At 35.9% G+C, this 72089-nt stretch overlaps 1 protein-coding gene across 8 annotated transcripts; it reads right to left on the reverse strand.

Moving 5' to 3' along the window:
- Window positions 1–15671: 15671 nt before the first annotated feature.
- Window positions 15672–39523, reverse strand: LOC132613581 (putative late blight resistance protein homolog R1A-3). Of its 8 annotated transcripts, none has more exons than XR_009572010.1 (6): window positions 39186–39523; window positions 38854–39087; window positions 30528–32679; window positions 27113–27674; window positions 17141–17191; window positions 15672–16041 (listed from the first exon to the last, which is right to left on the reverse strand). XR_009572010.1 is itself a non-coding variant. In XM_060327651.1 (5 exons), exons 1-5 carry the CDS (start codon window positions 39387–39389, stop codon window positions 27282–27284), a joined length of 2772 nt encoding a protein of 923 aa, XP_060183634.1. In that variant the 5' UTR covers window positions 39390–39522; the 3' UTR covers window positions 26379–27281. The 8 variants fall into 8 exon arrangements, 3 of the variants coding, with proteins under 3 accessions (XP_060183634.1, XP_060183635.1, XP_060183633.1); XR_009572011.1 differs by lacking the exon at window positions 17141–17191 and adding an exon at window positions 23499–23549; XR_009572008.1 differs by lacking the exon at window positions 17141–17191 and adding an exon at window positions 26121–26297.
- Window positions 39524–72089: the final 32566 nt, after the last annotated feature.

A 72089-nucleotide genomic window follows, 5' to 3' on the forward strand; every position in this document is an offset into this window, starting at 1 on the left:
CTAACCATTGTCGGCCTATAATACTTACATAGTACGCGTGGATTGTACTGATATTGCACTTACTACACCCTTTTCGGGGTGTAGATTGTTTCAGGTGGTTGATTGTGACGTGTGCGGAATGGGTGGTGCCTATCTTGAAGACCTCCTCCCTCTTCATTCCGAGATGGAGGTTGAGACTTAGAATATAGCGAAAATTGGAATTCATTTAGTCACTCTTATACTAGTCTAGACCAGGTCACGGGAAGTGGGATAGAGTCTTTATTTATTAGATCGTTGTAATTATATTAAATCTTGAGTTTATTGAATACATTATGAAGTTTCCGCTGTATTTCTAAGTATCTATTGGTTTAAATGAATCGTCTTGTTTAATTAATATGTTATTCGATAAGAGGGTTCGCCTACCAATGTGGGAAAGGTAGGTGCCCACGTGGTCCTAAAATGGGTCGTTACGATAAAGGAACCGATAAATGATCTTGAACAAAATGACTTCAACTGATTTCTTTGGATATGCACCCAACTCAAGGCCTTGATGAAGATACGTGCAAACTGGTATATGGTGCAAGTCACGCCCCAAACCATGGCCTGGGCGTAACACGGCACTCGGGCCTTGCTTGCATGTGTCCGAGCGAACCTCATGGCTTGCTTGTCAATATGGGCATCAAAACAATATACTCTATATGATGCAATTTAAATGAATCATGAAAATGTAATTTACGAAATAAAGTCTTGAAATTATCTCATAGCATGAAAAATCATGAAAACATAATAGTCTGCAAACATGAAAGCATAACTGACTCTGTGGACTAACATCTGTCTATGAAACCTCTAAACATGTCTGAATACTAACTATCAGGACATAGCCCTGGACTACCATAAACTGAATACTAATGCAGACTCCATGTTGAACCCCGAGAGGAGTGGGGCTCACCAATAAGCTGATAACTGAAGTGATCCTACTGCGCAGGTGTATGCTCCTAAAAACCCGTATCTGCACCGTGAAGTGCAGGCCCCGGGCAAAAGGGGCGTCAGTACATGGTGAATAGTACTAGTATGTAAAACCTGCTGAAATGAAGAACATGGCACAACATAGGTATAGGACATGAACTGAAACTGAATGTAACTTGAACATGAGCTTAAAACGTGAGTAAATTCTTAAAACAGTAAATCAATGGAAATACTCGTATGTAAAACTACTTGTAACGTGAGGAATGCTATAGTATAACCGACAACATGATTCTGGTACTTGTGTCCTACCAGTAGAACACTCACACCTTGCCAGGGGTATGAGAATCAAGTAATAATAAGCATGTAAGGATCCAAACTGCATAATGAAGGTGTTGCCTCCTTGCTGACAACCCTTATCCTACGGTGGCAACGTAGTTTCAGGCTATCTGAGCCTTCTCGGTTAACTAAGCAATTCCCAAAAACATGAACATGATATAGTTGGCTATGAAGCCCATGATTTTCGTGAAATAACTTGTAATCAGGATTTCACGAAATAACTTGTAACATGGTTTCATGAAATATCTTGTAATATGGTTTCATGAGATAACTTGTCATAGTCTTGCAAACATGTTCTTGATTCATGAGTAACAACAATAGTTCATATATATATATATATATATATATATATATATATATATATATATATATATATATATATATATATATATATATATATATATATAATTAATTGACTTGAAAACATGTTTGTAACTTGCTACATAAAATCATAAAGTTTCATATAAACATAATGAGAACACACGAGGAAGAATTCATGATTCATGGATTAAGCTAGGGTTCCTAATAACTGTAATGGAAGATTAGGAATACAATAATGAATATAGATACAACATTCATGTACATAAATACATAAATACGGGCTACCAATATGTTGGGTTTAATGCCCTAGGATTTGAACTTCATGGATATCAAGAAACGGAGCATGGGGAAGAACGTAGATATTCCCACATGTGGATGGAAGTTCTACATACCTTAATTGCTCCAAAACTTGAATTATAGACTTGACTTTTGAAGAAGATTTCCTAAATCTTGATTCTTGAACCTTGAGACGGGTTTTCTTGAAAAACCCTTGATTAGGAACAATAATTTCTTGCTTAGATTATTAGGATATATGTTAGAATTGAGTTGGAATAATTAGAGTGGGCTTACCTTGGTGTTCTTGATGATGGAGGAGGGTAGGAGGTCGTTCTATGGCTTGAAGGAATGAAAAATAATTATGTGAACTGATACGGACGAATATATACTGTTCTGGAAAAAATTGGATTTTCGGCCCAGTTAAATATTGGCCGTATTTTGAAATACGGTCCGTATTTTGAAATACGGACTGCACTGCATCTCTTCAGTAAAATGGTCATAACTCTTTGTACAGATATCCGTTTGACCACCATAATATACCGTTGGAAAGGTATTTCAAAGCTCTACAACGTTCATCAAGGAAGTTTTCCCAAATTCCAAACAGGTTTTGAAATACGGGCCGTATTTTGAAATACAATCCGTATTTAACAATTTGTCATCCAAATGTCAAATTCCAGAATGCTCAGAAATCCTTGGTACCAGTTTACGACTTGAATTACGGCCTGTATACTGAAATACGGTCACTGTTCATGGGCGTAAACCACCATCTTATAACTGAAGAGGAAATTTCCAATTCCCACATTCTTTATCTGGTTTTCTAAGTCTATGATCATGGTCAAAGCTTAGGTTAAAGGTACGGGGTGTTACAATATCTTCCCCTTGGGATCATTCGTCCTCGAATGATGGGTCATGGTTAAGAACATGGCTGGACATGGCTTGAATACATGAACATGAAAGAAACATGACGTAAAACATAAGAGCTTGACATGGTTACGTGGGAACATGGTCATGGATCATGAGAACTGAATACGTGATTACATGGAAACATGTACATGGGGAACATGAAACTGAGTAGCGCCTACATGAATGAGAATCATGAAACATTTGTCCTCGATTTATGACTAGTGGTTAAGAATCGCTACTAACTCTGGAATCTACAAAATTTATGGCAGGACTTCCTTCATAATTCGGACCCTCACGACATTTCTCAAACGCCTGCCAACTAACTAAAGTACCAACACACAACTCACATAGCATCTTAATACGCATGATGTGACATAACGTGATTACTGAATCTTGAATGTATATAACATAAATACTGAGCTGGCTTGAACACACGGATATTGCTGAATGATTGCATGATTACTATACATGGGGTTTGGAAGAAATGCGTAGGCACGAATGACATGAGTACTGGAAATAGGCACGAACATGACATGATTACCTGGGCGTGAGATGCATGACGTGGGACATAAATACACGGAGACTGGATGACATGAATATATGAGTGCTAAACTGTCATGCGATACGAATACGTGTGAAAATGGATATCGTAACATGGGATCTGAATGTCGAAAACACGATTGTTACAACATGAGGGTTGAATACTAAGCGCGGGTAGGATTTGGATACTTAGAGACTTAATCACATACGTTCGTATGTCACCATGGTAATATGAGATAGGAGTATAACTTAGGCTTTGATTGTAAGCGCAACTCGATGTGAATGCGACACACTTGAGTCGTATAACAAGAATATGATCCTAACATAGGTGTTCATAAATCTCTAGCATAGTCATGACATGAATACGTCGAATCTGAGTAGAATACTCCCGAGATTAGTACCATAGGGTACATGAAAAGATATTTATTTGAATATAGGAATGCACCTTACTTCTAATTATCTTGCTAGCTGTTAATCATGATTATGAATACCTTAGCTCATCTTGCTCATTCTCGTGAGCGAATTATAGAGGACTGAGAGAAAAGGAATTATTGGTACTATTCACATGAGATACTTTACTTTAGAGAACAGACATGACATGGTGCATTGTACATAGAGGACGTAACGTGGAACATGCGTACATGGGAACGTGATTCATATGGCATGAAACGTGATTACGTGAATAGCATGACATGGGACATAGGTACATGAAAAACATGGCGTTCACATGAGTATCTGCATACCATGGCGTATGGACTTGAGTTCATGGGCATTTAAGTAAGACTAAGGCATAAGTGTGACTTGCGTGGAGTACAACTGTAGGCTAACTCTTGGGAACTCAGAGACGTAAGGCATGGATAAAATATTACCTTTAGGATTTAGATATACCGAAAGAATAGGACATGGTTTATCATAGCTTACTCTTATCACCGTGAGTAAACGCCCTTGTTATAAATTAGGCTCATGAAAGAATGGATTATAGGCATGAATAATTCGTTCCTCGAGCATCTATGACATGGGTAGAAAGTCACCATGAACATAACAAGGCATAGATACTTAGCGAAAGAAAAGGGAATCATGTCATCATGATCGTAAAATATTATCTAGAGGAACTTAAGCATGAGTTATATAGAATCATTGATAGGATATCCATTTTGACTTACTCTCATTATTGCCTACCAACATCACTTTTATGCTGTTTCTATAGGTGGATGCTTGAATAAATTTATCGTGGACATGAGCACGTGAAAACGTAGTTAATATACCATTAATGTCGAAATAAGTCATTTACCTAAGCCATTCTCCTCTTGTCCAAGGAATAAGGGTGCGTTCCATAGGATTCTTAGTCTTTAAACTATTATGTTACCTTCCCTTCGATCCTTATCAACGTCACCATCATAATAGGAAATCACTTAGAAGCTAGAATATGGACATGGGTATAAAAGCATGATAGATACGTGAGACCTGAATGCGGTTTTTAACTTTAGACATGAGCACACCAGAAATGTGAAACATGAAATGACATTCCCTTGCATAGCTTACTATCGTATGAAGTCTTAATTCTTGTATCTTAAGCGTGGAGTGTAAAGATCTAACATAGGCATGATATGGGTATGAAAGGCACGAGTAGAGTACGTTTGGGCATTAGTACCACATAGTACATGAATTACTCTGGAATTGGAACCGTTATACCCTTAAAACCCGTTATTCGCTCTAGAACTTTATCTTATAACATAATTACCTAGTACTTGATCTCAACAGCATGACCAAAATCACATTTTACGCATCTCATCTTGGCTACATGAAACTGAAATCCTCTAACATAATCTCCTTAACACCTATCAACTTACGAAACACATAATCTATATCGGCACCTTATCGCACGATCTCCCCCTTAGTTCAAAAGCTGACATTTAAAGCCTGTGGATCTCTCGAGTTAGCGATAAGTGGTCATCTAGTGGCTCTGCTAATTTCCTCTAAAATACTGACGACTCATTTCTTCCGCTTACTTCAAGCAAGTCTTACTTACTGGGAAAACTTGATTACTTAAATGAACAGGTTTCTAATGTACATAACTAGCATACTAGCTTTGTCAGTCTTGAGGAAAACTCTTTTCTGATAACACTTAAAGGCTCTTCTTTTGTAGCTTGCTCTCTTACTACTTAGATGGTTTTCTTCTTTCACCAATTTCTATACCTCAAATTTAACTTAAACCCTTTGGGTTCTAACACGCCTTCGGTGTATTCAGACAGTTACCTTAGTAGTGCTAACTTAACTAAGTAACTCAAATCGTACTTCTACTAACTCTGCTGAAAATTTCTAATTCACTGTGTCTATTCAAACTTACTCACTATGCTTCTGTTAACCACTTGCTAGCGTCATATTCTCTAATTCTTCTCTGAGTACTAAAGTGAAGCATAAGGTTATTTCTAACTTTTCCTCCTTACCTGACTCTATTCTGGGGTTGTATACTATCTTTCTGAACTATAGACATGGATCACACTTAGGGAACTTCATCTGCCTCAAACAAGGAATTGGAACAACTAACCCCAAACTCCCTATACACTTTCAAAATTATATCATACTATTATAACAACTAACCCCAAATTCCCTATACACTTTCAAAATGATATCATACTATACACATCAGGGGTAAATACTTAATTGCATAACCTAAGAGGGAATTATCATATCTTTTATCTCATAGTAATATCTGCTTCTTGCAGTAACTTACTAACGTCATACTCTCTAGGTCTGATCTGAATAAGCTGAAATAATTTAAAGCTAACCCTAAAAAAATTCAATATCGTCTGCTCATGGTTTACTTATCGCATCAGTCCCTTTCTAGTCATGTGCATAGATCATATGGCAAAAATATATATATCCTTGAAAAAATCGAGACCTTCTAGTATTACAGGTGATTGGCTCTTAGGCTATTTCCTGCTCAAAACTACCGTGGAAGTTTATGCCTGCTACGGTTAACTTCATAACATGTTACCTCGTGGGATCTTAAATATGAACCATCACCCTTATACTATAGCTCCAAAGTCAAAGAGTTCAAATAAACTTACTCTATAGGGTATATAACCTACGTGTACTACCATACCAAAATTTGTCTTTCAACTAGTACTAACACCTGATAAACACACCACGCACTATTTGGCAAGTCTTGGGTCTCGATTTTTCTTCTTGCCGCTTACACATTTGATATGTTCAGAATTCGATGGAAAAAGAATGTTACTTACTGCTCTAAACTTCATGGCACGAATTAGAATAATTCATGTTGACCCCATCTGAAAGAAACACATCGATAATGATTAGATTTATATCTTTCTCATCTATTGAGGCTTGGCGTATTCTGTAGAATGGAAAACAACACACGAGTCCGAGTGATTTCTGAGAACATAGCTCTATTACACGATCTAGAGTTGAAAGAAGTGAGAAATTCTTAAATGTCTTGGTGGTCAACTGTTTATATGTGTGGGCGCCACATACATATAAAAGTGACCCCACTGGACACGGTTTCATAGACTCCCTAAGACACTTGAACCTAGGGCTCTGATACCAAGCTTTGTCACGCCCCGAACCATGGCCTAGGCGTAACACGGCACTCGGGCCTTGCTTGCATGTGTCCGAGCGAACCTCATGGCTTGCTTGTCAATATGGGCATCAAAACAATATACTCTATATGATGCAATTTAAATGAATCATGAAAATATAATTTGCGGAATAAAGTCTTGAAATTATCTTATAGCATGAAAAATCATGAAAACATAATAGTCTGCAAACATGAAAGCATAACTGACTCTGTGGGCTAACATCTGTCTATGAAACCTCTACACATGTCTGAATACTAACTACCAGGACATGGCCCTGGACTACCATAAACTGAATACTAATGCAGACTCCATGTTGAACTCCGAGAGGAGTAGGGCTCACCAATAAGCTGATAACTGAAGTGATCCTACTGCGCAAGTGTATGCTCCTAAAAACCCGTATCTGCACCGTGAAGTGCAGGCCCCAGGCAAAAGGGACGTCAGTACATGGTGAATAGTACTAGTATGTAAAACCTACTGAAATGAAAAACATGGCACAACATAGGTATAGGCCATGAACTGAAACTGAATGTAACTTGAACATGAGCTTAAAACGTGAGTAAATTCTTAAAACAGTAAATCAATGGAAATACTCGTATGTAAAACTACTTGTAACGTGGGGAATGCTATAGTATAACCGACAACATGATTCTAGTACTTGCGTCCTACCAGCAGAACACTCACATATTGCCAGGGGTATGAGATTTAAGTAATAATAAGTATGTAAGAATCCAAACTGCATAATGAAGGTGTTGCCTCCTTACTGACAACCCTTATCCTATGGTGGAAACGTAGTTTCAGGCTATCTGAGCCTTCTCGGTTAACTAAGCAATTCCCAAAAACATGAACATGATATAGTTGGCTATGAAGCCCATGATTTTCGTGAAATAACTTGTAATCATGATTTCACGAAATAACTTGTAACATGGTTTCATGAAATATCTTGTAATATGGTTTCATGAGATAACTTGTCATAGTCTTGCAAACATGTTCTTGATTCATGAGTAATAACAATAGTTCATAATTATATATATATATATACATATATATATATATATATATATATATATATAATTGACTTGAAAACATGTTTGTAACTTGCTACATAAAATCATAAAGTTTCATATAAACATAATGAGAACACACGAGGAAGAATTCATGATTCATGGATTAAGCTAGGGTTCCTAATAACCGTAATGGAAGATTAAGAATACAATAACGAATATAGATACAACATTCATGTACATAAATACATAAATACGGGCTACCAATATGTTGGGTTTAATGCCCTAGGATTTGAACTTCATGGATATCAAGAAACGGAGCATGGGGAAGAACGTAGAGATTCCCACATGTGGATGGAAGTTCTACATACCTTAATTGCTCCAAAACTTGAATTAGAGACTTGAGTTTTGATGAAGATTTCCTAAATCTTGATTCTTGAACCTTGAGATGGGTTTTCTTGAAAACCCTAGATTAGGAACAATAATTTCTTGCTTAGATTATTAGGATATATGTTAGAATTGAGTTGGAATAATTAGAGTGGGCTTACCTTGGTGTTCTTGATGATGGAGGAGGGTAGGAGGTCATTCTAGGGCTTGAAGGAATGAAAAATAATGATGTGAACTGATACAGACGAATATATACTATTCTGGAAAAATTGGATTTTCGGCCCAGTTAAATACTGGTCGTATTTTCAAATATGGACTGCACTGCGTCTCTTCAGTAAAATGGTCATAACGCTTTACACAGATATCCGTTTGACCCCCGTAATCTACGTTGGAAAGGTATTTCAAAGATCTACAACTTTCATTAAGGAAGTTTTCCCAAATTTCAAATACGTTTTGAAATACGGGCCGTATTCTGAAATACGGTCCGTATTTAACCATTTGTCATCCAAATGTCAAATTCCAGAATGCTCAAAAATCCTTGGTACCAGTTTATGACTTGAATTACGGCCCGTATACTGAAATACGGTCACTGTTCATGGGCGTAAACCACCATCTTACAACTGAAGAGGAAATTTCCAATTCCCACATTCTTTATCTGGTTTTCTAAGTCTATGATCATGGTCAAAGCTTAGGTTAAAGGTACGGGGTGTTACAGTGCAGACCCTCATGTAGAATGTTATTCTTTTCACATTGTCTATCAGAAAGTGATATTTCACATCATCAGGAATGTTGCCTCTCTTTTCCTTAAATTCAGAAGATTACATACCATTACAAGGTTTGATTACATCTCTAATTGCATGTTCAACTCATGTCATTTACCTATTTGTATCTAAAGGGTTATCCATATTTACTCAAGATATCTCAATCCATGAGTACTCTTCAAAATCATAAGTAATCCAGTTCAAAAGACTTCAACATATCTAACAGACTGATGTTAACTCCTGAGGAGGATTAGGGACCAGATCCTTTCTTCCCTTAAGATATTGTTGTTCCCTGTTAGCTAAAATCAAAGAGAATCCCTTGAACTTAGTTGAGTTTTACCATCCATCTCAGCACTTAGTACAGGGATTAGTAGTTGCTGATTGTTCAGAGATTCACTTGGCACCTCAATGATCTTAATATCCTTTATCCTGACTCTTTGAGAAAATCCTTGATTGTACTTGAGTTGACTGATTAAAGTACCTTCGATGACTACTATTGGTAAAAACAGGAGAAGATTCCTTATTTGTCATTTCTTCTTCAGAATTACTGTCCATGCGCTAGATACCCTTCTCTTTTCTCCTCCCATGTTAATTTTGATGCCTAAGTTGCATCAGAAATGACATCTTCGGATTTAGGAGGAGCTTGGTTGTAAATGCTGAAAGAAGTAGGTTCTTTCACATCTTCTGGACACTTTGCTATACCTTCTTCATTTGCTATCCTCAGCTTGAGTCATCATTTCAACTTTTCACTCTGTCCTTCTCTGTCATGATGAGAATACCATCTTCTATCAGCCATATCTTGACATATTCTGGGAGTTCTGTCTTTCTTTTATTTGACACAATTTACCAGAGGAGAACTTGCACATCTTAATTTTAGTGATATGCATTAAGAGCCAGTATCCTTCTTATTTACATCATTTAGAGAGATCAAGTATCCATTTGTTGACCAAAAGAGGTTTATCATATTAAATTCCCTGTGGCTGACACAACGCAGCACACTTGTAGTTCAAATCTTCAACTTGGTATGCACAATCAATTCTATGGGAGAGTGTGTTACCATATTTTGCTCACATAAAGAGTACACTATCTCTTCATGATAATACTTGACACGTTCCCACTTTTTAAGGCTTTGAGTGGGAGAGAATTCTCCATTTCTTCAGTCATTTGCTCAGAGCAGTCACCATGAACCAACCACTGTTGACTGCCCCCTCCCCCCCCCCCCCCCCCCCCTAACTCTAGCCTCTAAACATGATCACTTGTTGGTCTTAGGAACCCAAACCAACTTGGGTCACAAGTACAAATAGAATGGGTGAACTAGATGTCTGTTCGCCCATACTAAGAACGCACTATTCTTCGTATGAGGAACGGGTCCCTGTTTTCTCTGTCTATTCTCAAAATCCTCTCTGTTTCTCTGTACATATAGAGCTTTTTCTTTACTCAAGTCCTCATGATGTGCAGCATGATCATAATGAGTGGATCACCAGTTTTGAGTCACAAAGGAACATTCACTCTGCATATTGTAGGGTTGCTTGACTTGTTTAGCACAAAAACTCCTTTTTCTATCATCACCATTGTGCGTAGCCGCAGTTTTATCTAAGGGCAAGGTCCAAAGGAGTGGCTTCTCAAGTTCAGTTTTGACTTATTGTAGCTCCTTTTGAAGAAGTCTATTCTTATCTACTTCATCAGTGAGGCTCATCCTGGCCTTTTCAAGTCTGCTTTCAATCTCAAGATGAGTTTTACTGCCCTTCCCCCCTTATTTTTTCCATGGCGTGTTTACCCATTTTTTCATTTGGCTGTTAAACAGAGCATTATATCTAGACAATTTCTCTACTTGTTTCCTTAGATCCACTATAGTGACTGCCATATCATCTTTTGCTTGTTCTAAAACATCAACTTCCTCATTCAAAGTGTTTTTCTCATTTATAAGGCTATGATATACATCAATCAATACATCTGCAAGAGATATTAACTTCTTTTGAGAGTAGTTTTTTAGATTTCTTTGAACATCAAGAAGGTTTACCTCATTGTCATCCTCATCTTCAGATGTTGCCACGAGTGCAAGGAAGGAATCATGTTGTGAAGCTTTGTTGTGAATATCTGTCGAAGATGTCTCCACAACATCATTCATCTTCAGACTTGTCTGAGATATCTTCCCCAGCAGCTAAAGTTCTTCTACCATGAAGTCAGCAGCAGTTTTTGAATTAAGCTTGTCAACCGGGACCTGGTTCTTTTCTTTTCCTTCTTGAGCATTTCTGCTGCAGCATCCTATCTTTAATAGTTCCTCAGTAATGAGAGTTAATTCAGACTCCTCATTTCCTGGGTTATTTTTGTCCTCATCCTTGGTAACTTTCCTCTTCTTCCTTCTTCCTTCTTCGCTTCTTGTTTTCTTTATCTTTCCCTTTTAGCTCATAGGTCTTGAGATTGTATATAAGCTCATCAAGAGTTATATTAGCTAAAACTTCAGATTCAACGATAGTACACACTTTCCTTTCCCATGATTTTGGCAATGCCCACAGTAGTTTACGATTAAGGGACTCTTCCTCATATTCTTTACCCAGAGAATGAAGCTCATCAATGATTGAGGAAAATTTAGTATACATATCAAAAATTGACTCACCATCCTTCATTTTAAAGAACTCATATTCAATAGTAAGTATCTCAATCCTGGACATTCTTGCCTTCCACCATTCCTAATGTCGTCCATTGAATCTTGGTGGCCCATTGATATATTCTCCTTTATTAGTACTTGGTAGATCAGACATAACGAGACATCCTTTCTAGGTGTTACTCTTTTAGAAAACACCCGCTCTGATACCAATTGATAGAACCGATAAATCCACTAGAACAATTTAAGGGCTCTGGTCCCTGAACTGTTTTCACAGATAAATACTCAAAGTAACTAAGGCAAACTATTTATGTGGAAAACCCCTTGCTCAAGGGATTAAAAACCACAACCTACCTCAGTAGGATTTTCAACTTCACTAAAACGAGCAATGATTCAGATTACAAACTTTTGTAACCTAGGAATTAGACCACTAATCCCTCCACTTATAATAACTCTATTGCAAGTACCTTCTTGACTAACTCTAGTCAAGCACCAAACTGATTCAACTAACTCTAGCTGAACCTTAACACCACTATGACTAACTCTAGCTAAGTGTTTACAACAAAAGTTTAATAAAAACATAATACCTACAAAACCCTTATTGAAGAAGTGTAGGTTTACAATGTAGAGATCATAAGGATAGAGACTAGACAACTCTAGGACTCAAAACATCTTCCGTTGTTGAGATTTGGTCCTTGAACTTGTTTAGCTTTGTTCTTGAAAGCACAAAGAGAACAGTGGCGGCTGCACTCGTAAAGATCTGGATATTAAAGTTTTCAAGTGGTAGGCTAAACAATGCCAACATGTTGTTTAAATAGGAACTCAAGTGAGAGCATGTGAGGATCATGTAAGATACATGTGACCTGAAAAAAGACGTTACACTGGTCTTTAGCATTTAGCTTGCATACAGCTGTGCTGCTGTGGTACTGCCTGACGGAACAATGCACACAACTTTATAGCTGTCATGTGATGTACAGTCTTTAGGGGACCTGATCAAGAACCTAGTCCTTGGCATGTTTGTCAAATCATCAAAACTATAAAAGGTCATAGCTAATCAATTTTACTATAGTATACTTGATGAATTATTGTGAATGATGGAATGGTTTCTTCTCAACTTATCTGCAACAGTTTTCCTCTCTTTGTTTCCCTATTTTTTTCCTTTACTAATTTTCCAATTTTCCGTAGGAGAGAATCAGGACTTTTATATGGGTTCATGCGTTTGATGTTGCTGCATTTCATGTTTTCTGTCGTCCAGTCATCTGATAAGATTGTTCCAATAACGAATTGGGAATTTGACATAAGTCTCTATATGATTTGGAGATATGTTAAATAAATGCGCTGCCTAGAGTTGTTGCTTTCGAGTTTCTAATCATGTATGGAGTGTTTTCTTTCTAAAGTGTCAAAACTGTTTGCTTATTTCCTATTCAATGTTTTATGGAAAATGTGTTCTTGGAAAATAAGTGAACTTCTTATTTATTTTTTTATGTTCGGTTGTTAGTACAAACCATTTTTTGAAAAATACTCACCCAATCTCCACCAACCCCATCACCCCACACCACTCACCTATCCCACCACACCCCTAACACCCATCCTCCACCACCCACCCTAACCAAATCCCACCCCTACCCAACCACCACCCTCAAATGCACCTCATCTTCGCCCACTACACCACCACTCACCCCTCCATCCACCAATCCCTCCCCCCAACCCCCCCCCCCCCCAAATTTTCTCTGTCATATTTTATTTTACTTTATAAAAAATTTATAAAAAATGGGAAATATTTTTCTTACCCCCAACCCTCGCACCCACCCCACACCAAATTTACCATTTTTTATAAGAAAGTAAAATAAAATATATGAAGTTAAAATTCAGAGAGGTGTGGTGGGGAAGTAAGGGTGGCTGCTTTGGTGGGTGGGGGTTGGGGATGGTGGTGGAGGGTGGAGTGAGGAGTGAGTTCGGGGGGTGGGAAAGAGACAATAAATACGGATTGCTACTTGTGTGAATTGTTTTTCCTACTTACATTAGGGAAAGTCATTTTTCTCATTTTTAAACAACTTATTTTCCTAAAGAATTTTTTTAATTTTTTTTTTTACCAAACGAACATAGAAAATTGGAAAATGTTTAACACACCCCTAATCTTTCAAATAAGCTTCTAAGTACATGATCGATAATGTTTAGGATAAGGACCTACTGTAGCTTTCTAATATTTGGACTTTTAGAGAGATGCAACAGAAACTTTTTCTGACGGTCCAAATGTCTAATTTAAAGTCTGATTCATTCCCATTGGCCTTTTTTCAGTCTTCAAATTTGAGATGCACGTTCCCATTTGTCTTTAATCCCTTTTACCCATGAAACTAATAATTGAATTAAACTAGAAACTAAATTACTTTTCTCGAAAATCCTGATAATTATCTGATTCATTCTAACTAGCCATACTTATTGCAAAACATTTTTCTGCTGCTCTCTGTTCTTCTTTTCTAGTATTTGGTAGTTATTCTAACTTTCATTTTTTGGTTATTATTCTGGATTTTCTTGTTATAGTAATACAATTGTTAACTCACTGATATTTACTTGATCTGGTAAAATAAAGATCTAAAATTTACTTGCTCAAGTAAAGGAGATTCGTCACAACTTAGTACAGTATTTTTGTTAATATTTTTAAGCTAATGAAAGTATAATTTCCTCGATCACTTCAAGGCTAATTGATTGTGGGGGTTTTTCTGATTAAGATTGCACTGAGATTTTTCCCAAAGACTGTGGATGAATTCCTTGAAACACAAAAAGAAAGCATAACAACTATAATAAGCAAAATATGGTAATCCCACCCTGAGAAAGTTTATTGATTTTCCTATCAGTAGTACTCATGAGTACGCGAAGATGCGGGTCAAGATTCATCTCTTGTTCAAATCAATTATCTTATGTTATATTGAACTAGTACATAACAGGTGCTTAAGTTTAGCCTCAACTGACAAGTATACCCTTCAACTTTGGGTGTGTACAAGTAAGCACCTTAACTTGTCTCCACTTTGTCAGTTGAATATTTAACTTACAAAATGATCATCTAGGTACCTCCAAAATTTATGTATCATGTCAACAGAGGCATATCTAGCCTACAAGGTGGGGGTTCAACTGAACCCCAAACTTTCAATGCGAAGCTTAAATATATGTGTAAACAAATATTAAAATTACAATAAATAGTATATACCTAACTTTAAAAATATAATGGGTTCAATGCTAAAAATCTTAAGATTGAACCCATAAAATTTAAATTCTGGATCCGCCTCTGCATGTCAGCATTTGTGTTTAGGTTCAACTTTATACAAGCTGAGAATAAGATGCCTATTTATACACACTCAAAGTTGAAGGACATACTTGCCAGTTGAGGTCAAGTTTGAGGGTATGTATATGTATCCTCCTTATTTCTGTTTCCAACTTCCAAAAGGAGCATTCACTACTAAAAAAACAGGTTTTACCGACCTCAAAAAATGGCTATTTCCGACCTCATGAGGTCGGTTTTGGCCAAAAACCGACCTCAAAATCAGGTCGAAAAATAATGGGTCGGAATTATTACCGACCTCATGAGGTCGATAAAGTTTTTTTAGCCGGGTATTAATTAAATGAAATACCGACCTCATTAGGTCGGTAAATTATATTAATAATATAATGATATGAGTTTACCGACCTCCTGAGGTCGGTAATTTATATGAATATATGATATATTTAGCATAAAACCGACCTCATGAGGTCGGTAATTTGCAATTTCTGGGAATATTATGCATAAAACCGACCTCATGAGGTCGGTAATTTGCAATTTCTGGGAATATTTTGCAGAAAACCGACCTCATGAGGTCGGTATTCTGAAAAAAAAAATTGTAGGATCCAACTGCTCTTCCAGCTGCCCCCTTGTCAAGATGAAAACAATTTTATATTCAACTAAAACCAGCTCAAATAGCTTCCAACAATTCACCAAACTACTAAAAAACATAAAACATTAAGCTACTTCAACAACCACATATATTACAACCAACAATACGTCAAATTCAATTCGAAACAACTTCAAAGTTGAATCAAAACGTCATTCAAACATTCCGAAGAGACATTAAGCTACTTCAACATTCGCAAACATCTACATAACATTAAACTACTTCACAACCTTTGCAAACATCCACAAAACATTAAACTAGTAGATCTAAACTAAATTAGTCTACAACATTAGACTACTTCACCGCTCGCAAACATCCACAAAACACTTACACAATCCACAAATCCACCACAACATTAACATTCAAACATAGTATGCGCTGAGCTTTCTTCTTGAAGTTTTGAGCTAGCTGCGTCTCATGTTTCGGGCGCCAGACACATTTTTCCTGCAATGAAAAGTAAATGATCAATCTGTTAAAAGAAGAAAAAAGGTAAAGGAAAAAGCATAAAAGTCTAGCTAGCTCAAGTGACAAAATCTAACATCTCATAGTCAAGAAGTAATAGATCGTTTCGGATCTCACGTGAAATTTTTATGTTATTTTCTGTAGAGAAGAAAGATGGTAAATGTTAGTAATTGATCAGGTCTCAGAAAAGCTTTTGCATAAGGGGACTTATCAGTCAAGTTGCTAACTTACAGCATATTAGGGAACCAGCAACATCAGCTATATGTCAAAGCCACACAATTAGCTAACATTCAATGAATAATTGGATAAGCAAGACACTGCTTCACCTGTCACGACCCAACCCCGTGGCCGCGACTGGTACCCTAACTGGGTACCCGTACATACCTACCTGACAGAACTTCGTACCATACAAATTTTTTTTTCTTTCAAACTGATGTTTACAAAATCAGGCCGATACAGATACTGCACGCGCGCGAACATATACATACCTGAACATACAGAAATTTACAGATAAGCCGATGAGGCTAACATACAGACGGAGTCACAAAATCGTTCGTACCTACCAAACAGATGAAACTCGTAACCCACACATCTATCTACAGGCCTCTACAGACATACAGAATCAGATGACGCGACAGGGCCCCGCCGTACCCCAAAATACCATACATACAGAGTCTACAGATAACAGAAGATATATACCAACAGTCGTATCGTGATCAGAATAGTAGTCCAGGTGTTTTCTGAGAAAATCGGGCAAAACTAAAGTAATTAAGATCATACAGAAGGTATCGGGCCTCGTGGGCCCGCCTCGGATCAACTCGAGGCGACATAGGTAAATTACCGATAGTAGACCTTATGAGGTCATCCATAATCATCTGGAAGTGTTCCGACTCCGTTTAGGGAAATTTTGTACAAAAATTCACTTAAAAGGCAATTTGTAAGAAAATAGCTTCAATTGGATTGAAGGAATTGGAGCGGTTTTCCGTCTCGAATTCCGGGGGACGGAGTCGTACTTAAGGCTCGCGGCCGAGCCTATCACATCCGGAACATGCCTAGGAACAAAGGGAAATGCTTCACATACCTTGGTAGCACCTTACGCTCGCTTGGCGTCAATCCAAATTTCGTCCAAAATCTGGAAATGGTCAAGTTTACCATTTGTTAGTTTCAAACTTTCAATATTCCAACTTAACACATGCTTGCCTACCGAAATTTCGGCAGCATTTCCTCTGTATATAAGGCATCCCCGAGACTTAGCTCGGCTCAATTCATCAACACAACAACCCAGAAATGACATCAAAACATCAATAGACATTAAAACATACACTATGGCATCATTAGCCATCTTTCGACATAACGGAACGTCTTTCGTTTCAAACTTACATTTCCAAACCAAACTCATTATTTTCATATTCATCATCCATCAAATCCATTACGACATACATCGGAGGCATCCATACCATTTTCACACAATATTCATAAGATACGCAAACATTCAAACTTTCCGTTAAGTCACTACTTTTCCAATTTTTCCTAACCTTCCACATACAAGTTCATTATACAATTCCATCTTCCAAATTCATCAACAATGATCATAATTTGCCTCTTGATACTTTCATTTCCATTTTACATAAATCCTAACAAAGTTGCATATTCTCCTACAACAACTTAATAACCATTTTTTTCCAAGATAATAAAGATTGTCATCTTTCCATTCACTTCACCATAACACACTTAGCATGAAAACAAGATCAAATTCATATTCCATACTCAACAGAGTACCACACGGCCACCTCCTATATTTTCCAATTTTCACTAATCCATTCCACTTTCATTTCTAACACAATTTCCATCATGCTACAACTAAATTACAACATGAATTCAAGCCATCAAAATCATGCAATATACATGTATATATTCGGCCAACACACCCTTAGTTCCAACACAAAAAATTTCCATGTTTTTCATTCATTCACACATACTACAACATACATATACCATTCATAACATAACAAAAGCATAAAATCCTCACCTTTCTTCAAGTCCTTCACTTGGAGATAAAAATTGTTTTCTTGCCCCAACACTTATATCAACTTGTAGAGGGTTTTGCACTTAGTACTATCCTCACAACAAAAGAATTTTTTTTTGAACCAAGATTTGGCTCCAATAATTTTTTTCTTCTTTTCTTTCTTTTTCTTTCTTTCACCCGAACTCTCTCTCTCTCTCTCTTTGCTCTTGATTTCTTTTGTTTTGTTTTTCTTGATTCATCTAGATCCTTCTTTTAAACTTATCCATATATGGATTTATCACATGAAAAATTTAATATTTCATGGGCCAAGGCCTACATGGCCGGTTTGGGCCATCCCTTAATGGGCCTTGTTTTTCTTATTTCTTTTAGAGCCCAAAATTGTTGGTTACATATTGTAGTTCACGGGGCAAGTTTCCAAAATTCCAATTTTTGCCCTTGGCCACCTTTCGTAATTCCACACCATTGAATTCATAACCTACACATTCATACCAAGTATGGTCCAATTGTGGCCTTATCCATCACAAGTCAATTTACCTTGAATTTTTCGAATAAGCGAAAATGTCGGATGTAACATCCTCCCCCCCCCCCCCCCCTTTAAAACATTCGTCCTCGAATGTTAAATCGACCTTATAGGGCGTCATGCTACTTCGGGAGGGTTCTCTTTATAGTCGTCCTTTACTGACTTTCCGACATGGCTTCTTTACCAACATTATGGGGTAATTTTTCACATTACTGATTCAAATGCCTTCATAATATATTTTCTCATACCCCACATAATCATCAAACCATAAGCTATATTCTTGTAACAGACAAACGCTTTCCAGACATCATAGTCCATATCATTTCTTGTTACACTCCTGAGATCCCTACCACGTTTTCGTAATCCCACTTCGTACTAGACACTTCATACCAACAGATTCAGAACTAGAACCGAACGCGTAGAAGCATATCGGACGGATTCGTAATCGGAGGTAGACGTACTCAACCATGGCGGACGGACTCGTAGTCAAAGTCAGGGGCACGGAAGTATGTCAGACAGATCTGAGATCGGAGTCAGACGTACAGAAATGTATCATACAGAATCATGATCAAAGTCAGACGGACAGAAATGTATCAGATAGAGTCGTAATCAAGATCAGACATACGGAGATGTATCAGGCAGGCGTGCGATCGAAATCAGACGCACAGAAGCATATCAGACGGATTCATATCCGGAGTCAGACATACAGAGGTGTGTCAGACAGATTCGCAATCAGAGTTAATCATACAGAGGTATGTCAAACAGAAACGCATTCAGAATCAGACGGACAGAGGTATGACAAACGAAATTTTGATCAGAATCGGACCACTCTTGTTGAGGCTCCTGTGGTTTATGAAAATTTCCCTTATCGATATCTCATCATTAATCCCGACGATTATACCACAGGGTTTTTTTTTTTTTTTTTTGCATCCTTCCCAGGGGGGTCACCCATCCCAGAATTACTCTAGCCTTAGCACGCTTAACCTCGAAATTTTCATGCGTTTTGATACGTTACGGCTAGTATAATTTCGTCGACCGCCCCGCACGACCTTTGTCACGTGATTTAGGGCAAATCGGGATCTTGGTACATTTTCGGAAAATTCTCGTAGTGGGTCCCACCCCCGGGCTAAACAGTACAATTATCATATCGCCCTTCCGAACTCTCGGTGTCTATCGAGTTAGACATTACCTTACCCCTACTAGTACCCAGAAGAAGGAAATCATATGACGTAATGAGATACAGACTTGTTCATACACACATCCCTCAAAAAGAGATTAGTAGCATACCTGGGTGTGCACTGGAAGACGCTCCTGGGTCCTGCCGGCCGGTCAAAGCAAATAGGCGGTTCGAAGGACCGCTGTAACCCGAAGCTGCACCGCGACCCCTGCCACGACTCGCTGGCACTGGTGCTGGTGCTGGTGCTGGGGCCCCTCGCCCCGTGGGCCGTATGGCTGCCAAAGGAGGGGATGAGCCAGCAACTGACCCGGTAAGCTGGGTTGAACCACCTGGACCACCCCTATATGGACACTCTCTCATCGTATGGCCTTGTTGGCCACACGAATAGCAGGCACCAGTGGCACGATAACACTCGCCGGGGTGGCGCCTCCTGCGATGAGGACATCGAGGTATGGATGGCCCCATCTGACTGAAACTCCCATCTACTCGCGAACTCGAAGCCATGGAGTTTTGTCCCAAAAACTGTGGGGGCGTACTGTATGGTGGCTGGGACGGATACCTGTTACCATGCCACTGAGAAAACTCACCCTGGAATCCCTCTGAATATCCGGCCGATCTGGCTCTCTTAAGCCGGCCCCTATCGGGACCCCTATCAGGCCGACGCTCCCTACGCCGGTCCTCCATGCCCTGGGCATATGCCTGTACTCAGGCAACATGCATTCCTGGCTGGGAAGCCATCGCCAGGAAACCATCAATCAAATAGGGGTCTAGCCCCATCACATACCGGTGCACCCTGTCGGCCATCTCTGCTACTATAGCGGGTGCATACCTAGCCAATGAGTCGAACTCCAGGCTATACTCTCGAACACTCCTACCGTTCTGTTTTAGATGCAAGAATCGATCAACCCTGGAGCAGAAAATTCTCAAGGAAGGCCTTAGTAAACTCGGCCCATACTGCTGGGGGAGCTCCGTCACCCCTGGAGAGCTGCCAAGACTCATACCAATTTGCCGCCACCTCATATAGGCGATACGAAGCCAACTCCACAGACTCAATCGGCGAGGCCTTAATCAATCGTATCGTGCTCTCCATCTTTCTAATGAACTCCTGGGGGTCCTCCTCAGGTTTTGTCCCGGAGAATTCTGGAGGATTACATGTCAAGAACTCACGAGCCCTGGAGCTCTCATACCTGTCCGTACGACCACCCCCAAATCCATGCCTGCGAACCTGCTCCGCCATCAGTGTGGTCAATAGCTGAACCGCATCTCGCATGGCCCTGCCCTCCGCCCCTGCCTGTGGGGCTAGAGGCTCGGGCACTGGAACCTCGGGAACTCGCGGTGGGGTCGTCTCCTGATTGGCGGCTTCTGCCGCTCCAATATCCTCCGGCAAGGGGGGTGTAACAGATCCAGATGATGGGGGCACATCCTCAAGTGCAAGCTGTGCACTGGCCCTGGTAACTCTCTGGGCCCGGCAGGTCTCCCCTGCCCCAACCCCCGCCTTGCCCTTCTGGGCAGCTGTTGCCTTCCTCGGAGGCATCGCTGAAAACATAACAGATCGTTAGGAGGGAATCATCCTAATCATACAGCTTTATCGCACGATCTAAGAATCCAAAGAAGGGTAACATCCTAGATGCCCTGTAGCTTCCTGTTTATAGATGTGGTGCACAACACATTGATAAACAAGACTCTACTAGACACGGCCTGTAGACATTCCGAGGACTAACCGCTCTGATACCACTTCTGGCACGACCCAACCCCGTGGCCGCGACTGGTACCCTAACTGGGTACCCGTACATACCTACCTGACAGAACTTCGTACCATACAAAAAAAAAAAATTCTTTCAAACTGATGTTTACAAAATCAGGCCGATACAGATACTGCACGCGCGCGAACATATACATACCTGAACATACAGAAATTTACAGATAAGCCGATGAGGCTAACATACAGACGGAGTCACAAAATTGTTCGTACCTACCAAACAGATGAAACCCGTAACCCACACATCTATCTACAGGCCTCTACAGACATACAGAATCAGATGACGGGACAGGGCCCCGCCGTACCCCAAAATACCATACATACAGAGTCTACAGATAACAGAAGATATATACCAAAAGTATTTGCTCCGGATCGAAGGAGCTCTTCAGAATAGCAGAATCCGAGCCCTAGACTGGCGGCGTATCACCAAGTGCGCCTGTACCTGCGGGCATGTAACGCAGCCCCCGAAGAACCGGGGGTCAGTACGAAAAATGTACCGAGTATGTAAAGCAGAAATATATCAAACATAATCATGATCTGGACCGGAAGCACAGAAATATAATAGACAGGCTCATAAGCCGGACGGACAGAGTCATAGTCCCGACAAACGGACAGAATCATAGTCCAGACAGACAGAATCAGAATTCATACGGACGTACAGAATCGGAACCCGTCGGCCAGATAATCCAGACGGACAGACGGAATCGTAACCGGTTGGACAGATAATCCGGACGGACATACAGAAGCATAACCAGTCGGACAGATAATCCAGACGGACATACAGAATCATAACCAGTCGGACAGATAATCCAGACGGACATACAGAATCATAACCAGTCGGACAGATAATCCGGACGGACATACAAAATCATAACCAGTCGGACAGATAATCCAGACGGACATACAGAATCATAACCAGTCGGACAGATAATCCGGACAGACATACAGAATCATACCCAGTCGGACAGATAATCCAGACGGACATACAGAAGCATAACCCGTCGGTCAGATAATCCAGACGGACATACAGAAGCATAAGTCATACAGACAGAAAGAATCACACATAGGGTGCAGGAACGTGGTCGCCACTCCTGCCATTGGCACCACAACACGTCAGATATTAGAAATTCTTCTCCGATCTCCGTCACACATCATAACATAACCACGGTACCCGGGGGCGGACAGATAACACAGCACCCCGAGCCCGGACTCATCATACTTCGTAATATATCCTTGGTAACCGGGGACGGACATGTAACACAGTACCCCGAAACCGGACACATCATACTTCAGAATTCACATATGGGGCTCGGCGGCCCACCGCACGATATACGTACCGGCCCGGGATCCGGTGAAAGGAATCATAGCATGTGCACGAACTGATTAATGAGGAACCACATACATACAGATCGTCATACAGACTCAACAGAACAGAAGTAGGCCAGCTGGCCGATCGAACCAAGTATTCGGATAGTTTTCAAGGTACGTGCCTACACGTCACTTGGGGAGGCATGACAGATTATAACCAGAACCAGATTTCCAGATGTCAAAAATTATTTTGTAAGATTTGTATAAACACAGTCGTATCGTGATCAGAATAGTAGTCCAGGTGTTTTCTGAGAAAATCGGGCAAAACTAAAGTAATTAAGATCATACAGAAGGTATCGGGCCTCGTGGGCCCGCCTCGGATCAACTCGAGGCGACATAGGTAAATTACCGATAGTAGACCTTATGAGGTCATCCATAATCATCTGGAAGTGTTCCGACTCCGTTTAGGGAAATTTTGTACAAAAATTCACTTAAAAGGCAATTTGTAAGAAAATAGCTTCAATTGGATTGAAGGAATTGGAGCGGTTTTCCGTCTCGAATTCCGGGGGACGGAGTCGTACTTAAGGCTCGCGGCCGAGCCTATCACATCCGGAACATGCCTAGGAACAAAGGGAAATGCTTCACATACCTTGGTAGCACCTTACGCTCGCTTGGCGTCAATCCAAATTTCGTCCAAAATCTGGAAATGGTCAAGTTTACCATTTGTTAGTTTCAAACTTTCAATATTCCAACTTAACACATGCTTGCCTACCGAAATTTCGGCAGCATTTCCTCTGTATATAAGGCATCCCCGAGACTTAGCTCGGCTCAATTCATCAACACAACAACCCAGAAATGACATCAAAACATCAATAGACATTAAAACATACACTATGGCATCATTAGCCATCTTTCGACATAACGGAACGTCTTTCGTTTCAAACTTACATTTCCAAACCAAACTCATTATTTTCATATTCATCATCCATCAAATCCATTACGACATACATCGGAGGCATCCATACCATTTTCACACAATATTCATAAGATACGCAAACATTCAAACTTTCCGTTAAGTCACTACTTTTCCAATTTTTCCTAACCTTCCACATACAAGTTCATTATACAATTCCATCTTCCAAATTCATCAACAATGATCATAATTTGCCTCTTGATACTTTCATTTCCATTTTACATAAATCCTAACAAAGTTGCATATTCTCCTACAACAACTTAATAACCATTTTTTTCCAAGATAATAAAGATTGTCATCTTTCCATTCACTTCACCATAACACACTTAGCATGAAAACAAGATCAAATTCATATTCCATACTCAACAGAGTACCACACGGCCACCTCCTATATTTTCCAATTTTCACTAATCCATTCCACTTTCATTTCTAACACAATTTCCATCATGCTACAACTAAATTACAACATGAATTCAAGCCATCAAAATCATGCAATATACATGTATATATTCGGCCAACACACCCTTAGTTCCAACACACAAAATTTCCATGTTTTTCATTCATTCACACATACTACAACATACATATACCATTCATAACATAACAAAAGCATAAAATCCTCACCTTTCTTCAAGTCCTTCACTTGGAGATAAAAATTGTTTTCTTGCCCCAACACTTATATCAACTTGTAGAGGGTTTTGCACTTAGTACTATCCTCACAACAAAAGAATTTTTTTTGAACCAAGATTTGGCTCCAATAATTTTTTTCTTCTTTTCTTTCTTTCACCCGAACTCTCTCTCTCTCTCTCTCTCTTTGCTCTTGATTTCTTTTGTTTTGTTTTTCTTGATTCATCTAGATCCTTCTTTTAAACTTATCCATATATGGATTTATCACATGAAAAATTTAATATTTCATGGGCCAAGGCCTACATGGCCGGTTGGGCCATCCCTTAATGGGTCTTGTTTTTCTTATTTCTTTTAGAGCCCAAAATTGTTGGTTACATATTGTAGTTCACGGGGCAAGTTTCCAAAATTCCAATTTTTGCCCTTGGCCACCTTTCGTAATTCCACACCATTGAATTCATAACCTACACATTCATACCAAGTATGGTCCAATTGTGGCCTTATCCATCACAAGTCAATTTACCTTGAATTTTTCGAATAAGCGAAAATGTCGGATGTAACATTCACCCACAATTAGATCATGCCTACATTTTTGGGGATAAAATTTGGAAAATGTTTGTTTTTTGGGATGAAATTTGGAAAATGTTTGTGACTTGAGCATGTTAACAACCAATCTTTTTTGCAGAAAATAGGATCATTTGCACTATGATAGAGATCACCAGATCAATAGAACAATCACATGACTGATTGGATGCCTTGCTCTCAATAATCACACACAACAGTTCGAGCTAGAATATGTTACATGTATTGCATTATTAAAAAATTAGGATATTTTCATTTTGATAGTGAACCTTACCAAAGTCCTCAGTGACAACTTTTCCGTAACAGGATCAACATCCAAAAAGGCTCCGTAGTTGGTTTTATCATACTCCAGACCTAGAGTGATTTTTGTGTACAATAGATTATGTACACTGTAGTAAATTCTTGAATGTCACTTGAGGCCAAGACTAGCAAACCAAAAGGTCCTACACCAGTACTGTTGGCTGATGAACCTCTTTGGCTGCATATCTCTTGTGGATTACTCCAACGCGATTCGATTTCCGAAGCTAACTCATTAATTTTGCTACAAATAATCTGTACCAGCTTTATAGCTTTGATATTCTTATGCAGTTCCAGTTTTTACCATAGCCTTTTCTTTTACTTATTTATTCTCATTTTTCCTTTCATGTGTGTTTCTCTAGGTTCTTGTGGAACCGAATGTTCAAGCAATTATTTGTCAAGTATTTCTAGACATACTACAATTTTAATTAGATGTCATTGTATAACATATCATTTGTTCGAATATACATTTGTAAGTTACCATTTTCTCCTTTGTAACATAATGATGTCTTCGTTGTGCAGGATGTTGCTGTTAAAGTATTTTCCAAGCAAGAATATTCTGATGAAGTGATATATTCTTTCAAACAGGAGGTCAGTCTGTTTCTCATAAATTTTTCATGAAATGCTTTTTCCTTATTTTTTTTTCTTTTCCTGATTGAATATTGTCTTTCCATAGAATTTTAAGCTATATGGCCGTCATAATGACGGTCTTTCAGTTATTTCATAGAAATCACCATAAAATTTCTGTAGCCTTTAACGAGATCCTGAATGCAGTGAACCAAGGTCAAAACTCACCAGCAATTTATTGTCTACAAATTATATGCTTTGAATTGTTGAAGAGAAGAACAAAGGTGGAAGATACTGAGCACTAAGTCGAGCTGTTTATGCTCTCTGTCACTGTGATTTCTGGAAAATTTTGAACTTGCTAATGTAATCAATCCCAGTTAATGCAGGACCAATGCAAAGAGCAGTCTGCAAATGATGAGAACTAAGTGTGACTAAAACAAAAATACCATTTTTCCAGTTTGTAAGTTTGTAGATAAGCATACAAACTTAATAATTTTAATTTCTATAGAACTGGAAGGTGATGCAGAGGGCCAATCTTAAAAGACATGGAACAAAGGAATAAGGCTTTTCAGCAATTGTATCTATTAAGTGCAAATTTAGTAAATTGCACAGAATACCTTAAAGCAACTATTAGTACAAATCATCCCACATTAACAACTATCAAGGATTTAAAACAAAACATCAATCTTCAAGTAAGAAACATCTCCAGAGACCAGAAAACACCAGAAATCCCATTTGGCAACCTACAGAGGGCTTCATCCAACCAAAGGGAAAAATTCAACAAAAGGGAAAATAACTTGTAGCTACTCAACACAAGACTAACCTAAACATGCTTATACTTCTACAAATCCAGTGGAAAAAAAGAAAATATTCTTTTGCTTAGTTTAAAAACTAGATGTTTCCATTACCTAAATGCCATAGAGTTACGACTAAATGCTCGTTTGAACAAGATACAGGAGCTGGAAATAAATTACAGCCAAAATTATAACAGTAATCACTGGTCACTAATATTAATTTCGTTTAACTATAACCCAAAAAATAATCAACAAGACCCACAAAAAAAGGGAGCAAAAAACCAATGCACATTAACGTTTCCAGCTATAATCAACCAAATACAGTAACCCATAAAACCAAATCAGTGAGAAACTTACCAAAGAAGCAAAAAACTAAATGTGTCTTGAAGAACCCTAAACTAGAACCCAAGCAATTAAAAAACATACCTGGAATAGATGGTGGTGGCGACGAAGCCGGAAAAGAAAGAGAAAGGGGAAAGATCTCTCGATCAAGATGAGGCACAGGTGATGTTGCCATCTTCTCCCACTTCAATTGTGGGGCTGGCAAATCGGCAAAGGTAGCTGATAAAATCCTCCCATCTCCTGTTTTGTTACTCTAGAACTCATCTGAAAGCTAAGATAACCAAGTTAATAAGACTTGCAACACCACGTTTGTTGGGAGTAGCGTGTCTTTCAACAAAAACAATGGATAAAAGCAACACTTTTGCAAGAATGAAAGAAAGCAAATACAACCATAACAGAATAGGAAAGATGCAGACAGCCTCACAACCGAGAAAATCAACATTCCACATGAAGGGGAACTCAAAATGCAACAGACCTAGACTTATTTCAAAATCACAATGCTTGAACAAACAGGTTTTCTTTATTGGAACAATCTTATCAGATGACTGGACTGCGAAAACATGAAATGCGGTGACACCATTTCGAATACTCCAGCTATTTGTCCATGACCCCCAGCTTCCATCAAGCTCAATGTCCAAATTCTCTCCTGCAGAAAGAAGGAAAATTAGTAAATGAGAAATGGAAACAAGTAGAGAAAAACTAATATATCAGTCACAAGAATCCGTACAGTATAGCACCAAAAAAGTCAATTACGCTAGAAATAAACAAATAGTAATTTCTATCCCAAATCGTGGTCGAGCCATTTGTATACGTAAGAGCATACTGCAATTCATGATGTAAGAGAAGAATTAGTTAGTTCTGGAATTCCATGGATTGCTATTTTTTATTAACTATATAGAAGAGCCGGTTGGCTCAACTTTTTCGTTGTCCGTTACATTTTTAAAAAAAGTGTGGGCCCCATATGAAATACCAACCAATATTAAAAAAAAATGTGAGCCTCATATTAAACACCAACCAATATTTAAAAAAAAAAAAAGTGAAATCCACCATCTCCAAACTCACGGGAAAAAAATGAACCCCATATTAACAAAATCAAGCAATATTAAAAAAAAAAAAAAAAAAAAAAGTGAATCCCATATTAAAAAAACAAACAATGTCAAAAAAAAAGTGCATCCCATATTAAAAAATCAAACAATATTCCTGTAATTTTCAAAGTATCTCATTAAATCAATAATGATGGATTCATTGTCACATGTGTATCAACCCATTAGTGAGAGCAAATGAAATTATTGTACAACAATATATTTAAAATACTTATATATTAAAATAAGATAGAATTTAATTACTTTTTCATTTTTCCTTACTCTAATAAATGTGAAAAGAGATTAATGTCATAAAAGAAAAAATAATATTAAGTGGAGATCAAATAATTAATAAGGTAAATTAGTGAAATTATAATTCTAATTGACATTTCCTTAAAATAACCGTGCAAAAGACAACATGACAAGTAAAATGAGTTAAGCCAAAAATATTTACTAAAAATTAAAAAATAGAAGTTCTTCATTTAAATAGAAAATCAAATTTCTACTTTATTTCATTTTAAACATGTAAAATTAATATAATAGTTTGAATTAGAATTATCCAAATCAAAATTTGATAAAAAAATAATAGGTATTATTTAGGCCCAATCTACATACATTAACAATATTATATTTTACACCTTTAAATTAATCGAATCAAAATTCAAAGTATGAACTGATGCTTAAATATTGCTATTGTTTTATCTCAAAGAGAGAAAAACAGTTTCCTTTTAAATAACTCTTCTCTTTTAAAAAGTATTAATAAATTTTTGTCAACTTTGTATTCGTAACAAACACTAATATAATAAAATTTTGGATACGGAGCACAAACTACAATGTTATATTAATCGTGTTCTGAACATAATATATGTATTACTTTACTACTATATAGAAAAGCCGGTTTATAGAGGCAAGATCGCCGTCCGTGTTCGGTCCCATTTTTTTATTTAAAGTCAAAAAAATCCTTTGTGGTCCCACCCACTTTTTTATTTAAGGGCAAAAAAATGACATTTTATACTTTATATTATCAACTCTTCTAAAAAGTAGATAGAAATACTTTATTATATTTCTATTTTTCTACTATATAGAAGCATCGGTTTACCCATGCTTCGTCGTCAGTCACTCTTAAAAAAACAAAAAAAGTGGACCCCACCCTTTCCAAACTCATGAAAAAAAAGTGAACCCCACCCTCTCAAAACTCATGAAAAAAAAAAGTGGACCCCATATTTAAAAAAAAAAACAATGTCAAGAAAAAAAAAGTGCACCCCATATATTAAAAAATCAAACAATATTCATGTAATTCCCAAAGTATCCCCATCAAGTCAATAATAGTGAATTCATTGCCACATGCGTATTAACCCATTAGTGGGAACAAATGAAGTTATTACACAGCAAAAAACATGGACCCCATATTATTACTTCTCTTCAAAATATTTAATTGTTGTATTTGTTATTCCGCCATGTCATTTATTTGTTATGTTTACTAAAATAAATATACTTAAAATATTTATATTTTAAAATAAGATAGAATTTAATTACTTTTTTATATTTATTCTTACTCTAATAAATGTGAAAAGAGATTAATATCAAATGAAGATTAAATAATGAATAAGGTAAATTAGTCAAATTATAATTTTAATTCACGTTTCCTTAAAAAATCATGCAAAAGACAACATGACAAGTAAAATGAGCTAAACCGAGAATATTTACCAAAAATTAAAAAATAGCATTTGTTCGTTTAAATAGAAAATCAATTTCTACTTTGTTTTGTTTTAAACATGTAAAATTAATTTAATAATTTGAATTAGAATTATCCAAATCAAAATTTGATAAAAAAATAATAAGTAGTTTACACCTTTAAATTAATCAAATTAAAATTGAAAGTATCAACTGATGCTTAAATATTGCTATTGTTTTATCTCAAAGCGAAGAAAATAGTTTTCTTTTAAACAAGCCTTCTCTTTTAAAAAGTATTAATAAATTTTCGTAGGAAACACGAATATAATAAAGTTTTAGATACGAAGCACAAACTATAATGTTATATTAATCGTATTTTAAACATATCATATATATATATATATATATATATATATATATATATATATATATATACATACACATAAAAACAGTACAAACTTATGTATGTTTATTATCAATATAAAATATATATATTATCACTATCTAAACACAACTAAATATACATAGATACACTACAATTCAGAGTGTTAGGCCCGTGAGCAGCACGGGCATAGGCCATCTAGTATATATCAGAAGAATCAAATAATTACAGAAGATACAGTCTTAAAGGGCATTCTACTATATGAGACAGATGCCGTCATGAATAATGTATGCCAGCAGGACAATTAGTGAAGACTATAATATAGATTTTAATCATTTCAATAAAAATGAATTCAACTGACCTTTCAATTTCTTGCTTTCTATTTCTTTTGCTGATTTGACTGCGGATTTGCTTGTGTTGTCCAGTCTCATCTCTTGAAAGTTAGGTATATCAGCCAGCTCAAGTGGAACAGCCTTGAGCTTATCACAGGAGATAAGAATAAGGTGCCGAAGTATTGGGAAGTTAAGATTCGATGCCACCCAAGATTCTAATTCTGACCTTTCAATCCGCAGGACCTGGAGCGTGCTAAAACCTCCTATCTCCGGCTCCCAAGACTCACCTAGGAATGCATTTTCTTTCAACTTTAGTACCTCCAGGGATTCCAACTGTGCCAATCTATTCGCATCACTCCAAGAAAACCTTGTGTTTGCCAAAGTTAACTTCTTCACTGTACGTACAAGTCTGAAGAATGCTGCAGGAAGGTGAACTGGTTTATTCATGTAAAGAACATCATTCAACAGTTTCAGATGTTCCAGGCACTTTAGCTCTTCAAGATTGCTGATTCCACCCTTGTACGTATCAAGAAAAGCTGCCATTTGCCCTCGAATGCTCAATTTTTTAAGCTGACAAGCCTTTGCTAGCACATCTTTCTTGCAACTTTCTGGTGCAACCATAGAAAGAGTTTGCAGACAGGAAGGTCTACCTCTCGTGGTAGAAGGGGCTGGTAATTTTGCAGGTATGTTGGTATGGAGATGCCTTAACTGTAACAAGTTCCATATGTCAGCTTTTACCTCAATGGTGGCCTCTGAGGTACTTGTATTGAGTACAAGCGTTTGTAAATTCCAGAATTTCCCAAAGGTCGGAGGAAGGACCTTGAAGTCACCTGAGATGGCAACATACCTCAAATGATATAATTGGTTAAAATCCTTGGAGAAAATAAATTTGAGGGATTCAACGTCCAAAACCCGGAGAAGTGGAAAAGCTTTGTGGATGAGTTTGATGTCATTAGGAGACAACTCGATTAGTTTTTGTTCTGAGGAAAAACAGTGGAAAGATCTAACATGTTCTGCTAAAGGGTTATTCAAGAGAAACTTATCTAGAATAGAGGGTTGAATGCACAATCGACGACAAGCATCTGAGTCTGATATAGAAGGAATAGCATTATCAGCTGTTGTACATATTTCTTGAAAAATCCATTTGTTAACAGCCTCCTTTCTGCAAAACTCGTGCAACATGTCATGAAGACGACATGTTTTTATTTGACCATCAGACTTTTTTTTCATCAATATCACTAAGTTTCTATTGACAAGATCGTTCAAATAAAACTCAGCTATCTCCTCGAGAGTGTATGTCTGCTGGGACTTTATTAGCCCCTCCGCTATCCACAAACGAATCAATTTACAAGAAGGAATATCGAAGCCTCGAGGGAAGACACTAGAATACAAGAAACACGTCTGCATTTCTTGGGGCAAACGATCGTAACTCATCCCTACAAATTTCAAGCAGCTCTTAGGATCATCCTTATTTATCAGATGCTCCACCACATTTCTATCAACTCTTTGCCAATCATTTCTGTTGGGGCGACCTCTTAATGCTCCGGCAATCACCACTACAGCAAGTGGTACTCCACTACATTTTCGGGCAATACTTGTTCCAGGTCCTACTAAATCAACAGGACAACTTTCCTTGCCGAAAACCCTCTTTACCAGCAACTCAAAACTTTCTCCTTCAGTCAAAAATTTCAGGTCGTGAGGATCTTTATTGGCATATTTAGCCACATTTCCTTCACGAGTTGTCATCATGATACGGTGGCCTTTCTTGTTTTCTGGGAAAACTCTCTTTACAGCATCAATGACATCCTCTGCCCACACATCGTCTAAAACAATGAGGCATCTACCTCCTTTATTCATAAAACCACTTATCTTATTGGCTAATTTGTCCACATCCTCACCTTGATGTTCTTCGATGCGTTTCGTGAAGAATTTGAGAATATTAAGGAAAATGTCCTTTATATTATAAGTTTGCCCCACGAAAACCCAACTGACGCTGAAAAATTCATATGAAAGTCGAGAATCATTGTAGATTTTTCTTGCCAGTGTAGTTTTTCCAAGTCCGGGCATACCCACTACTGGAACAATATCGAGACATTCCGCCGGTCCTTCAACAAGTCGCTTGATCACGATGTTTGCTTCCTCATCAAACCCCACTACTTCAGCATCTTCCAAAGAAGGACCCTTTTTAAGATAATAAACGGAAGATCATCAGAAAACAGAGTGGCTATATAAGTGATACAAGAAAAATAATCAAAAATCTAAGTCCTTTTGTCGTATGCTGTATCTTATTCGCAGTCTGCCAACTTATTTAGTTCGTTCTAATTTGCTGCAACACTTTTTTCCATTTGAGCTCTAAATATTTTTAATTATTTCACGAACTATAACAAAATGTTGTGTTTTCAATTATATTACTACTAACAGTATTTTGCTGCAACACTTCTTTTCATTTGAGCTCAAAATATTTTGTAATTATTTTACGAACTATAACAAAATGTATGTGTTTTCCAATATATTACTACTAATAATACTGTTAAGAGTAGGCTACAGTATGTACCTCCATAATATTGCTCTGTTATTGTCTTATGGATACACACTAACACAACATATATTTCAAAATAATAAATTTAGCCACCTTACGAAGCATGTCTTGTGGGACTAACTTATGAAAATTGTTGAGTGCATTTCAAATACAAGACCGTTCATCAACAAACACACTACAAAAAACGAGAATAAGTAGAATGAAATCAAAGTACCTCAAGAAAGGGAGTTCATTGCTGAAAAAGATGAAATAACGGAATTTGCAGCAAATGAAGTATGAAGCTGTCACTTTTGGAGATGGAATCAAAGACCTAAATATAAACATTACGATCTTATGGATGCATTAATTGTGATTATTTGTCAAAGTCACAAAGGACTACAAAAATAACGGTGGATATTATTACTTTTTCAAAAAAAAAAAATATATACCAAAATAATGGTGGCTTTTTAATTTTCCAAAAAATATCTATTATGAGTGTTTATGTATAATTACACATATATGTAATGAGAAAAATAGTACATGACGATTTTATCTATTGTAGAGTCTTTTAATGAAGGGCAAAAAATTCAAACAACATTTTTAAAGTCCTTCGTGCTTTTTTTAATATAATATAAATAAATTATACAAAATATCGACGAAGAGAAGAAAATATTGTTTAGGTAGGAAAGGTGTTCAAATATATAAAATATTGAAATGTGTTATATACACAATCAGTTGCAAATGCAGAGAAAGCCTTACGGGTTCACGAGAATCCAGTAGCTTTTGCGCGTGCGCGTGCGCGCGCACACATATATCGCGCGCGTATATATGTATCAGGTATATATCAAGTAATATTATTCTTTTTTTAACCACATTAATATCTCTCCATATTTATTAAAGTAAGAGTAAAGGCGAAAAAAAATTAATTCTATCTTGATTATCTAAAATAATAAATATTTTAGATTAATTATTTTTAGTAATCATGACAAGTAAAATAGACCAAAAAGACTAAATAATTTTAAACCTATACCTAAAAATCATTTTAGTACAAATCATTTTAGAATATCAGCTCATTATAGCATATATATAAAGTAAAAGAAATGCCTACATATGTAAGTAAAAGATTTTTCAAAAATTCTCAAATTTTATAATGGAAAATAAAAGAAATGCTCACATGTAAGTATCTAGAGCCTGTTTGAATGAGCTTTTAACTTATGGCTGATAAGCCAAAAGCCATAAGTTGGAAATCCTAACTTATGCTTTTGACTTTTGAATGAGCTTTTAACTTATGGCTGATAAGCCAAAAGCCATAAGTTGGAAATCCTAACTTATGCTTTTGACTTATTTTTGTTATTTTGGTTATAACTAAGTGCTTAGAAGCGCTTTCTTTATCTTGCTCAAGCACTGCAAAAGTACTTAAAAGCTATTTTGATTTAAAAGCACCTAAAATAAAAAGGCTCCTACAATAAACGAACCAACAACAAGAGAATAAAAGTCTGAGAATAATAAACAACAAATGAACAAGGAGAAAACGAGAGAGCAAGAATATCTAGCAAAGAAATGGCTATTGTTTTGGTTAAAAGATAAGATCAATAGAAGAAAGTAATAGGGGAAATAAGGTAAGAGGTTCGACAACTTCTGAAAAGTACACTATAAGGACAAAAAGTAAATTTGACTTTAAAAAAAAAGATCAGGACCTATAAGTAATTAGTTAAAAAGTTTCAAATTAAATTGAAAACTTTTGTGAGGACTACAAAAGCCCCTTGATCGTCCCTTATATATTGTAGTAGTATTTGACTGCAAACTCGGATATTATGTTATATTAATTTGAGATTGTTATAAGAATTGAAAGACTTCAAATTGTAGATCTGCCTCTATACGTAGTAATATAGGAGGAACTTTTGTTTTACTGCATTATTTAAATAAGGAAATGATTTACATACAATATGTCTTCATAGATTTAAAGTACTAAATATTAGAATTTCATATATATTCAAATAACGAGGATATAATTAAAAACAATTAATGTCAACATTCTAAATAGGGAAAATGCACAAAAACACATTTGAACTATGATTGAATTTGCAGTAACACACTCTATCTTTGCGGGGGACCCTTTTTTAACCAGATAGTTCATTTCCTCTCTTTTCTCGCTCCTCAAGAAAGACGGCTAGAAACTTCCTATTAGGAATGGCTTCCTCACTTGTTTGATTTGAAATGGCACGATGCTTAACACATGTAATTGGAGTCTGTTTCGGGGCTTACAGAAGCTCGTGCAAAGAAGATTTATAGGAGAGAAAAGGGGATTCCGGTATATCGTAAGACTTATTTAAAGTGGAATTATTACCATCCTAAAGTGCTATAACCAGATTTTTGGTACAAGATTGTGGTGCACGTGCTGGTGTGTATTTTTTTTTTCTTTTTTCCTTTTCCTTCTTTTAAATTATATTCCCATTTCATTCAGACCCAACACACTTCCATCTTCTTCGTTGCCACAAATCCACCATTACTCCAACTAAAGGTGGCAATGGACAATCAATGCAAATAGGCTTGCACAACTCCTTGGAATGCAGTAGCTAGCTAGCTTTTGGTAATGGAGGAGATTTCACCAACAAGTTTCTTTTATCTTTCACGGATCGGAAGCTTTTTTGATGACTTTTTCTCTTCTTCAGTGAGTTTCGGCGGCAACAGTACCAAGAGGGAAAGACAAATCCATATACCAGAAAGATAGATGGATCAGAATATGGGAAATAGTTTGTTGAAATTTTCTAAAATGATGAATTTTGAAGTGATGAGTACAGTGACTATGGTGGAATTTGACAAGAAACGGACTGTGGTTTCTCCATCTCCGATGTCCTATGTACAGCTTCTCCTCCGCCATTTTATAGTGCCTAAAACTAGTTGTTCGTTATTTATGTTGTGAAAAAACTTCTTTAGCTCTGGTAGTAACGAATTGGGAATATCGTCTCAAGTTTTTGCATTTCATCCTCGGCTTTCCGTTCACCAGTGGAAATAATGGTGGAATATTAAATAGGAAGGAGGAGAGTGAAGTTTATTATTTCTGATTTTAGGAGAAGGGCATTAAAAATTAAAAAACTAGGATAAAAAAGTTCCAATTATGGAAACGTGGCATTAGGAGGTTAGATTTTTGAGCTTCTTTTGCCTTCCCACGGGTTGATAAACGTGCACACACAGTTTAGGCCACATCAGCATTAGGGTTGTGATAATTTCGCTTTAAATACGTCTAGGGGATAATAGGATCCCACAAAGATGGAGTGTGTTATTGCAAATTCAACCATAATTCAAGTGTGTTTTTGTGCATTTTCCCTTCTAAATATTAGAAAGACATTTAAATAACAATTTCATTCAGTGTGAAATCTATTTTTAATTTTACAAAGTGTATTTTTATCAACATTTCTCTCTAAGGCATGTTTTTATAATTGTGTGTGCACTCGCATTATGTCCAATATTTTCGAAAACTAAAAGAAGAATGAGCCGAATTTTATTTTATAAGACATATCAAATGTAAAAATAAGTTGTGAAAAATGAAAAAAGAAGGACCAGTGCTAACATGATAGGGTGTTTTCTCATTTAGTTAATAGTTTTTATTTATAATTTTATTTCATTATCATTTTTTATATGTAAAGATATAATTTAACGCATGTATCAAATGTATGCAGTGCAGGTAACAGTACGAACTAAAGAAAGGGTTAAATTCTTAGTAAATAAAATAAAAGAAATTATTAAATTAGCACGTACAAGGTAAACTTGTCTCTTTATACTATTATTCTATTCTCTCTTTATTATCACTCCCTTCAAAATATTTGTCGGGTTTTGACTAGACACAAAGTTGAAAAAAGTAAAGAAGATTTTTAAATTTGATTGTCTTAAATAAAAGATGTGTGAAATGTATCAAAATATCTTTTAATCTTGTAATCTTAAACATATCAGATGGGAAATTGTGATTAAGGTGTTGCCAAAAAAGGAAAAGCACATTCTTTTTTTAAAGGCAAAAAAATAAAAAAGTAAAACAAACATTTTGAAATAGAGCAGGTATTATTATTATTATTATATTATTATTATGGGGCTCCCCTCCAGTATAGCCACTGTCCATTTGGTCCATTGCACTACTAATCTGGTTACACGTGTATCTTTTCGGATCTAAGAGTCGATATTTGTTTACCTAAAAGGCTAAAACAGAATCTAAACCATGGTCAAAGCACATTAGTTTTCTCTTTTATTCTTTCCTTATTGACAACATATATGGAGGTGAAAATCTTGCTGTGATAACTTCTTGCTAGTATATATTTTTTTTTCAACAAGTTCTTGCTGGTATTTTGATCTGTAGACTTGATATATTAGTACTAGTTTTTTTAAAAAAAAAATTACAATTTTGCTGTTAAACTAGATTTTGATAAAAGCAAAGTGTATGATTTATTTACTTCTTCTGTCCCAATTTATGCGGCACAGTTCAAATTATTTGAAAACTACGTAAAAAGTATTATAAGTCACAATATTTGATAATTCAATTTTTTTAAAAGATATACAGAAAAATTACGATAAAAGGAATCTCAAAATATTTCACTAAGGAGACTCAATAATGAATTATTATATATACATAAAAAATAATTTTAACCTTATATATATATATTGTAATTTTTCATTGAATGAGGTTCGAATGAACCCCTTTCGATACTCTAGCTAGCTTAGCCCATGGTTACACTAGATTACTTCAAAAAGAAAATCAACTGACTACTTAATTTGAACGAGCTTTATTTCATTGATTTTGGGATGGATGTTTACCCATTTTGGGGACTTGAATAATGAAAATAATAAACGAAAAGAAAAACCCCATGAAAATAGCCAATGACAGAAAACAGATCTCAGAAGCAGATTGTCATAGCAAGATATTTGCCTACATCTATGATGCCAATATGGAAAGGATAAAATTACCATATGATCTTTAACCATGGTTTAGAGGCTGTTTTAGGTAAACAAATATGACCCTTGGATTTGAACGTGCACACGTGTAGTCAGATTAATAGTGCACTGGACCTGATGGACAGTAGCTAGACTGGGGCAGAGCTGCTTCCTATATAGTCTATCTCTTGTTTGTTTCTGATATGCTATAACTGATACATGTGGTTACTAGTGTGGGTGGATGAGATTTGTGGGTACAATGATTGCCTAGACTTTTTGGAAAGAAAGATAAAGCTGTCGGGTTTGGAAAGAAAGGAGATCGAGTCATATAAATTGGTACTCCGGATAAAAAAAAATGTTCATTTAACTTATTTTTTTAATCAAAAAGAGTGTTTTTTATTAAATAAAAAATTAATTTTATTTTTTCAATTTTGTACCTATTAAAGCATTAAGTGTTATGTAATTAAATCTCAATATTTATATATTTAAAAATAATTTAATCATTTTTTTTTTATAAAAATTAATATTTTTTTATGAAGTGTGTAAATAATTAGGTGAACTCTTTTTTATTCAGCGGGGTTAGCAAATCAGAAAAATATCAAATTTTGAAAATAAATACAAAAGAGCACATGAGATCCTCTGGCCATTTTGAAGTCACTCAGGCCTCAGCCATGTCATTTGGCACTCCATGTAGGGTAAATAAATATAAAAAAATGTTATAGTACTAGTATAATATAGGCAGGTAACATTAGCACCCCATAATTGAATTATTAAATGAGAAAAAACATAGTTAGCTGGGGAATTTTCAGATACTTGTTACTCTTTTAAATAAACTTGAAGACATTATAGCTACATTAACAACTTCACATAAAATGGAACGGACAAAAGAAAAAAAAGTTTTCGGGTTTGAGGCGAACCTGCTCGGGGGAACCTCTTCTAGGCAGCTCAAGCACCGGGCGTGGCTGAAAAGCTTGTTGATTGTTTTCGCGAAGTTTCCTCACCTTCTCATGGATGCTTTTAATCTCAGCTGCAAGAGCCCTAACTGAAGCACTATGTCCCACTTTATCGAAGATTCTTTCCAATTTATTCTTATCTCTATGCAGCTTCGCTTGAACCAGGAACTTATCAATCGCATCCTCAGCTTTATGTACCTGATCAAGGAAAATAAATTATTTAGATAAACTAACAAATATCAAATCCTAAATAATTTTTTGATTTTCTACAACTTTTAATTATTTTTCAACGGTACCGTCTTTTGAATATCCTTGACCAACTGATCCCACTGGCTGCTCTCACTGTGGTATTTCGCAGCATCTTCTAAGAAGGCTTTTAAGCGTTGAACTTCTTCAAGCAGATCTTTGAAGTCGTCATCAACACCTCTAATCAGCTCAATATTTTCACTTAATAGCTGAAACAAGTTCTCCACCAGAAAGTTCACCACTGCATCTGCCATTTCTCTTTCTTTCTAGGTTAACAAATGCGAGAATATATTTTAAAGAGGATAGTTTTGTTTCCAGATAGTAGTGATGAGATGCTCACTTTACCGTGGCAGAATATAAAGAACGTAATACGCGGAAAGGACTTCGATTTTTTAGGTTGACCGAATTGTTTAATAAAGTCTTTCTGATATTCTTATTTTTAATGCACCCAACGACAATTTGACAGTTGTTTGTCCGTTAAAATATTTGCAAGTGAAGACTATTAGCATGTGGGCATTGGACTCTTCGATGTTAAGCTAGCTACTTCGCAATTTCGATAGTTTTTCCTCTAAACTTGTTTCGTTTGTAACTTTATATTAGAGTCCGGAGCCTAAAGGGTATAATAATATACGATATAAATTAAAAGGGGGCTGTCTTTCATTTATATATCAAAACAGGTATAACGAGGATTCCTCTACGTTATACACCATTTTTTTTTTTTTGCATTGTCAGAAAATCACAGCAAAAAAAAATTAAAAAACATTAATGGTATAATGTGGACTGATCCACGTTATACAAATAATTTTGTATAACGTGGATCAGTCCACGTTTTACAAATATATGTTGTAAAACGTGGATTCACTACAACAAATATGATATTTAGCTACGAAAATACTAGCTACGGCACAAAATTCATCACTAATTATTCACTTTTCGTGACAAAAGTTACATTTCGTCCTTAAATACATGAGGCACATATTTTTAGTGACGAAACACAAAATTTCGTAGCAAAGTTTTGTCCCCTAAAGTTTCCCTCCAAAAAATGAGTTGGCGCCATTTATTGAGTACTATTAGCCACGAATTTATAGTTATCAGTGACACATTATTTTGTCATTAATGATGTACCCAATTTATGACAAACTGATTTTCGTCCTAAAATTAGTTAAATTTTGGAGACGAAAAACTTTTGTTACAAAAACTGTGTTGATACATTAGCGACAAATTAGAATTTGTACTTAATCATTGTAAGTTTTAGCTACAAAATTTTATGTTTAATTGTGACCTTAGTTTTTGTCACTAATAACATAAACAATTAGTGACAGACAATTTATTGTCTCTAATCAACATGCGACTTAGTGACAACAAATTTTTGTCACAAAATATGTAATGTTTTAAATAGTGATGATTTAACTATTGGCGACGAAAAAAATTTGTATTTAGTTGAATGATTTAACTATTGGCGACGAAAAAAATTTGTAGCTAAAATCAATGATCTTTGTTTACGATTGTTTATGGTGACAAGTTATCGATGTTCGAATGTGTCCTGATAGCGAACATTTTCAGAAAATTTAGGATATTTATGAAAAAAGCAAAGCGGGGCGAAGAAAGGAGGAATGAGATGATGTTTCAAGTTGGAAAATCAGCGAAATTCAGGCGTCACTGCAACAAATATGATATTTAACTACGAAATTCCTAGCTACAACATAAATTCGTCACCAATTGTTCACTTTTTGTGACAAAGACTAAATTTAGTCTTTAAATACATGAGCCACATATTTTCAGTGATGAAAAACAAAATTCGTAGCAAATTTTTTGTCCACTAAAACTTCCCACCAAAAAATGAGTTGGCAACAATAGCCACAAGTTTAAGTTATCAGCGACACATTATTTTGTCACTAATAATGTATCCAATTTGTGACAAATAATTATTTGTCTTTAAATTAGTTACATTTTAAACACGAAAAAAGTATCGTCACAAAAAGTATGTTCTTACAATAGCAACAAATTAGAGTTTGTAGTTAAATGTTGTAAGCTTTAGCCATGAAATTTTATATTTAATGATGACCTTAATTTTTGTCACTAATACTATAAGCAATTAGTGACGAGCAATTTATTGTCTCTAATCAACATGTGACTTAGTGATAAAAAACAATTTGTCACAAAATATGTAATGTTTTAAATAGCGACGATTTAAAATTTGTAGTTGAGTAAATCAACTAGTTGCGATGAAAATATTCATATCTAAATATAAAGGATTTTTGTCTACGATAATTTATGATGCCAAGTGACAACTAACTAATATTTTTTCAAGTGCTCTTAATAGGTATAAAAAATACTAAATCATAGAATAATGTGGTAGCGCCCAACTACATCTTATGAGAATTAAAGGCAAGTATCAATGCAAACATAAAACGTAATGTGAGTTGGGGTCGTGATTCCACATAGACCAATTATACGAAGATAACGTCAACTTGCAAGTCTAGACTTTGTAAAAGGTATTGGATGTTTTGTGGATCTTTGATTAAACATTTACCACTAATGTGAAAATTAAAAAGTTAACCAACTAGGATTTCAAATAATTATGATAAAGGCACTGTAGTGTTCAAAAAATAAACATGTGCAGAGCATTCGTGGAAATATAATTATTAAAATAGCTACAAAAAAACTAGGATTTCAAATAATTATGATAAAGGCACTGTAGTGTTCAAAAAATAAACATGTGCAGAGCATTCGTGGAAATATAATTATTAAAATAGCTACAAAAAAAAAAATTCTTATTTATAATTGTAGTTTACTTTTGAATAATTATATTTTAATATATTTACTTATTGATATACCTCATAGGGTGGGAGTGTAGAATTTCTATAGTATATGGCTATGGGAATTAAGTGTTTAGAGAAGCGTATCAAAAAGTGAGTCATATAATAGGAAAGTTATTATTAATATTGAATATATCTTATTAAGTAATTAATTTCTATTCATTTGCTTTTATAAATATTATGCATGTTTCAAAAATTTCTATTTTTAAATTAAAAGCGTGAATAAAGATATCCAACAAAAATGTTTATCTTCTTTATTAAATTTATAATATATATATATATATATATATATATAAATTCTTATTTATACTTTAATTGTTTTTGAATAATTATATTGTTATATATTTAGTTATTGATATATCTCATTGGGGTATAAGTACATGATCTATATAGTATAGGGGGTATAAGTGTTTAAAAAAGTTTGGGAGTGTATTCAAAACTTAGTCATATTATAAGTTACAACTGATAGTTGGCATATCTTATTAAGTAATTAACTTGGAATATTTCTTATTTATAATAAAGATACATGTTTCAAAAAACTCATTGTTTTAATCAAATATTTGAATAATGATATCCAACAAAAATATTTATCTTCTTTAATAAATTTCAGAAAAATAAATACATAAAAAATTCCTTATTTATAACTTTAGTTTACTTTGAATAATTATATTTTAATATATTTACTTATTGATATACATCATAAGGGGTGTGAATGTAAAATTTCTATAGTAAATGGGAGTGTTTAAATTTTAAAATTTAGGGAGCTTATCAGAACCTGAGTCATATTATAGGAAAGTTATTACTAATTTTAGGTATATCTTATTAAGTACTCAATTTGTGTCATTTCTTATTTATAAGGAGACATGTTTAGAAATTTTTGTTGTTTTAATCAAACGTGTGAATAGAGATATCCCACAAAAATGTTTATCTTCTTTATTTCATAAAAATAAATATATAAAAACTTCTTATTTATAATTTTAATTTACTTTTGAATAATCATATTATGATATATTTAGTTATTGATATATCTCATAAGGGGTGTTAGTGCATGATTTCTATAGTATAAGGATATAAGATTTTAAATTTTAAAATAGAGAGCGTATCTGAAACTGAGCCATATTATAGAATAGTTATTACTAATAGTCAGTATATCTTATTACGTAATTAGTTTGTGTTCATGTCTTATTGATAAAGATACATGTTTCAAACAATTCGTTGTTAATCAAATGCGTGAATAAAGATATCCAACAAATGTGTTTGTCTTCTTTATTAAATTTCATAAAAATAAATACATAAAAATTTCATTTTCATAATTTTAATTTGCTTTTGAATAATTATATTTTAATAAAAATAGTTATTGATATACCTTGTAGAGGATGTGAGTATAGAATTTCTATAGTATAGGGAGATAAAGTGTTTAAATTTTAATATTGAGTCATATTATAGGAAAGTATAGAATTTCTAAATATTGAGTCATATTTAGGGGTGTATCAGAAATTGAGTCATATTATAGGAAAGTTATTACTAATAGTCGGTATAAAGATACATGTTGCAAAGAATTCTCAGTTTTAATCAAATGCATGAATAAAGATATCCAACAAAAATATTTATCTTCTTTATTAAATTTCATAAAAATAAACATATTAGACGTTTCTTATTTATAATTTTAATTTGATTTTAAATAATTATATTTTAATATATTTAGTTACGATATACATCATAGGGTGTAAGTGTAGAATTTCTATAGTATAGGGGTTATAAGTGTTTAAATTTTAAAATTTAGGGAGTGTGTTCGAAACTGAGTCATATTATAGAAAAGTTATTACTAATAGTCAGTGTATCTTATTAAGTAATTAATTTGTGTTTATTTATTATTTATAAAGATACATGTTTCAGACAATTCTTTGTTTGAATCAAATGCGTGAATAAAGATAGCCAACAAAAATGTTTATTTTCTTTATTAAATTTCATAAAAATAAAGAAATAAAAATCTTCTTATTTGTAATTTTAGTTTTCTTTTGAATAGTTATATTTTAATATATTTAGTTATGGATATACCTCATCGTGGGTATAAATGTAGGATTTTGTATAGTATTTGGGATATAAGTGTTTAAATTCTAAATTTAGGGAGTGTATCCGAAATTGTCATATTATAGGAATGTTACTACTAATGGTCTATTTATCTTATTAAGTAATTAATTTGAATTCATTTCTTATTTATTAAAATAATGTTTCGAAGAATTCTCTGTTTTAATCAATTACATAAATACAGATATTCAACAAAAATCTTTATTTTCTTTATTAAATTTCACAAAATAAATACATACAAATTTCTTATTTATAATTTTAGTTTTCTTTTGACTAACTAATTTTAATATATTTAGTTACGGATACGCCTCATAGGGAGGTGTAAGTGTGTGAATTTTATAGTATGGGGTGGGGAGGGAGTGTTATAAGTGTTTAAATTTCAAAATTTAGGGAGCTTATCTGAAACTAAGTCATATTATAGAAAAATTATTATTAATAGTCGATATATCTTATTAAGTCACTTAATTTGTATTCATTTGTTTTTATAGATATACATGTTTCAAAACATTCTCCATTTTAATCAAATGGGTGATTAAAGATATCGAACAAAATATTTATCTCTTTTTACAATTTCATAAAAATAAATACATAAAAATGTCTTATTTATAATTTCAGTTTACTTTAAATAATTATATTATAATACACTTAGTAACAAATATACCTCATAGGGGTGTAAGTATATGATTTTTATAATATATGAGGTATAAATACTTTTTTTTTAATTTACAGAGTGCATCCGAAACTTAATCCCATTATTTATAAAGTACATAATTTTCTCAACATCTTTTTTAATTAAATTTCCACTAAGCTTGCTTAATGGGAGATTTTATTATTAATAATAATAAACAAAAATCAAAAATCAGAATAATTTTCTCAACATCCTTTTTGTGTTTTTACTCTTTTTCGGATTCATACGAAATATTAGGCGGCAAACTTTCCCTTTTTTTTCTTTTCCCAAATCCCTTTTAAACAATAGTGCTGTATATCCAGCCCCATTTTCTCCCCCCATGTCTCCACTTCCTATCACATGCACGTAATATAACTTCCCATCTTGATCTAAAAAACAAACCTCTTTTTGATATTTCTTCTATTCATTATGTTTTAGTATGGGATGCACAAGGGCAATATCCTCAGAGTAAGTAAAGTAAAAAAAAACCCTTCTCTTTACTTTTTGAATGGTTCATATAACTTTTTTTGAAGGTATTCAAATTCATTTATATAGATGTCATTTTCACGGAACAGGAATATGGTGGGGATAAGTGCAATCAGTTGTGTTACACCCCGGAAATTTTCCGTTAGCATGTGCAAAATAGGCTAATAAGGATAAAATATGTGTGTGGCATTTTGAAGGCAAGTAATAAGGTCCCGTAGATTGGTATCGAGGAGTTGAACAACTTTTACGAAGGTTCCATAAGGATCGGAAATGAGACCAAGTCAAGAAAATAAGCTTCAGTGAACTGGGAGTATACGGTCCATTATACGGACCGTAAAAGTGTTTTACGGTCCATTATACGGACCGTAGAAGTGTCACAGAAGAGGCTGGCTGAAGGGTGAGTTTTACGGTGTACTATACGGACCGTATAACGGTTTGACGGTCCGTAAAATGAATCGTCAAAGTGTCACAGAATGAGGTTGAAAGAAGGTCGATTTTACGGTGAATTATACGGACCGTATAACGATTATACGGCCCGTCAAATGGATCGTCAAATGGTTACAGAAAGGGGTGATCTCTAGGTCCATTTTACAGCCAGTTATACGGACCGTATAACGAACCGTATAATGACATCGGGACTGAAGTTGAATTTTATAAAATATGATCCAAGTCTCATTTTCTTCATTCCCACTTTCTACTACACGATCCTCTCTCTCTCTAGAATATTCTACACTCTCCCAAACCAAGAACACAAGTAGAAATCTAAGATCAAATTCATCAATTCACCATAACCTAGTGCAAGAACACATCAAAAGGGATTATTTGAGTCAAGAAATTCCTAGAAGGAGGACCTAGGGTTTTGTTGGAGCGAAGCATTTCAACTCAAGGGTTGTTCAATCACCATCCAAGGTATGTTTCATGACCTTATTAAGTTATTTAAGTGTTAGAAACATAGGAAAAGCTTGAATTGTAGGAAGACATAGAAAAATGGGTGAATAGTGCCACCATTGAGTGATGATGGAATTGAATCATATAAGTTGAAGTGTTAAGGTTATGAATATGCTAGAAATGATGATTTTACCATGAAATAAGTATTAAAGGTGTGAAAACACGATGATAAGCTAGGTAGGAAATTATGGAAAAATTGGAGGAAAATGGTGAAATGTGATGAGTCGATATGAATGATGGTTGTTGGTGGTAATGTTGTGGGTATTATTGTGAATGTTGGGAATTGATATAGACGATGGGAAAAGTAGAATAAACAAAGGAAGTGCTGCCCAATTTTCTTTAGAAAATAGCGACGCGTTCTTATAGCCCACTAACTAACGATAATTCGAATTCCCTTATGAAGGTAACGACGCGATATTGCAGAAGAGCAAGTGAACGGTATTCTAGCTAAGCGACCAAGGTATGTGAGGCTAGTCCCTTTCTTCAAATGGCATGAATCCCATAGCATAAAAATCCCCTTCTTTCCATGAGCTAATAGATATGATATGATAATGCTAAAGCGATGATTATGTCCTCATTGTCTACACTCACCTCATGTACTAATTCCTTCGAGGTGAGGCAGAATGTCAGAAATTGCTCCATAAAGAGATCGGGGGATCACGACCTTACGTCACCCCGGTAGAGTACAAATGATCATGAGCTCACGCATGTATTATGATAAGATAAGCATGTTTTTAAAAGTATATGATGATAAGTATTTTATGTTAAGCATGTCATGATTGCATTTACACCGCGCCTAGTTGGCCGGGCAGACACCGCTTCGGCGGGCGGCTACACGGATACACCATGACCCTCTCGGGCATGGGCAGACACCACTAGTGGGTGACATGAGATGGTACCCCAGACGCGGGAGGCCTGGACGCGGGCTTATATTATTGGTGATCACACCGTTCCGACATGGACGGGCAGCTTGCATGATATGTACACATGATATGATAAAAAGTATGAGTAAGACAGCATGCATCATCCTTCCTATGATTATGATTCAGCTTCACATGTTCACTTTGATGTTCATTAGGTTGTTATTGTTTCTCTCTTCATTATTTATGCCTCTTATACTCAGTACAATGTTCGTACTGACGTCCTTTTCTTTGGACGCTGTGTTCATGCCCACAGGTAGACAGGGAGACGAGCTAGATCCAGAGCCATAGGGGCAGTCAGCTGTTGAGAGCACTCCATTGTTCGGAGGTGCTTGTGATTTCTTTTGTGTATACGTATATATATATATATATATATATATATATATATATATATATATATATATATATATATATATATCCATTTTGGGGCATGACAGAGTCTTGTTCCGTCCATTGTAGAACACGTCAGTAGAGGCTCGTAGATGCGCAGTGTGGGTTAGATGGTTCCACAAGATATTACTATATGTATATACTATCTTGATAGCCGTATGGCAAATGTATGTAAAGCAAGTATGTTTCTTGTAAAGTATGATTTTCACATGTTTTGTCTATAAATTCTGAAAGAAGTATTTAATGAGTAATTGAGTATTAAGAAGAGCGGTGCTCGGTGGTTAGCCCCGGGTACCCGTCGTGGCCCCTAGCCGGGTCGTGACAAAAGTGGTATCAGAGCAGTTCAGTCCTAGGAAGTGTCTACGAGTCGTGTCCAGTAGAGTCTTGTTTATGGTGTGTAGCGCGCCGCATCAATAAACAGGAGGCTACAGGGCATTTAGGAAAATGACCATCTTTCTTTCCAGAGATCGTGCGATAGAGCCGTGTGTACAATTTTATTCTCTTCTAAAAGTGCGTTATGATTTCAGAATGCCGCCAAAGGGGAAAGCTACAGCTGCCCAGAAGGGCAAAGCTACGACACAGAAACGAGCAGAAAGAGAGCCTCCGGCGAATGTGGAAGAGGGTGAATCCCAAAATGAGGCATTGCCTAATGTAGAAGGGCAAGGAGGAGCCTCGGCTCCGGTTCCTCCACCAGTTGCTTCGGGTCAACAAGTGACCGAGGCCATACACTTATTGACTCAGTTGGTTGCCGCCCAGGCACAACGACAAAGTGCAGGCCCGAGTGATCGTTCAGCTAGTACAAAAGCCCGTGATTTCATGACTCTAAATCCCCCGGAGTTCTTTGGGTCTAAGCCGGATGAAGACCCGCAAAACTTTATTGATGATATGATAAGAACCCTAAAGATTATTCATGCTTCCGAGACAGAATCCGTAGAGTTGGCTTCTTATAGACTCCACGATGTGGCGGTGCTATGGTATAACAACTGGATGGCATCAAGGGGAGAAAATGCACCCCCTCCGGTTTGGCAAGAATTTGCGGATGCTTTTGTTCGTCATTACTTGCCACCCGAGACTCGCCGAGCTAGAGCGGACAGGTTCCTGAATTTGAAACAAGGGAACATGAGTGCCCGAGAGTATAGTATGAAATTCAATTCTCTGGCCAGGTATGCTCCGAGTATAGTAGCCGATATGGGCGATCGTGTGCACAGATTCGTGAGTGGTTTGGGGCCACATTTGTTCAGAGAATGCTTGACGGCCTCTTTGCAAGATGGGATGGATATTTCCCGAATACAGGTCCATGCACAGAATATTGAGGAACGACGACAATTACAGAGAAGTGATTATGACAGTGACAGGAGACAAGGAAAAAGGGCTAGATCGATGGGAGCAAGTAGCGAATATAGAGGGGGGTCGAGGCAGATGCATTCTAGGCACTCAGGTCAGTCAGCGACCAGTGCCCCTTCTAGGTTCCCAGATAGGAGGGTTGATCGTTCTTTTCAGCCAGGACAGGGCCAGAGTTCGAGAGCCTCAGATTCCCAGTTCAGGGGAGATTTCAGTCAGCGGAGACCTCCAGTACCGCGGTGCAGTCAGTGCGGTACATTGCATTCCGGGCAGTGTCGTCAGGGTTCAGATGCATGTTACGCCTGCGGGCAGGTTGGTCACCTTATGAGAGATTGTCATTCCGCGAGAGGCAGAGCGGGGACTCAGCCCACAGGTTTAGCAGTGGGTTCTTCTTCAGCACACCCGACAGCACAGACTTCTCAGACTACAGCAGGTAGAGGCAGAGGTAGAGGGGGAGTATCCACTTCAAGTGCTGTTCAGCCCCGCGTATATGCTTTAGCCGGGCGACAGGATCTTGAGTCCTCCCCAAATGTTGTCACAGGTACATTGACTATATTTTTGTCACGACCCGTCTAGGGGCCGTGACGAGTACCCGATACTTGTACCGAGCACCCCTTGTCTATCGTTTTACCTTTACCTCTTAGCAAGCCATGTAAACAGAGCCAATTTTTTTTTTGAACATTAACATTAGCGGCGTCATTCTGAACATAGACTAATAAACTTCGTTATCACTTATACATCAACATTAACATGCCAAAACACCATATATCTAACTGTACTTAACTGACTGTACATAACTGTCTACGAGCCTCTAGACGTAGTACACTTATACATAGAAAGGGCTGAGTACTGCCGTGCCCGAATATATATACACAAAATAGTACCAAGGAAGTGAGGCTCCGGAATAACTGGAGCACTGTCAACACTGCTGGTAGAGCTTCTAAGTATCAAATCCGCCTGTCTGCTGACCTGCGCGGCATGAAACGCGGCGTTCACAAGAAGGGACGTCAGTACGAATAGTGTACCGAGTATGTAAGGCATGAATAGTAGCATACGGAAAGTATAAAATGGAAATAACGACATAAGAGAATAATAGCACATGTCCTGAGGTAGAAACATAACCTGTATATATATATACCCTTGGCAGGTGCTATGCGTACTTAGCTTTCCTTTAAGAATCTTTCCTTGTTCATATACATATACATATAAAATAGGACATCTCATATTGCCGAGGCGTCGGCAGCCGATCCATTTAACCATAAATATACACATCCCGCGTCCGGGATGATATCATATCATGTAATGCCAACTGATCAGGTGGATATGCGTTCATAACGCTCTGCCCTTACCTCCATTTTCCCCGTATACACATGCATATATCATGTACATATATCAGCGTCTATAGCGCTCTAGCTCTTTTATGATATACATATACGTGTGTCATGTAGGTACATCAGCGTCTATAGCGCTCTAGCTCTTTCGTCATGTGCATATTTTAAAAATATATACGCATATCCTACATACATTTACATGTCTTATATGCATTTACGTATCCTATAAACATATATCTCATATGCACGCAGGAGAGCCCAAAGAAGCATCATGTAGTCATCGGAGTGACGTAAAGTCGGTAACCTCCGATTACATTATAGAATACTCGTGATCGCTTTGTCTCACCTTGAAGGAACGAGTATTTTAAGGTGAGACTATCAACGGGGAATAATATTAAAGTAAACGTAGAATGAAATCGGGGCATCATAGATAACAGTTCATAGACTTTGAAATCTTTTAGAAAATAAAGTCATAGCTAGGAAATATAAATAATATTCAAAAATTAGTTTATCATTTTCATGTTTACATAAGATACTTAGCTTAGTCATCTTAGTCATAGAGTCGTTCCGGTAGTACGTATCATAGGCATATTCTCTTATCTAACATCATTGTTATCATTATCGTCATGGAAGTGCCCTCGTTAGAGGAGTCACAGTACTTATCATTTGGTAACGAAATCGGGATAAAAGTTCCCTTTGGATTCACTTTAAGTAAGTCAAGCAAGACTGTAAGGAAAAATCCGAGAGTAGCGGGCCCACCTCGGGCCGGATGGGGTGACGTATATGATTTACATATATTACGTGTCATGTCATTATTTGTGAGGGTCCTAGTGTAATCGGGTCCCACTTATGCAAGTTCTAAGGGTTTAAGAGGTCTTTCCATCATTTGCACACTTTCTAGTTCAATTCTATTGAACAAAAAGTGGAAAACTTTGGATGCGGATTCCGGGGGCTAGGGTTGTCCCCGAGGCTCGTACCCGACTTATTACATCTAAGACATGTCATAGAAAGAAGAGTGAAGCCTTACATACCTCTTTCCGCTCCTTTTGCTATTCCAAATTCACGTCGCAATCTCGTCAAAATCTGCAAATTGGTCATGTTTACCAAAACTCTTATTAGGGTACTTAGAGTTGAATTCTTAAGGAAACATTTGGCTACCGAAATTTCGGCAGCACTTCCCCTATAAATACTCCATCCCACCAAGTTCAACTTGGCTAATTTCAATCAACAACAATCCCGGGAATTCAAACCCGGCCAAAATATCAACCACAATTCCAACAACAACAATACTAACAACTTCCATATTCAATCAACTTACTACTTCTTCCAAAAACTTTCTAACTTTAATGAAAACAATAACAACCTCATAATCTATATTCCAACAACATCATACTAAATAAAATTGACTCATTCTCTTCCATTTTTTTCACCATAACCACACGGCCAACACCAACATACACACTACAACTTCTCAAAATTCATTCAACTTCCATTTTCCACATATCATTCACAACAATAACAACCAAACACTAATTAAAATAATTGAAGCATGACTCCTACACATATATACATACACACGGCCATGTACTATATTTCTCTCCTTCATGAATTTCATCCATTTTAGCATACTACAACACATATAAACCATATATAACACATAAAACAAGATCAAAAATCACCTTTCTTCTTCAACTTCTCACTTGACTACAACTTGACAATTTGTATGATTTTGAATTTTTCTTGCTCCAACAACAACTCCACCTTGTTAATCACCCTTTACTTGGTAGAAAATGATTTTTGAAGAATTTTTATCAATTTTTCCTTGGAAATTTGATCTTGGCCGAAATGGCCTTCAACTTTTCTCCTTCTCTTTCTTGTTCTTCAACTTCTTGAATATTCTAGAGGTTGTGTGATAAAGATGACTTAGTCATCTTATTTATTGACCAAATTTTATGTAATATGGGCTTGGGCCATAACCATGGCCGGTTGGGCCTCACAAATTTGGGCCTTATTATTTTTTTTGATTTTTTTGGGCCAACTCGGTTTGGTCCCGAGTTGGGCCTAGCCCACTGACCTTTCGACCTTAAAACGTTCATATCTCCTTGTACCGACGTCACCTGGGCACCCACGACCTATGGTTGGAAAGCTAATTCAATTATCTACAACTTCTAGTTCTTGGTACGTTTCCAAATTCCAAACTTATAATACCGTTCTTGCCCCTTGAAGTCAGATCACCCGAAAACGTTTTCTTAAAATATTCGTTTGGAGGACTTCCACTTTGATTTGGCCCAAGGGTCCTTCTTGAGTTGTGTTTAACTTCTCATATGTGATTCATATGAATTTTCAGATGTCCCAAAAAAAATCTCGATGTGTGGGTCCCACCTCAGCAATTAATCTGACGTTCAAAAATACGGGATATAACAATTTTCCCGTGACGTGTATGCCTTGATTGATCCAGGCTCTACTTTCTCTTATATTACTCCGTATGTTGCTGGTTGCATTGGGGCGAGGCCTGAGTCAATTAAGCCCTTTGAGGTACTTACTCCGGTTGGTGAACCCGTGATAGCAAAACAAGTATACAAAAATTGTGTCGTTGTTATGTGTGACCGCCAGACTAGAGCCGATTTGATTGAGTTAGAAATGGTCGATTTCGATGTAATTATGGGTATGGACTGGTTGGCGTCATGCTATGCTAATGTTGATTGCCGGACGAAAGTGGTCCGATTCCAATTTCCGGGAGAACCCGTACTTGAATGGAAAGGTAACACTGCATCCCCAAAGGGTAGGTTTATTTCCTACCCGAGGAAGATGATAGCAAAGGGTTACATTTCTCATCTAGTTCGAGTTCATGATATCGAGGCAGAGCCGCCAACTTTTCAAACAGCTCCGGTGGTAAACGAATTTCCAGACGTATTCCCAGATGAACTCCCAGGTCTTCCTCCAGAAAGGGAGATTGATTTCGCTATCGATGTATTACCTGACACCGAGCCTATTTCTATTCCTCCGTACCGAATGGCACCAGCAGAGTTGAAGGAATCAAAGGTACAGTTGAAGGATCTACTCGAGAAAGGGTTTATAAGGCCTAGTTCATCGCCATGGGGAGCACCAGTCTTGTTCGTAAAGAAGAAAGATGGATCTCTGCGAATGTGTATCGACTACAGGCAATTGAATAAGGTGACAGTAAAGAATAGATACCCTCTTCCCAGAATTGATGATTTGTTTGATCAATTGCAAGACGCTAAATGGTTCTCCAAGATAGATTTGCGATCGGGTTATCATCAGGTGAGAATCAGGGAAGCAGATATCCCCAAGACTGCCTTCAGGACAAGATATGGCCATTATGAGTTCCGAGTAATGTCGTTCGGGTTAACGAATGCCCCGGCAGTGTTCATAAACTTGATGAATAATGTGTTCAGACCATTTTTGGATCTCTTCGTGATAGTATTCATCGATGACATCTTGGTATATTCTCGCACAGAATCAGAACATGCAGATCATTTAAGGATTATCCTTGGCGTTCTCCGAGCCCGAGAATTATATGCAAAGTTCTCAAAGTGCGAGTTTTGGCTTAAATCTGTGGCATTTTTAGGCCATATTATTTCAGGTGATGGCATCCGAGTCGACACTCAGAAAATTGAGGCTGTGAAGACTTGGCCAAGGCCTACGACACCGACAGAAGTTCGTAGTTTCCTGGGTTTGGCAGGATACTATAGGAGATTCGTAGAGGGGTTTTCCTCCATTTCAGCTCCCTTGACGAAGTTAACTCAAAAGTCGGCAAAATTTCAATGGAACGACGCTTGTGAGCGCAGTTTCCAAGAATTGAAAGGCAGGTTGACTTCCGCCCCAGTGTTAACACTTCCCGAAGGACCAGATGGCTATGTGGTATATTGTGATGCTTCCGGCATGGGATTAGGATGTGTATTAATGCAGCATGGCAAGGTGATTGCATATGCCTCGAGACAACTGCGTAAACATGAACAAAATTACCCAACTCATGATCTTGAATTGGCTGCAGTTATTCATGCTTTGAAAATATGGAGGCATTACTTGTATGGAGTGCACGTCGATATATATACAGATCACAAGAGTCTCCAACACATCTTTAAGCAGAAGGAGTTGAATCTGCGACAGAGACGGTGGTTAGAATTGTTGAAGGACTATGATGTAAATATCCTGTACCACCCCGAAAAAGCAAATGTGATAGCCGACGCGCTTAGCCGTCGATCGATGGGTAGCTTATGTGGAATTCCCTCAGACAAGGAAGAAATGGTCCGTGAGCTTTATCAATTAGCCAAACTTGGAGTGCGTGCAATTGATTCGAGTAAAGCAAGTATCAGCATTAATGACCCCACAGTTTCATCTTTAAATGCAGAAGTGAAGGAACGGCAATATGAAGATTCTCAACTAAGCCGTTACCGAGACCTATCTTGTGAGAAGGAAAAGTCTCCATTTGAAGTTTCCATGGATGGAGTTCTACGATATCAAGGCAGGCTATGTGTGCCGGATGTGGCAAATTTGCGCCAACGGATCTTAGAGGAAGCACATCATTCCCGGTATTCTATCCATCCAGGTGCAACTAAGATGTATCATGACCTCAAACTAATATACTGGTGGGATGGCATGAAGAGGGATGTAGCAGAATTTGTAGCGCAATGCCCAAATTGCCAGTAGGTAAAAGCAGAACATCAAAAGCCAGGAGGGTTGTTACAAGCCATGGAAATCCCTATGTGGAAATGGGAAACCATCAATATGGATTTTGTTGTAGGATTACCCCGTTCACGAGGGAAGTATGATTCTATATGGGTGATCGTGGACAGGCTCACGAAATCAGCTCATTTCCTCCCAGTCAGAACTACGTACTCGTCGGAAGATTATGCCCGGTTATATCTAAAGGAAATTGTGCGACTCCATGGAATTCCTTTAGCCATTATTACGGACAGAGGGGCACAGTTCACAGCCAAGTTTGGGAAGTCGTTTCAAGAGGGCCTAGGTACCCAAGTCAAATTTAGTACGGCATTTCACCCACAGACCGACGGGCAGGCAGAGCGTACTATTCAGACCCTGGAAGATATGCTACGAGCATGTGTGCTGGATTATGGTGGTAGTTGGGATGAGCATCTACCCCTCATTGAGTTTGCTTACAACAATAGCTACCATTCCGGTATTCAAATGGCTCCATATGAAGCTTTGTACGGAAGAAAATGCAGATCTCCAATTGGATGGTTTGAAATAGGAGAATCACAATCAATAGGTCCCGACCTGATTTAACAAGCGGTGGAAAAAGTCAAGATTATTCGGGATCGATTGCTAACAGCCCAAAGTCGCCAAAAGTCTTATGCAGACAATCGCCGACGAGACCTGGAATTTCAAATTGGTGATTGGGTGTTTTTGAAAGTGTCGCCGATGAAGGGAGTGATGAGATTTGGCAAGAAAGGGAAACTAAGTCCCAGGTATATCGGACCCTATGAAATCGTTCGTAAAGTGGGTCAAGTAGCTTATGAATTGAAATTGCCTTCGGAGCTTGAATCAGTTCATCCAGTATTTCATGTTTCGATGCTCCGCAAGTGTATTGGGGACCCCACAAGGATTGTTCCGGTAGAAGATGTGCAAGTGACAGAAAAGCTAACATACGAAGAGGTACCTGTTGCTATTCTAGACAGACAAGTGAGAAGGCTTCGGAACAAAGAGGTAGCATCAGTCAAAGTTCTATGGCGGAACAATAATCGAGAAGCAATGACTTGGGAAGCGGAAGAAAAGATGAAGTCCAAGTACCCCCAATTGTTTCAAATCCCAGAAGAGACTAGACATGAAGCAACGACGAATTGAGGTATGTACGCTTTATTTCTATGATTTTGGTCGTGTGTGACCATAGATGTATTGATATTGTAATATAGCCATGTGGGGAAATGATATTATGGGTTGCTGTGACAGGTTAATAGTGCCAGATTACAGAGGAAACTCTGGCGAAATTTCTGTAGAATCTCGAGTATTTAACATTCGAGGACGAATGTTCCAAAAGGGGGGAAGAATGTTACACCCCGGAAATTTTCCGTTAGCATGTGCAAAATAGGCTAATAAGGATAAAATATGTGTGTGGCATTTTGAAGGCAAGTAATAAGGTCCCGTAGATTGGCATCGAGGAGTTGAACAACTTTTACGAAGGTTCCATAAGGATCGGAAATGAGACCAAGTCAAGAAAATAAGCTTCAGTGAACTGGGAGTATACGGTCCATTATACGAACTGTAAAAGTGTTTTACGGTCCATTATACGGACCGTAGAAGTGTCACAGAAGAGGCTGGCTGAAGGGTGAGTTTTATGGTGTACTATACGGACCGTATAACGGTTTGACGGTCCGTAAAATGAATCGTCAAAGTGTCACAGAATGAGGTTGAAAGAAGGTCGATTTTACGGTGAATTATACGGACCGTATAACGATTATACGGCCCGTCAAATGGATCGTCAAATGGTTACAGAAAGGGGTGATCTCTAGGTCCATTTTACAGCCAGTTATACGGACCGTATAACGAACCGTATAATGACATCGGGACTGAAGTTGAATTTTATAAAATATGATCCAAGTCTCATTTTCTTCATTCCCACTTTCTACTACACGATCCTCTCTCTCTCTAGAATATTCTACACTCTCCCAAACCAAGAACACAAGTAGAAATCTAAGATCAAATTCATCAATTCACCATAACCTAGTGCAAGAACACATCAAAAGGGATTATTTGAGTCAAGAAATTCCTAGAAGGAGGACCTAGGGTTTTGTTGGAGCGAAGCATTTCAACTCAAGGGTTGTTCAATCACCATCCAAGGTATGTTTCATGACCTTATTAAGTTATTTAAGTGTTAGAAACATAGGAAAAACTTGAATTGTAGGAAGACATAGAAAAATAGGTGAATAGTGCCACCATTGAGTGATGATGGAATTGAATCATATAAGTTGAAGTGTTAAGGTTATGAATATGCTAGAAATGATGATTTTACCATGAAATAAGTATTAAAGGTGTGAAAACACGATGATAAGCTAGGTAGGAAATTATGGAAAAATTGGAGGAAAATGGTGAAATGTGATGAGTCGATATGAATGATGGTTGTTGGTGGTAATGTTGTGGGTATTATTGTGAATGTTGGGAATTGATATAGACGATGGGAAAAGTAGAATAAACAAAGGAAGTGCTGCCCAATTTTCTTTAGAAAATAGCGGCGCGTTCTTATAGCCCACTAACTAATGATAATTCGAATTCCCTTATGAAGGTAACGACGCGATATTGCAGAAGAGCAAGTGAACGGTATTCTAGCTAAGCGACCAAGGTATGTGAGGCTAGTCCCTTTCTTCAAATGGCATGAATCCCATAGCATAAAAATCCCCTTCTTTCCATGAGCTAATAGATATGATATGATAATGCTAAAGCGATGATTATGTCCTCATTGTCTACACTCACCTCATGTACTAATTCCTTCGAGGTGAGGCAGAATGTCAGAAATTGCTCCATAAAGAGATCGGGGGATTACGACCTTACATCACCCCGGTAGAGTACAAATGATCATGAGCTCACGCATGTATTATGATAAGATAAGCATGTTTTTAAAAGTATATGATGATAAGTATTTTATGTTAAGCATGTCATGATTGCATTTATACCGCGCCTAGTTGGCCGGGCAGACACCGCTTCGGCGGGCGGCTACACGGATACACCATGACCCTCTCGGGCATGGGCAGACACCACTAGTGGGCGGCATGAGATGGTACCCCGGACGCTGGAGGCCTGGACGCGGGCTTATGTTATTGGTGATCACACCGTTTCGACATGGACGGGCAGCTTGCATGATATGTACACATGATATGATAAAGAGTATGAGTAAGACAGCATGCATCATCCTTCCTATGATTATGATTCAGCTTCACATGTTCAGCTTTGATGTTCATTAGGTTGTTATTGTTTCTCTCTTCATTATTTATGCCTCTTATACTCAGTACAATGTTCGTACTGACGTCCTTTTCTTTGGACGCTGTGTTCATGCCCACAGGTAGACAGGGAGACGAGCTAGATCCAGAGCCATAGGGGCAGTCAGCTGTTGAGAGCACTCCATTGTTCGGAGGTGCTTGTGATTTCTTTTGTGTATACGTACATATATATATATCCATTTTGGGGCATGACGGAGTCTTGTTCCGTCCATTGTATAGCACGTCAGTAGAGGCTCGTAGATGCGCAGTGTGGGTTAGATGGTTCCACAAGATATTACTATATGTATATACTATCTTGATAGCCGTATGGCAAATGTATGTAAAGCAAGTATGTTTCTTGTAAAGTATGATTTTCACATGTTTCGTCTATAAATTCTGAAAGAAGTATTTAATGAGTAATTGAGTATTAAGAAGAGCGGTGCTCGGTGGTTAGCCCCGGGTACCCGTCGCGGCCCCTAGCCGGGTCGTGACAAGTTGGGTGGGTGAACAATGATGATCAGTCTTCGACCATGAAGAGGTATTAATTTTGTGATTAAAGATTGAAGATATATTTTATTTAGATGGTGATATGAAAAAGTGCACTAACATTATATATATATTTTTTGTTTTGTTTCACACAGGTACATGTTGGTGAAACTAATTCAAGAGTAAAATTACTGGATGAGTGGAGCTACGTTAGCATACGAGGAAGAAACATATTTTTGTCTTTTTAATTTACCAATATTTTTGTATTGTAATTATACTTTCATGTTGAATAGATTTAGTTTCATTATTGTTTCTTTAAATTTAAGGAATTTGTAATGAGATGTTGTCTCAATATAATTTTAGTCATTTTTTCTGAAATTGTTTTTAGTACTTTGCATGTTTTGTGACGTTATTTTCATATTGTATATTATTAAAGAATAAAATACATGCTTGCTTAATTTGTACAATGGATACTAATTTTATTCTGAAATAATTATTATATTATACTTTTTAGGAAAATTATATTTTAATCACCAACGAATTAGTTCGTCACATATATTTTGCGATAATAAGTTGTCCTAAAATCACTTTGCGTACGAATTGAATTGTATTTGATGATAATTATAATTGTCACTGATAATCACATTCTTTAGTGACAATTTTGTTTTGTCGGTAAAATCAATATTTTTAACGACAATATGATAGCTTTTAGCCATAAAATTATTTTTATCACCAATTTATGTATTTAATGATGAAATATTTTTTGTATATAAAAGATCGTTTTTAGTGACGAAAATACATTTTTTCAGCTACAAATTACATATGACTTTAAAGACAATTATGATCGTCACTAATTAAAATAATAATTAGTGACAAGGTTGTTTCGTCGGCATTAATTGTCTTTTTAGTGACAAAAACACACTATCAACCACAAAATTTGTATACTTTTTTTGACGAAGAAGTTTGTCATAAATAGTATGAATTTAAGGACGAAATTATTTTTTGTAGTTAATAAACCTTATTTAGTGATGAAACACTAAGTTGTCTTTGTATACTTTTAGCGACCCATGTTTAGGGACCAACGATTGACGATTTTTTTTTCTCACAAAATATTTTTTGTGACGAAATATGAATTTTAAGTGACAACATAGTTCGTCACTGATAACCAAATTTGTTGTAGTGATTGATCCACGTTATATAAAATTATTTGTATAATGTGGATCAGTCCACGTTTTACAACATATATCTGTAAAACGTGGCACTGTCCACGACTCATAAAATTGTTGCCCTAATTTTTCTCCTTTCTCCTCTGCCTCTTCCTCATCCTTTTGAAGTTACAGAATTTCTTCTTCGTCTCCGTCTCCTTCTCCTTCTCCTCCATTTATTTTCTTTTTAAACCCTGAGTTACAGTCTAATTTTTGGAGTAACTTCTTCATCAAAAATATTTTGTAGCTATCTAAATTAAGGCCTCGCAGTTATGGCCCAACAGTTTGGTGTTCAGACAGGAAGCTCTTATGGGATGACTGTGGGGCCTTTACCTGCATTCACTGGACAAAGCTCTTCAATTGGGAGGAGACTGAGTTTTACTGACGTGAGTATTCTAACCACTCTAATAGCTTGTATCCTGTTTAATTTCATTAATGTAATGGCTACCTTATGTGTCTATATTATTTATTTTGCATAGTCTCCCATGGCATTTGATGTTGGATCCTCACACATTCCTGTGCCGGATGTACCGACTTTAGAGCCACGGGTTAGCTTTTTATTCAAAGTATTTATCTGTTAAATTAGATTAAGAAGTCTTTAAGGAGTGATATGGTGACTTGTGGTTGTTATGTGGTGTTTTGTCTTGGTTGCTTTGGTTGTTTGTGTTGGCATATGGTATTGGAGGAAGTCCTTGTTACAGGGACACTGGAAAAAGGAACACTGTAAAAATTGAATTTTTAATAATTATTGAATTTATCTCAAATCTCAATTGTTATGTAATCTTTGAAGAATACATATTATGTTTTGAATAAAGGTCACATTTGAATGCTTGCCAACGTTTTACAACAAATAAAGGTCACATTTGAATGCTTGCCAAACGTTTTACAACAAAAACAATTGCATCCTTGATTTTACGATTGCATGGCAGATTTAGCGACTGCATGGATTCTCACCTATAACGTGCATAAAAAAAGTTTCATGCGTCAATTACTGCAAAACTGATTTTTTTGCAAAACGTTGGCCTGCCTACGTTTTGCAACAATTCATTTTGTTGAATGGTAAACGTTGTCGGCCAACGTAGCAATAATTGATTCTTGAAAGTTTTTTTACGCCAGAGAATCCATGCAGTCGTCAAATCACGCATGTAGCTGTAAGAGAAAAATAGTAAAATAATTTGTAATTTTTTTTTTGTTAAAGCGCAGAATGCATGCAGTCATCAAATCTGCCATGCAATCGTCAAATCAAGCATGCATTCATAAAATCAAACAGTGAATAATTTTTTTCAACATCAGCATTATGACATTCAAAGGTCCGTGAATCATTTTTTTTTTATATACCAGTTAAGATTTGTATTCTGCATATCTCTCTGAATTCTCCACTTCTCTCTTTCATTCTGCAAATCTCTCTTGTAGACTTCATTTTTCAAGAATTCTCCACTTCTCTCTTGCATTCTCCATTAATTTTTACATTTGTATTCTGTTGAAAATATTATGGCGGAAAATTATGTAAGAGTTAATTTATATTGGGGTGGTAAAGTTGTGTACGAAGAAGGTTCAATGAGATATAACCGTCGTCCGGGAGCCGTACAAAGGTTTCCAATTTCCCTTAAATGCGATCGTCTACAACGTGTTTTCATAACAAAATGGCCATAACTGATCCTAACCTTTCAGTGGTTATCACTGGACGATATCCAACATCAATTACGGCTAGGGGATTTCCCATTTACGAGGAAACTCTTATTTCGGACGATGACTCCTTATCGTTATTTCTTTGAAGTCCTGATATATTTAGCAATCATATCAGCATAGCAACACTTGACATGTATGCAACTGTTGAACGCTCTACTAATGTTGAAGCACCCACTGACGATGAGTTTGATATTCGGGGTACTACGTATCTTCCCACTATGAATATTGAGCTTCAAAGAGGTACACTTCAACAAGAAACAATGGTAGGAGTTGGTAGCCAGTTACATAACTTTGGTTGGGCAGAGCTATGATATTCCTGGACCGAGTAGTGCTCCAGATACAAGTGAATTAGGTGGCGGGAGTGTAGTTCGATATCGCCCTACTCAAGTGGAGTCATTTACGGAAAGGTAAATATAACGATGTTTTTTTTCTTAAACTAGGAGACTTCTAACTAATTATTTTTGAGACTTGAACGCTTTGAATTTTCCTATGTTTGTAGATGTAACGATTTTGAAGAAAACCCCGTATTAACTCAGCTCACACAAATTGTGAGCAATAATGATGTAGCTAATGATCACTCCGATGAGTCAGATAGTGATATCCCATTAGATCACACAGAAACAGATGATGATCACTCATCTGATGATGATGGTCATTCTTATGAAGACATTACTGTTCGAAGTGATGGTAACATTAGCTACCATTCTAATGCGATTCCATATTTGGATAACACAGAAGAAGACCTGGATGATTTTGCCTTCATGAGAGATGACGGTCCAGTTCGATCTGCACTTTGGGATTGTAAAAAACCTGAATTTGTCAGATCAGGTTATTATGGTGGCAATGAATATTCTTTTTTTTTTGTTGGCCCATTTTTAGGGGGTTGATAATTTTCCTTGTATTATGAAATTAGTAATGTTATTTCAGTACAAGCAGGAAATGAAAGGCGCAGTGAGACAATATTGTCTCAAAGAAAAGAAAGAGTTCATTTGTGATCAGTCCAAAGGTAAATTTTGGAGGATTATTTGCAAGCGTCATATGTTGGGATGTGAGTGGATGATCCGTTTTAGAGAAATTTCAAGTGGTATGTGGAAGGCAGGCAAAGCGATTCTCTACCACAGTTGTCTCACGGATGATTACAGAAAGGGTCGTTCCAATTTGAACAGTCACCTATTGCTACTACGTTGATACCATATATTATGGTCGATCCGTACATCAGTATTAAGTCAGTTCAGCAAAAAATAAAAGGATTGCATACGTTTACTCCTAGTTATAGAAAAGCACAAAAGGGGCGTAAGAAAGCTATTGAAATGGTATTTGGTGATTTTGAAACCTCTTTCAAGACATTGCCCCGATACATGGCTGCCTTAAAATATTTCAATCCGGGGACCGTTGTTGAGTGGGAGCACCAATCAACTACAATGCAAGGTGAACATATCTTCAAGTTTCTTTTCTGGGCTTATAAAAGTTGCAGGCCTGTCATCTCAATAGATGGTACTCATCTGTACGGTAAGTATGAGATGAAACTGCTAATTGCTGTTGGAATTGATGCGAACAATAACATTTTTCCACTTGCATATGCTATTGTTGCACGTGAGAGCTTTGAGTCTTGGACGTGGTTCCTTGTGTTGTTGTGGAGACATATTGTTCGTGAGAGACAAGGAATTGGACTTATTTCTGACCGTCATCAGGGCATCCTGCAATGTGTCCAAACATATGATTGGTTACAACCACCATCCACACACCATAGGTTTTGCGCTCGGCATTTGAAAAGCAACTTTAATAAAAAGTTCTTCAACAGTGACCTTGAGAAGCTAATGTGGTTGGCGGCTACAGAGCACCAGAAGAAGAAGTATAAAATGAGGATGGAACAAATCAAAAGAATGTCACCTCCAGCACATTTGTGGTTAAAATCTCTTCCGGAGGAGAAATGGACATTGCATAAAGACAACGGTCATAGGTGGGGGGCTATGACAACGAATGTCTTCGAGTCTTACAATGGTTTATTGAAGAAAGCTCGTGGATTGCCCGTTACTGCCATGGTCCGTTATACGTTTAAAAATCTTGTTGATCGGTTTGTTGAGAGAAGCACCCTTGCTGATTTGTTGATTGCGGATAAAACGTTTTGGCCGCGCGTTGTTGAAAAGAAGTTTGATGAATACTGGGAGAGGTCCCAAAGAATACTGACATGCAACAATACAATGCAGCTGAAGGGGTCTTTGAGATTCTGACATTTGCACACGAAGGTAAGGGCGGAAATATCCATAAAGTCTCTGCCGAAGGGGAAAAGTGTTTGTGTGGGAAGTGGAGAAACTACCATATGTCATGTTCACATGCAATTAAATTTTGTGATATCCGCGGAATTCAACCAAAGACCTATGTTAGCAAGTACTACAGTTGCAGGTTTTACAAGCAAACGTACAGTGGAAGTTTTTCACCGGTGGGTGATGAGGCATAGTGGCCACCTTCTCCCTTCAGTTTAATTGCAAACAGTGAATACGAGCGAACTTCAGGAGCGAGGACTACAACTAGAAGGAGGAATGAAATGGATATAGCTCATGCTCGCATGGCTAGAAAGTGTAGTACGTGCAAGCAAACAGGTCATAACAAGAATCGCTGTCTCGACAGAAATCAGTAGTTGTTGTTGCTTGTTGGTTTTTATGTTTTTTCTTAAGTTGTACGATCGTTGTTTCCTTATATAATCTTCCAAGAATATATAACATGTCTTGTGCCGTTTAATAGTTAGTATGTAATTTAACATTTACTACTCAGTTAATATGTGACGTTTATTTAACTTATATTTTATTTTTATTTATGTTCGCATATGTAACACATATTTAATTATTGCATGTGTTAAAATATTTATTTCAGTTAATCACTGAAATTAACTATATGCTTTAAAAATTAAAAAAAATCAATAAATTTTTTTTATTAAAAACACAGCCGAATATGATTTAAATAGAGACAACGTCTTACAAACTATTTTGCAAAACGTTGGGGAGAAAAATATATATTAATGGTATAACGTGGACTGATCCACGTTATACAAAATTATTTGTATAACGTGGATCAATCCACGTTATACCATTAATTTTTTTTAATTGTTTTTTTGCTGTGATTTTCTGACAATGCAAAAAAAAAAAAAATTGAGTTATAACATGAAGGAGTCCACGTTATACCCGTTTTGATATATAAATGAAAGACAGCCCCCTTTTAATTTGTATCGTGTATTATTATGTCCTTTAGGCTCCGAACGCTAATACAAAGTTACAAACAAAACAAGTTTAGAGGAAAAACTATAGAAATTGCGAAGTAGCTAGCTTAACATCGAAGAGTCCAATGCCCACATGCTAATAGTCTTCACTTGCAAATATTTTAATGGACAAACAACTGTCAAATTGTCGTTGGGTGCATTAAAAATAAGAATATCAGAAAGACTTTATTAAACAATTCGGTCAACCTAATGAAGAGGTATATTGATTAAAATATTCTTAATTAAGAGGGGGTTTTGAAATTATAATAGCATTAAATTTATTCATTGAATTAAAAATGTGTCAAGGCTAAATTTGGAAAAATAATAAAATACATTTTTGATAGACTAAATCCGCAATTAATTTGGACCCAAGGGAGTATAATATAAATGGAGGCAGTAATTTAGGGTCCGTTTGGCCATAAATATAAAAAACGTTTTCACTTTTTTTGGAATTTTTGAAGTTGGAGTTGGAGTTGTGTTTGTGTTTGGCCATAATTTTTGAAATTGTAGTTTTTGGTGAAATGTAGTGTAAAAATTTTGAATTTTTTTTTTTTTTTATTTTCAGTATTCCGGAATACAATTCCGAAAAAAATGAATAATTTTCCGCCCACTTAGTTTCTCGGCGATTTCGATATTTTTTCCTCTAAAGACTAGTGTCTAGCTTGTTTGTACTAGTTGACCAATACGACAAGATTCTTGAGAAGTTTGCATTTATGAAATTTACTTACCCCTAGTACTGGATCTGGCAAGCTGCTTTTCACAATAGAGTTCTACTGTAAGTGGTCGTTTGGTTTGAAGTATAAAATGGGTTATGTCAGTACTAATTTTTATATCACGTTTGGTATAAGGTATAGATTTATCCCGGGATTATTTTATACCTTGTACCAAACGTGGTATAAAAATTAGTGCTGGAATAACTCAACTTATACCTTCTTAACCCACTTATACTGGGATTATTTTATACCATCTTTCAGATGGTATAAAATAATACCAACTGATGGGATAAATTAGTCCCGGAATTGTAATCCCGGGACTATTTTGACTAGCAACCAAACGACCACTAATAGTACTAGCAAACTGTTGCTGGCACTATTTTAATTTATAGCAAGGATAATAATATAGACTTGAGAACGTTGAAAATATTGACTAGGTCAACTTTGTGACGATCATGGATTATACAGGCGAGTAAAGGTGGCAACCGGTTCCAACCGGAACCGGACCGGTAACCGGTTAGGGAACCGGCCGGTTCCGATTTAACCGGTTCCGGTTTACCGGTTTGAAACTCCAAACCGGAACCGGTCCGGTTTGGAGTGATTAAAACTTTTTTTTTTTGTTTTTTGTATTATATATATATATATATATATATATATATATATATATATATATATATATATATATATATATATTATAATATTTATTAGTATATTGTAGGTATATTTACATATGTTATACAACTTTATAATTAAAGTTTAAATATTTACTGACTAACAGGCTAATAGCAAGTCAGCAATACAGAATAGTGCTTTTCGTATACATATATATGTATAACTTAATATACTTATATATATGTATAACTTATATATACTTATATATATGTATAACTTAATATATATACTAAATATATGTATAACTTAATATATATATACTAAATATATGTATAACTTAATATATATACTATATATACATATATACTATATATACTTAATATATATATATTTATATGCAATTAGACTCACTGTATCGGGTAAGGATACAGCTAGTCCGGTTCAAACGGTAGCCGGTAAAGATTTATCAAATCCATTGATGGCTGTCACTTTGCCAAAAAGTGAAGACGAGGGATGTTCATCTCGCCAAACCAGACGGAGACTACCAAAAGACACTTACGCAAGGGGCGACTTCTACAAAGAAAAGCACACTTGCAAAAAATAAGAAAAATGAAAAAATAGAAAATATAGTAAAAGAGACACTAGAAAGATTTTTCCAGACAAAAGAACAAGATAAATATATAGTCAAAGATCCTAGTCCGGAATTATCTCCAAGACAAGGGATGTCACCGGTCCATAATTCAGATTTTGAAAGAGATGATATTAATTTTCAAGATAGTGCATTTCAAGACTCGCAAGATCCAAATGATGTAGACTCAGGCATGAGCTTTGATTCAATTGCTCTATACAATTTAGACATTTAAATCGATTAAAGGAGAACATAATAGAGCCTAAGTGAAAGACTACGCAAAGACATTAGCTAGCAAGAAGACAAAATCAAAAGGTGATACAAGAAAACATTTCAGGAAAGAAAAAGGAAGACAACGACATCTTGGCATCATAAAAGAAGATGAGACAATGACATTTGAAAATGTCATCTTTCAGAAAGATAAAGATGAGACAATTACATTAAAGAGTAGAAGACTTTGGTGAATAACATTAGAAAATGGATAGACTTTGGGGAAAACTGAAAAGGACATTTCAGAAAAAGGAGACTAGACTTTATTAAAGTAGTAGTTTTATCTAGAAAGGGGACAGCTCAACAAATGGACAAAATTATAAAGTATCTGTTCACGTGACGATGGGGCCCTAAGAGTACCCGGCTGAACTCAAAAGATTCTTCACAGATTTGAAGTCCGCATTTGAAGTCCGCCAGAACCCTATAAATAGCAGTATTTGCGGAGAAGCAAATCATTAAGAAAAATCATCAAGAGAAAAAAGTCATCAATAACGAGAAAAGTTTCTAACACTTCTCTCTCAGCCAACCATTCCATATTTCTCTTCCCTTTCACAAATGCCCCAACTCCTTTTCCCAGTAAAAACCTTTGTAATATAACTTCCCTGTAAATTAGTTTTAAGCTTTCCAGTAATTTTCTTTTAGTGTGAAGTAGTTTTCGGGTTCCCCGAAAGGGAAACCTTTCTCCATCTTCCAGTCATGTAAGTTTTATCTATGTTTTCTGTACTAATCTCCCTATTATGTAAATTATTTTATGTTCAACTAAAATATTATGTTGATAATGTTTGAATAATTATTTACCTGTTGTTATGAATCTATTACTCTTAGTATATGGTTATTCTCTTAATTTCTTGATATACTCGATGGATTAACCTGTAAATTCCTAGGTGTTTGAAAGGCCGTTTTAATGTCCAAACGATAAGGGACGATGTTGGCCATGGTAACCAAGGTGTGGTTAAAGAAGACGGATATTAAGAACCAAGATTAGGAGAAAGAGATAAACAGTGTAATAAAGATTCATAACTAAACAGATTTATTTAAAAAAAAAATGAAAATTATAAAAATTGGGAGAATAGGCAGAAAATAAGAAATACACCTACATGATAAGAAGATTCAAGGAGTGAGGGAGTACTGAGTAGGATTGTTTAAAATATTAGTAAAAACCACATAATATTTCTATCCTAATTTTATTAACCATTGAAAAAATATAACCATTGAAAAAATATAACCCCCCTATCACTTTGGTATCAGAGCGAGAAGATTTTTGGACCTAACCTATATCTTAAACATATATTTTAGACAAAATTACAACTTAGTTTTATTCAATATATAAGCTAGACATTTAAAATAACAAGTAAAAATTTATCCCCTTAAGGTAATGAAAGATAGAGATATACAAATTTTCCAACAGAACCAGTTAAAACTATTGAATCCAAAAACTTTATATAATATAGGACAGTTTTCAACGAAAATTATAAAAATTGGGAGAATAGGCAGAAAATAAGAAATACACCTACATGATAAGAAGATTCAAGGAGTAAGGGAGTACTGAGTAGGATTGTTTAAAATATTAGTAAAAAACCACATAATATTTCTATCCTAATTTTATTAACCATTGAAAATATATAACCATTGAAAAAATATAACCCCCTATCACTTTGGTATCAGAGCGAGAAGATTTTTGGACCTAACCTATATCTTAAACATATATTTTAGACAAAATTACAACTTAGTTTTATTCAATATATAAGCTAGACATTTAAAATAACAAGTAAAAATTTATCCCCTTAAGGTAATGAAAGATAGAGATATACAAATTTTCCAACAGAACCAGTTAAAATTATTGAATCCAAAAACTTTATATAATATAGGACAGTTTTCAACGAAAATTATAAAAATTGGGAGAATAGGCAGAAAATAAGAAATACACCTACATGATAAGAAGATTCAAGGAGTGAGGGAGTACTGAGTAGGATTGTTTAAAATATTAGTAAAACCCACATAATATTTCTATCCTAATTTTATTAACCATTGAAAAAATATGACCATTGAAAAAATATAACCCCCCTATCACTTTGGTATCAGAGTGAGAAGATTTTTGGACCTAACCTATATCTTAAACATATATTTTAGAAAAAATTACAACTTAGTTTTATTCAATATATAAGCTAGACATTTAAAATAACAAGTAAAAAATTATCCCCTTAAGGTAATGAAAGATAATTATTTAGCTGTAAAACAAGAGTTAGAAAAATTATATCCGGAATATACTAAATTAAGCAGTACCAAAGAAAACCAGTTAAGACCACAAGAGTTAATAGATATAATATCAGGATTAGAATATAAATTACTAAGATATATAAAATCTAGAAAGACTTTAAAAAACCAAAAGCGATTTAGACCATATTAATTGTATGAGAACACTACCCTTTGTTAGACAAATACATATTAATCATTGGTATTTATATCGAGATATAAAGAAAAGACAAGAATATCAACAAGTAGAAAAAGCCTTAAGTGCATATTTAGAAATAATAAATTCAGAAACATTATCCTCATTGATACAAAATAGACACTTACGAAGTCAAATTAACGAAGAAACAATTTCTGCTATAACGTGGGAATTACACGGTATAAGAGAAGATATAGAAAGACTTACGACTAGTATAGAATATCAGAAAAAAGTCTGTAAAATAAAAATTCCGTTAGGATAATAAATAAGTCCAGAAAAATAGATACCTTAAAAAATCTAGAATACTTAGACTTAAAAATATACCCAGAAAAGAAATATAGAGCATTAACAGACCATAGTATTATAAAGTGTAATTTTAGTAACGGAGATCATATATTACATAGTGAAGACAAACAGTTGAATACATTAGTAGATTTAGTCATAAATTTCAGTGAAAAAATACAAGAAAATAATAAAGATATCACTAGAATATTAGAAGTGGTAGCTGCATCTCAGACTAAGCAAAAGAAAACCTTTGAAAAATTAGAACAAAACCTAGATTACTTAAAAACACAAGAATTAGAATTAGAAAAGAAAATCCAAATTCTAGTTAATAAATTTAATCTAGAAAAATTACCTACAAAAACGGAAATAGAAAAGTTAGTTAAAATTATTACCGAAAAACCAAAAGAAATAGAATTAAAAACAACCCACATAGTCTCTAAAATAACGCAACAAGTAGAAGTTTTAACTAGTGACATTAGAGAATTAAAAAAGACAGTAGCAGAACTAAAAGAAATCACTCTTTCATGAGTAAACCAACATTAGCTCAAGAAGAAGCCTCGAAATTAATAGAAAAGTCTATACCTTTACCAGCAGAATATAAAGATTATATACCCAACGCTAAATCGGACCAAATAATATTACAACAAAATATTACTATAATCTCATTAATACTAGAAATAATAAAGAAAATAGAAGTAATAATACCCAGGTTAGAACTATTAAATGAACGCATTTGGTGGTTAACTGAACAACAAAAAGAAAAAAGTAAAGAGACAATTAAAAACAAAGAAGTAGAAGAATTAATAGACCAATTAAAAAGGTAGAAATAACACCTCAAAAAGAAAAAGTTAAAATACTTAGAAAACCACAAAAATGGACCTTCTTTCAGCTAGACCAAGAAACGAAGGAGGATCAGAAAGGTACGAAACACAAAGAGTAAATTTTTCAGATAATAGAATAGGTAATAATTTCCTATCAAGAATTTTAAGTAGAAGAACACCAGAAGAAAACAATCAACAACTAAGTGAAGTAATAGACGTAGATAGAGATATACAAATTTTCCAACAGAACCAGTTAAAACTATTGAATCCAAAAACTTTATATAATATAGGACAGTTTTCAAGTACAACTCAATTATATAGACATTATAGAGAACAACAAATATCAGCCATAAGAACTAAAATTACTACCATAAATTTAATAGACCCAGTAGCGGTAAGACAAATAAAAAACACGAAGTTTAATGCATATGGGATTAATAGTAGTAGGATTAAAAGGACTAACCAGAAAGAACTTAGGAACTAAAGTTTTAATAGTAATTTATGACGATAGATGGTCAGACATGAAAAAATCAATAATAGGACTAACGGAAGTAGACATGACAAATAATGGAGGAATATTTTATATTAGCCCAGATTTTATAATGAATCTAGCAGAATTCGGAAAGCACATAAAAATAGGAATACAGACCAAGGGATATGAAGAGATGTGTGACGGTAATAATCTATTAATATGTGTAGGATTTCTAGGAAAAATGACTAATAATAGTAATACAAAATTTAAAATTAAGGTAGAAAATGTAGTAGAGGTAATGGGAAAAAAAGGAATAAGACTAATAAAGCCTATAAAAATAAATCCTGAAGAATATGCAGGGATGGAATGGAATCTAGAAGATTTTAATAGAAAAAAGATTTTACAGCCAGAATCTCACCTAATGTACACTAATTCTAAGGGAGAGATATCTGTACGTTTTACTAATTATAATTATACTCCACAAAAAGACATAGAAGAAGAAAGTACTTTAGATGAAAATGAAATTACAGAAATAACTTTTATGAATATAGAACTAATACAAGACGAGTTTGCGGTAGACATAGCTATAGAAAAAGCAAAAAGACTTCAAAAAGAAAACAAAAATATGCTTTTTAAATGTAAAAGATGTAAGTTAGGAGTATTAACAATAGAAGAAACCATACGCCACTTTAAATTATGTGAAACCCGAATTGATAATTGGGAATATATAGTAGAACATATATACCAAAAGAAAGCAGACGATTTTGATAAAATATTAGAAGATATGCAAAATAGTGATGACGAAATAGAAATAGACTCTATAATAAATCAAAAAGAACTAATGGAATCTAGTGCATCTAGTTCTAGTCCATTTCAAAGAACAACGGTGAGAGAACAATATACTGTAGATACTAGTACAGGAAATGTACCTAGAAGAAGAGTTTTTAGAACAGCGGGAGAACCCTTAGACAATGTCAAACCATCAGGGAAAAGAATGCCCATAGAAGAACCTATTATTCTTCAAGAAGGAGGTAATAAAGGTAAAATATTAAATATAGCAGCACATGATCCGCAAAGATGGAATTCAGTAATAGATCTTTGGAAAGAAATAGTAGTAGCAGACTATATA

This window comes from Lycium barbarum, chromosome 10, assembly GCF_019175385.1.
Source record: "Lycium barbarum isolate Lr01 chromosome 10, ASM1917538v2, whole genome shotgun sequence".
NCBI classification, from domain to species: domain Eukaryota; kingdom Viridiplantae; phylum Streptophyta; class Magnoliopsida; order Solanales; family Solanaceae; genus Lycium; species Lycium barbarum.

Bases quoted from the DNA above. Each gene is read 5' to 3' on its own strand.
- LOC132613581 (XM_060327650.1), bottom strand. From the start codon at position 39,389: ATGGCAGATGCAGTGGTGAACTTTCTGGTGGAGAACTTGTTTCAGCTA. The intron at 32,680-38,853 runs GTTCGCCTCAAA...TATCTTAAAAAG, and splicing joins GAAGAGGTTCCCCCGAGCAG to GGTCCTTCTTTGGAAGATGC. The intron at 27,675-30,527 runs GTCAGTTGAATT...TTCTTTCTGCAG, and splicing joins AGAAAGCAAGAAATTGAAAG to GAGAGAATTTGGACATTGAG.